At 46.9% G+C, this 72,089-nt stretch overlaps 2 long non-coding RNA genes across 2 annotated transcripts in view; both read right to left on the bottom strand.

Annotated features, from left to right (window-relative positions):
• Positions 1-25,779: 25,779 nt before the first annotated feature.
• On the bottom strand, positions 25,780-39,205 carry LOC120917362. Its single transcript, XR_005744190.1, has 3 exons — positions 39,009-39,205; positions 33,836-34,020; positions 25,780-25,917 (listed from the first exon to the last, which is right to left on the bottom strand). It is a non-coding gene; the product is annotated as an uncharacterized LOC120917362 (long non-coding RNA).
• Positions 39,206-65,160: 25,955 nt separating this feature from the next.
• Positions 65,161-72,089, bottom strand: part of LOC120917361 — a 13,750-nt gene continuing 6,821 nt past the window's right edge. The window contains exon 3 of the long non-coding RNA XR_005744189.1: positions 65,161-65,298. This is a non-coding gene — a long non-coding RNA (uncharacterized LOC120917361). The remainder of the gene's footprint in view (positions 65,299-72,089) is intronic.

Below are 72,089 nucleotides of genomic sequence, written 5' to 3'. Positions count from 1 at the left end.
TGACAGCGCCACAGTGAAGAACGGGGAAGGTGTGTTTACACACAGCTCTCCCCGTTCTTCAGCTCCGGGGACCGATTGCGGGACTCCAGCCGCGATCGGGTCCGCGGTCACGAGCTTCAGACCGGGTCGCGGACACGCGCCCGCGACCCACGGCTGGGCACTTAAAGAGGACGTACAGGTATGTGCTTGTGCCCAGCCGTGCCATTCTACCAACGTATATCTGCAGGAGGCGGTCCTTAAGTGGTTAAAATTTGATACCTAACGAAAAAAAACGATTGTTTGTAGGCACGTCCATCGGTTAAAAATCCACGCATGCTCAGAATCAAGTCGACGCATGCTCGGAAGCATTGAACTTGATTTTTTTCAGCACATCGTTGAGTTTTACGTCACCACATTTTTTGACCGATGGTGTGTAGGCAAGACCGACCACCAGTCAGCTTCATCGGGTAACTGATGGAAAAATCCATCAGACCGGTTTCATCGGATTGACCGATCGTGTGTACGCGGCATTAGGGCCAGTCCACACCAGACGCAGTTCCGTACAGTTTTGTGCGCATTTCTTCTGCACAAAATGCATGCGCAGTGTTTTATGTATTGCAATGGCTCTTGTTGGCTCTAGTTCTCACCATGCAATCAGATTCCGGTGCAGAAACTGACTCCATGGTGAGAACTAGAGCCAACCACAGCCATTGGAATACATGGAAAACACTGCGCATGCATTTTGTGCAGAAAAAAAACACACAGAAATGAACGGAACTGCGTCTGGTGTGAACTGACCCTTAACCGCTTGCCGTCCGCTGCACGCAGATATACGTCTGCAGCATGTCACGGACAGGCAAAAGGACGCACCTATACGGCCCCTTTAAGAAGCAGTTGTTGTGGGCGTGTGCGCGCGCCGCGATCTCCGTGAGTGCGCCCGTGGGCATACCCTCGATCGTCTCACGGAGACATAGAACGGGGAGATGCTAGTGTAAACACTTCGGGGCAGATTCACGTACCTCGGCGCATATTTGCGTCGGGCGTAGCGTATCTAAGATACACTACGCCACCGTAACTTATGTTTTTTTTTCCGAATCCTCAAAGAATTTGCGCCGTAAGTTACGGCGGCGTAGTGTATCTTTGGTGGCGTAAGGGCGCGCAATTCAATTCGATGTGATGGGGGCGTGTTTTATGTAAATACGTCGTGACCCGACGTAAACAACGTTTTTTTTGAACGGCGCATGCGCCGTCTGTGGGGGTATCCCAGTGCGCATGCTCGAAAATTAAACCGGAACAAGCCAATGCTTACGACGGTGACGTCATTCTACGCAAATCCCTATTCGCGAACGACTTACCCAAACTACTTAAAAAATTCAAAATGCGAGGCGGGAACGACGGTCATACTTAACATTGAGTACGCCACCATATAGCAGGGGTAACTATACGCCGGAAAAAGCCGAACGCAAACGACGTAAAAAAATGCGCCGGCCGGACGTACGTTTGTGGATCGCCGTAACTAGCTAATTTGCATACTCGACGCGGAAATCTACGGAAACGACACCTAGCGGCCGCCGAAAAAATGCAGCTAAGATCCGACGGCGTACTAAGACGTACGCCTGTCGGATCGATCCCAGATGCCGTCGTATCTTGTTTTGTGGATACAAAACAAAGATACGACGCGGGAACTTTAAAATTTCGCCGGCGTATCAATAAATACGACGGCGTAATTCGTTTGTGTATCTGCCCCAACATCTCCCCGTTCTGCCTAGCTGACACGGTCACTGATCGCGTTCCCTGTCATCGGGAACGCGATCAGTGACGTGTCACAGCAAGCCACGCCCCCTACAGTAAGAATCACGCCTTAGGGAACACTTAACCCCTACAGCGCCACCTAGTGGTTAACCCCTTCACTGCCAGTGGCATTTTCACAGTAACCCGTGCATTTTTATAGCACTGTTCGCTGTAAAAATAACAATTGTCCCAAAAATGTGTCAAAAGTGTCCGATGTGTCCGCCATAATGTCGCAGTCACGATAAAAATCGCAGCCATTACTAGTAAAAAATAAAAAAAAAATTATTAATAAAAAAAATGGAATAAAACTATCCCCTATTTTGTAGACGCTATAACTTTTGCGCAAACCGATCAATAAACGCTTATTGCGATTTTTTTTTTAACCAAAAATATGTAGAAGAAAACGTATCGGACTAAACTGAGGGAAAAATAAAGTTTTTATATATCTTTTTGGGGATATTTATTATAGCAAAAAGTAAAAACGATTGCATTTTTTTCAAAATTGTCGCTCTATTTTTGTTTATAGCGCAAAAAATAAAAACCGCAGAGGTGATCAAATACCACCAACAGAAAGCTCTATTTGTGGGGAAAAATGGACGTCAATTTTTTTTTTCAGAGTCCCCAGAGTTACCCCTTTAAATCTGAATCCCCAGAGTTACCATTTCACTGTAAGGGAGAACTCTGGGGACTCTGATGTAAGGGAGAACTCTGGGGACTCTGATGTAAGGGAGAACTCTGGGGACTCTGATGTAAGGAATGCTCTGGTGTACGGCAAGGACTCTGATGTAAGGGGGAGGACTGTGGCCTCTGGTGCAAATGGGGTGCTCTGATGTAACGAGTGCTCTAAGAACCCTGACTTACCTTGGCCTACTTACTTAGAGGCAGGAGAGAGAAGGGGGGAGGGGGAGACTTAGTCCGGTCTGAATAATGTGTCCGGGTCTCAGACAGTGTGAAACCCGGACGCATGATTCCAAACCCGAACTGTCCGGGTGAATCCTGAACAGGTGACAACCCTACCCCACGTGTCATGCAAATTCGCTCCCCACCTGCTAGGAGAGCAGCTAGACTCAGAATCAGATTACTACAGCAGATCAGGCAGCAATTGAGATTGGTTGCTAGAGGATACAGCACATCATTACCACTCAATAACTGGTTGCTAGATGTAACGGCACACATTACGGCTGCTTAGTTGCTAAAAGTCCCTGCACATTACCGGTCAGTGATTGGTTGCTATAGGTTACCACTCAATGGTTGCTCGAGATAACAGCACATCATTACAGCTCACTGCTCGGTTGCCTGTGGCATCTCCAGTAGGCACTGCAGCAAGGTCTATATCCTGGCAGTCCTCCCACTCTTCCAGTCTCCCCCACATAGTACTCGCTTGGTGGTTTTTCAGCAGCTCAGTCTCTCACGGGGGAGGGGGGGGGGTGTAACTCTTCCCATAACACTGCGCCGCCCTGGTGGATGTTGCTCCCTCCTCCGAGTCCAGGCCCCATGGACTTCTGTGAACAGGCCATTCCTTGAGACTACATGTCCCATTCATGCCCCTCAAGTCTCTTCTGATTGGCAGCTTGTTCTGCTTAGCTGGAGGCAGTGGTGTATTTAGGTTTCGTGCTGCCCTAGGCCTGACTAAACTCGTGCACCCCCTAATTTAAATATGACCCACCCCTTCCTGTCAAGGCCACACCCCTTTCTGTTTAAGAGTGGGGACACTAGTTCTTGGGCCTGGGGGTGGGGCATTGGATTCCCTTAATTTGCATAGATTTCCTATCACTTCCTGTTTGGCTATGGGGAAGGAAGTGAAGGGAAATCTCTGCAATGGGACAGGGATGGTAAACAATAAACAGACAGGGGCTCTAACCCTCCCGCCACTCTATCTAGAATGAAAAATAAAGTGTTGCCTATAGTTCCACATTCAGCACAAATTTCTGATCATTTTATGGAGAGGACTGAGAAGATATAACATGCCAATGGTGCAGCAGAAAACATAGGGCACAGTGAGGAAGCTTTGTGGTCCAGGATGAGAGGACAGTCAGAATTAGAAGCAGCTTGTGTTACACTAACAGTGTAGCGCAAGCCGGCGGGGACTCTTTCCGTGCTGCCCCCCTGCAAAGTGCTGCCCTAGGCCTGGGCCTTGTTGGCCTAGGCCAGGATACAGCATTGGCTGGAGGGAGGGGGAAGAGCGAGCGAGCAGCGATTAGACAGAGCTGGCTGCTGACAGGAAGGGGGGGGGGGCAGGTTGCGAGCGCACAGACAACCTGCAGCTGCGCCTTTTCCCTGTGATAGCACAGCAAACCCGAGACCTGTAGTGTTCTGTGCAGCAGTGTGAGGGGAGAGCGCTCAGCTACACTGATATGATAGGGAGGCAGCATGGGCCCCTGTAGCCATGAGCAACCCCTGGGCTCAAGGGGCAGCTGCTTTGCACCCCACAAAAATAGCTGGGCCCGGGGCAGCTTCCCCTTTTGCATTAATATGTGCCCTGCAGTAAACCCTTTTAACCACTTAAGACCCGGACCATTATGCAGGTAACCTGGCCCCTTTTTGCAATTCGGCACTGCGTCGCTTTAACTGACAATTGCGCGGTCGTGAGACGTGGTTCTCAAACAAAATTGGCGTCCTTTTTTCCCCCACAAATAGAGCTTTCTTTTGGTGGTATTTGATCACCTCTGCGGTTTTTATTTTTTGCGATATAAAAAAAAATAGAGCGACAATTTTGAAAAAAATTCAATATTTTTACTATAATAAATATCCCCAAAATATATATATAAACATTTTTTTCCCTCAGTTTAGGCCGATACGTATTTTACATATTTTTGGTAAAAAAAAAATCACAATAAGCGTTTATTGATTGGTTTGCGCAAAAGTTATAATGTTACAAAATAGGGGATAGTTTTATGGCATTTTTATTAATAATTTTTTTTACTATTATGGCGGCGATCAGCAATTTTTTTTTGTGACTGCGACATTATGGCGGACACATCGGACACTTTTGACACATTTTTGGGACCATTGTCATTTTCACAGCGAAAAGTGCTATACAAATGCACTGATTACTGTGAAAATGACAATGGCAGTGAAGGGGTTAGCCACTAGGGGGTGCTAAAGGGGTTAAGTGTGCCCTATTGTGTGTTTCTTACTGTAGGGGGGCGTGGCTGGATGTGTGACGTCACTGATCGTCTGTTCCCTATAACAGGGAACAGACGATCAGTGACAAGCCGCAGAGAAGAACGGGGAAGGTTTGTTTACGCTCACCTCTCCCCGTTCTTCAGCTCCTGTGACCCGATCGCGGGATACCGGCGGCGATCGGGTCCCGTGGTCACGGAGATTCAGACCCAGTCGCGCGCGAGCCACCGGCGGCGCGTGTGACCCACTGCTGGGCACTTAAAGGGCTGGGGGATGATTAGGGGTCTCCCCTGCTCCCTCCGACTCTCCTCCTCACCTTCACAGCTCTGCTCCCCCCAGCCGCCATTTCTGCCCCCCAGGACCGTTCCTCTCCCCCTCAGTAACAGTCTCTCCTCACCATTCATAGAGATATCCAGTAATAAATATGGCCGATGGCTGATGATGAAACCAAAGAAACACAGCATTCGGGATAGGAGACATCTATGGCGGGGATCGGTATTACAGCCAGAGGAGAAAAGATCGCCATCTTGTGGCCAAATTCAATAATAACCATTAAAATCACCCAAAAATGTTTAATTATAAGTAAAATCAATAAAATGATATAAAATTGATAAGGGTTTGTGTTATATGACTGTTGGTGTGAGGGGTTTACTTCAGTGTGAGGCGCTGTGATTGGTCACAGGTTGTTGATCACTTCAGTCTGAGGACCTCTCAGCTCACTTCTCCTTAGTAAGTTGCCGGAGTGACATTCAGAGAGCTATCTCCTGTATTTCACTGCGATTTTCAGCGACTTACGGCGAATAACCGCGACTTGTATCATTTTTATTGATATTTATCACTATTACTAACTCTTATTATAATATTCTTATTAAAATTTGTTTTTTTTTGCCTTTTCAGGTCTTCAGAATGCCTCGTCCATCACGTCGGGACGGCGACTCACCAACCGCCCACCGGAGGAGATCCCGACGTCGGCGGAGGCGAGAGGAGACCCCACCCAGGAGCCGTTCGCCCAGAAATCGCGTCAGGCCCATTGAACAAATCCCAGCACCGCCGCCGGCCATGGAGCCGCGTGGCGAGGAGCAGGTAACATGTGCTATATGTCTTGTAGAGAAGAACGGGGAAGGTTTGTTTACGCTCACCTCTCCCCGTTCTTCAGCTCCTGTGACCCGATCGCGGGACACCGGCTGCGATCGGGTCCCGTGGTCACGGAGATTCAGACCCAGTCGCGCGCAAGCCGCCGGCGGCGCGTGTGACCCACTGCTGGGCACTTAAAGGGCTGGGGGGATGATTAGGGGTCTCCCCTGCTCCCCCCGACTCTCCTCCTCACCTTCACAGCTCTGCTCCCCCCAGCCGCCATTTCTGCCCCCCAGGACCGTTCCTCTCCCCCTCAGTAACAGTCTCTCCTCACCATTCATAGAGATATCCAGTAATAAATATGGCCGATGGCTGATGATGAAACCATAGAAACACAGCATTCGGGATAGGAGACATCTATGGCGGGGATCGGTATTACAGCCAGAGGAGAAAAGATCGCCATCTTGTGGCCAAATTCAATAATAACCATTAAAATCACCCAAAATTTTTTAATTATAAGTAAAATCAATAAAATGATATAAAATTGATAAGGGTTTGTGTTATATGACTGTTGGTGTGAGGGGTTTACTTCAGTGTGAGGCCCTGTGATTGGTCACAGGTTGTTGATCACTTCAGTCTGAGGACCTCTCAGCTCACTTCTCCTTAGTAAGTTGCCGGAGTGACATTCAGAGAGCTATCTCCTGTATTTCACTGCGATTTTCAGCGACTTACGGCGAATAACCGCGACTTGTATAATTTTTATTGATATTTATCACTATTACTAACTCTTATTATAATATTCTTATTAAAATTAGATTTTTTTTGCCTTTTCAGGTCTTCAGAATGCCTCGTCCATCACGTCGGGACGGCGACTCACCAACCGCCCACCGGAGGAGATGCAGATCCCGACGTCGGCGGAGGCGAGAGGAGACCCCACCCAGGAGCCGTTCGCCCAGAGATCGCGTCAGGCCCATTGAACATGTCCCAGCACCGCCGCCGGCCATGGAGCCGCGTGGCGAGGAGCAGGTAACATGTGCTATATGTCTTGTAGGTTATCAGGTTGGAGAAGAAACAGCCATCCTCACCTGCGCTCATGAATACCACATGGCCTGCATTCAACGGTGGATGGAGGAGAGTGCAACCTGTCCAATGTGCCGAGCTCCCATCCCCCAACCGGACCGCAGAATCCAGTTCAACATCGCCAACTTGATTGACGAAAGGTTTGAAACTGAGGCTGATGAAAATGGTGATGTGTGGTACATTATTGGGAGGTTATTTTACAGGTTTGAGTTTTACAATGATGGAAATGGTATTATGTGGTTCATTGACTTTGAAGAGCTGACTGCGTACAGGTTTGATATTGAGGTTGATGAAAGTGGTAATACGTGGTTCACCAACATCGAGGGGAGGCTCAGGTACAGGTTCAACATTCAGGACGAACAAAATGATAATATGCCGGTCATTAACCTTGAAAGGTTTTAAAGACTTTCAGGGTAATTAAATTGTAATGATTCCTATAGTATACTTGTATAATTATAATAGTAGTTTTATAGTAGTTAAGAAAAAAAAAAGAAAAAAAAAAACCCCAAAAAAATATAGTATAAATATATGTATAAATGTATAGATAAGAGAGATTTTCTTTTAATACCGCGGATAAGTGAATTGGGAGGGGAGGGGGGTGATGGGGGACAGATGAGTGAATGGGGGGGCAGATGAGTGATGGGGGGGGACAGATGAGTGAAAGGGGGGTAGATGAGTGAATGGGGGGTGATTGGGAGGGACAGATGAGTGAATGGGGGGCAGATGAGTGAACGGGGGGGGGCAGATGAGTGAACGGGGGGAGGATGATGGGGGGTAGATGAGTGAGGGGGGGGACGGGACAGATGAGTGATTCACTCATCTCCCCCCCATCACCCCCCGTTCACTCAACTCCCCCCCATATTACCCCCCTTTCACTCATCTGCCCCCCTCATTCACTCATCTGCCCCCCCCCCCCCCCCGTTCACTCATCTGTCCCCGCTAGGGATGTCCCGATACCGATACTAGTATCGGTATCGGGACCGATACCGAGCATTTCCCCGAGTACTTGTACTCGGGGAAATGCTCCCGATGCTTCACCCGATACTTGGGCGGGCAGGCAGAGGAGTTGCAAATCTTCTCTCCCCCATGGTCAGTGTTGTCTTCCCCTGTCCGTGCCGTTCTCTCTCCTCTTCCCCCGTCTGTCCATCCATCCGTGCAGTTCTTCCCCCCCCCGTCCAGATCTCTCTCCTCGTCCATCCGTGCAGTTCTTCCCCCCCCCGTCCAGATCTCTCTCCTCGTCCATCCGTGCAGTTCTTTCTTCCCCCCCCCGTCCAGATCTCTCTCCTCGTCCATCCGTGCAGTTCTTTCCTCCCCCCCCCCCGTCCAGATCTCTCTCCTCGTCCATCCGTGCAGTTCTTTCCTCCCCCCCCGTCCAGATCTCTCTCCTCGTCCATCCGTGCAGTTCTTTCCTCCCCCCCCCCCCGTCCAGATCTCTCTCCTCGTCCATCCGTGCAGTTCTTTCCTCCCCCCCCCGTCCAGATCTCTCTCCTCGTCCATCCGTGCAGTTCTTTCCTCCCCCCCCCCCCGTCCAGATCTCTCTCCTCGTCCATCAGTGCAGTTCTTCCCCCCCCCCCCCCCCCCCCCGTCCAGATCTCTCTCCTCGTCCATCCGTGCAGTTCTTTCCTCCCCCCCCCCGTCCAGATCTCTCTCCGTCCATCCGTGCAGTTCTCTCTGCATTCCCCCCCCCCCCCGTCCGTGCCGCTCTCCCCCCTCAATCTGTCAGGGGGAGAGCGGAGGTAGGAGCCGCTAAGCCCGGCTCCTACTTTTTCCGAATGAACAGAGTCGGTGATCACCGACTCTGTCCATTCATATAACTGAGCATCGTAACCTCCTGTGTTTACGATGCTTCAGTTTATGAATGGAGGAGCTTCCCTCCATTCATTTCAGCTGAGGCTGCTGAGAAAGGGACTGGGGAATCTGTTTCCCTAGTCCTTTTCTCTGTCTTAAAGGGGAGATGCAAGAGGTCTGTTAAGACCCCTGATATCTCTCCAAAGACCCCCTACAGGGCTGATTAAAAATAAAATAAAAAATTGCAATAAATATTAAAAAATAAATAAAAATAAAATGTAAAAAAATAAATAAAAAAAAACACACTGACAATTCACCCCCCCCCCTAAAATAAATAAATAAATAAAAATCACTGTAAAAAAAAAAAAAAAGTGAAAAAAATAAATAAATACTGCCACTGTCACATGACATTAAAAAAAGTATCGGTATTCGGTATCGGCGAGTACTTGAAAAAAAGTATCGGTACTTGTACTCGGTCTCAAAAAAGTGGTGTCGGGAAAACCCTAGTCCCCGCCATCACTCATTTTCACCAACATGGAGGAGAGGCTCAGGTACAGGTTCGACATTCAGGTCGATCAAAATGGTAATGTATATATCATTGACCTTGAAAAGTTTTAAAGACTTTCAGGGTAATGAAATGGTAATGATTCCTATAGTATACTTGTATAATTATTATAGTAGTTTTATAGTAGTTAAAAAAAAAAAAAAAAAAAAAAAAAAAATATATAGTATAAATATATGTATAAATGTATGAATGTATAGGTATAAGAGAGATTTTCTTTTAATACCTCGGATTAAAGAACACCACTGAGAAGGGGACCAATGATCCTGATTGTAGCGTCTAGCTCTCAGGTGCGTTCCCCAGACACCACTGAGAAGGGGACCAATGATCCTGATTGTAGCGTCTAGCTCTCAGGTGCGTTCCCCAGACACCACTGAGAAGGGGACCAATGATCCTGATTGTAGCGTCTAGCTCTCAGGTGAGTTCCCCAGACACCACTGAGAAGGGGACCAATGATCCTGATTGTAGCGTCTAGCTCTCAGGTGCGTTCCCCAGACACCACTGAGAAGGGGACCAATGATCCTGATTGTAGCGTCTAGCTCTCAGGTGAGTTTCCCAGACACCACTGAGAAGGGGACCAATGATCCTGATTGTAGCGTCTAGCTCTCAGGTGAGTTTCCCAGACACCACTGAGAAGGGGACCAATGATCCTGATTGTAGCGTCTAGCTCTCAGGTGCGTTCCCCAGACACCACTGAGAAGGGGACCAATGATCCTGATTGTAGCGTCTAGCTCTCAGGTGAGTTTCCCAGACACCACTGAGAAGGGGACCAATGATCCTGATTGTAGCGTCTAGCTCTCAGGTGAGTTCCCCAGACACCACTGAGAAGGGGGACCAATGATCCTGATTGTAGCGTCTAGCTCTCAGGTGAGTTCCCCAGACACCACTGAGAAGGGGAACCAATGATCCTGATTGTAGCGTCTAGCCCCAGTGTAGCGCCAGTCTTATGAGGTAGACTGGGCCGCAAGACAAATCAGCCTGGCTCCCCCATATTTGGGCGCAAGTTCTGTATTCAGAATGAACTTGCGCCCGTAGTTACGGCGGCGTAACGTATGTGTTGCGGCGTAAGGCCGCGTAATTCAAATGGGGATGTAGGGGGCGTGTTTTACTTAAATATGTGTTGACCCCGCGTTTTTTACGTTTTATTTGAACGGCGCATGCGCGTTCGTAAAATATCCCAGTGTGCATTGCTCTAAATGACGTCGCAAGGACGTCATTGGTTTCGACGTGAACGTAAATTACGTCCAGCCGTATTCGCAAACGACTTACCCAAACGACGTAAAAATTTCAAAACTCGGCGCGGGAACGACGGCCATACTTAACATTAGCTACCCCTCATATAGCAGGGGTAACTATACGCCGAAAAAAGCCGAACGCAAACAACGTAAAAAAAAAGCGCCGGGCGGTCGTTCGTTTCTGAATCGGTGTAAATCCTCATTTGCATATTCCTTGCGTAAAAATACGGAAGCGACACCTAGCGGCCAGCCTGGAATTGCAGCCTAAGATCCGACGATGTAAGACACTTACACCTGTCGGATCTTAGGGATATCTATGCGTAACTGAATCAGTCGCAAAGATACGACCGGCGGAACTCAGAGATACCGTATCGTATCTCTTTCTGAATCTGGGCCAGGATGTCCAGATGTAAATAAACTGAGCGCTCCATGCTTTAGATAGATGTACACACACACACAACCAAATTAGGAGAGAGTAGATCGCACACACAGATTATAGGATGAGGCCGTACTACAAACCTACACCCAACATTAGAAAAAGGATGACTAGCATCCAGTAGGGTAGCTTAGTGTAGTCAGTGTAGATCCTGCCCTAGAAGAGTCTACCTTGCCGTGGTGGGCAGGCTTGTAATCTCTTGGTCAAAAGTGTGTCAGCGAATGGGTGAGACGATCACTAGATCTTCACTTCTGGCCAATTGATTTTACCAAAGGACTCTTGGTTTAATCCGAGTATATATATATATATATATATATATAGTTGGAAAAGGAAAAAATATGTATAGGTCCATAATTCTACTTTCATAAACACCCAATAAAAATTTGGTATATTTACATTTGAATTGCTTCCTCTTTTATTTAACCACTTGACAACTGGGCACTTAAACACCCTTAAAGCGGGGGTTCACCCTATCGACAGGAAAAAATTTTTTTTTTTTTCTTTTACCTTTAAATCAGGCACTGTAGCGCGAGCTACAGTATGCCTGTCCCGAATTTTTTCCCCCCATACTCACCTTGTAGTCGTCCATCGAAGATACCGGGGAATGGGCGTGCCTCTGGAGACGGAGGATGATTGACGGCCGGCTCTGGCGCGTCACGCTTCTCCGGAAATAGCCGAAATAGGCTTGGTCTTCACGACGCGTGCGCATAGCCTGTGCGCACGCGCCGTGAAGAGCCGAGACCTACTCCGGCTGTCTTCGGGGAGAGTGACGTGCCAGGGCCGGCCGTCAATCATCCTCCCTCTCCATAGGCACGCCCATTCCCCGCGGGAGCCGAAATCTACGATGGACGACTACGAGGTGAGTACGGGGTTAAAAAAATCGGGACAGGCATACTGTAGCTCGCGCTACAATGCCTGTCTCGATGGTAACATCATGTGGGTCAGGGTGAACTACCGCTTTAATAACCAGACCAATTTTCAGCTTTCGGTGCTCTCACATTTTGAATGACAATAACTCAGCCATACAACACTGTAACCAAATGAAATTGTTGTCCTTTTTTTCCCACAAATAGAGCTTTCTTTTGGTGGTATTTGATCACTTCTGCGGTTTTAATTTTTTTCGCTATAAATGAAAAAAGAACGAAAATTTTGTAAAAAAAAAGATTTTTTCTTAATTTCTTTTTTTTTTTTCATTCAAGTTTTAAGTTTATTTTCAATTTAAATAAGATACAATAAAAATAAAATAGCAGAATATACATCAATGATATCTATAAATATAATTAATAGAATACATTTCATACCAAATATTCCCTATCTACTATCCTCCCTCTACACCTAGCAAGCCTATAAGCTTAATATCACGTAAATAGGGATAAAGAATAAAATCATCCAAAGTAACAATACATATCTAATAAAAAAAAGAAAGAGAAGAAAAATTCCCATATGTCTAGGAATTCTCAAATCTCTTAATACCATTTAATATAATAAATAAAATGTCGCATATACCAGATTAAATCTGGAATCTACGAAAAGGATAGATGTAAAGAACATGTCTACCTCCCAAATGGGATCAATCTGTGTCGAAGAAGTATAGTAATTCCCACAATCCATCCTCTCTCCAAAAATCAAAACTGGATAAAACCGGTATTTGGAAGTATATTCCCAAAATTTTCAACCGACTCAAATTCCCAAGGGGAAAGAGGGAATACTACAAATATGCTTATATAAACATATCTTTCCAAAGTAGAACAGATTGAGGATGTAATAAACCAAGGAAATCATCCTCATACATATTATTATAAAAAATAAGAGAAGAAGCAAAAAACAAGAAGAGTAGAAGAGTGAAAAAAAAGAAAGGAGAGTGAAAGAAAGAATCAAGAAGAATAAGAGAAATATACAGCCTGCCTGCCAATATTTGATCTCTTTCCGAAGTCACAAATATAATTACTGTATTTGCTGGCGTATAAGACTACCTTTTACACTTAAAAAAACTGGCCAAAAAGCAGGGGTCGTCTTATACGCCAGGTCAGCTTTGGCTACATACAGTATATACCGCTTAGCCAATCTCAGTGAGCGATGTATTCAAATGAATATAGAGCTTGCTCAGATTGGAGTAACAACCTCGTCCAATCCGAGCAGGCTACATATAGTAGACTGCACGGATTGGCTTTGAGAGTCAATGAGGCGTGGGATGATGATGTTACAGCCTCTGCCAATCCAAGCAGGCTTTGTATTCATTAATAGAACACATCGCTCGCCATGATTGGCTCCAGCTCCAGCAAGAAGGAAGAAGAATATGGCTCCAGAAAGAAGGAATATAAAGCGTCGGAAGCATAGGAAGGGGGGGGGGGGTCGTCTTATACGGTGAGTACAGGCAAAAAATCTTTAAAAAAAATGTAAAATTAGGGGGTCGTCTTATACGCCCGGTCGCCTTATACACCGGCAAATACGGTATTATAATTACAGGGTATAAGAAATCCCCATGTAAGTCAACCAAGGTTCCCATATTTCACGGAAAAGGTTAGACTTATCCAACATGGAACATATCCTTTTTTCTTGTTCCATAATCCATGTAACTTTTCTCTTCATGTATAGGATGGAAACTGTTGGTTTCTTCCATGCTGCTGCGATAGTGATTCTGGCACCTGTCATAATGTTCTTAATTTCTATTATAAAATTTTGCAAAAAAAATATTTTTCTTCATAATTTTGGACTAAAATGTATACTGCTACATATCTTTGGTAACAACAAAAAAAAATTTGGATATTATTTAGTCTGGGTGAAAGTTATAGGGTCTACAAGCTATGGTGCCAATATCTGAAAATTGATCAATTTGATCACACCTGAAGTACTGACGGCCTATCTCATTTCTTGAGACCCTAACATGCCAGAAAAGTACAAATACCCCCTAAATGACCTTTTTTTGGAAAGAAGACATTCCAAGGTATTTAGAAAGAGGCATGGTGAGTTTTTTGAAGTTGTCATTTTTTCCCACAATTCTTTGCAAAAATCAAGATTTTTTTTATTTCTATTTTTTTTCACAAAATGTTTATATTAGCGGGTTATTTCTCACACACAGCATATGCATACCACAAATTACAATCCAAAACACATTCTGCTATTCCTCCCGAGTATGGCGATACCACATGTGTGCGACTTTTACACAGCGTGGCCACATACAGAGGCCCAACATGCAGGGAGCACCATCAGGCGTACTGGAACACCCAGACCAGTTCTGACATTCCTCTCCTACATGGAAAAATCATCATTTATTTGCTAGAAAATTACATAGAACCCCAAAACATTATATATGCTTTTTTAGCAAAGACCCTAGAGAATACAATGGCGGTCGTTGCAACTTTTTATCGCGCATGGTATTTGCACAGCATTTTTTCGAATGCGTTTTTTTGGGAAATAAAACAGTTTTGTGCTTTTAAAAAAAAAAAAACATTAAAGTTAGCCCAATGTTTTTGCATAATATGAAAGATAAAGTTACGCCGAGTCAAGAGATACCCAACATGTCACCCTTCAAAATTGTACACGCTTGTGGAATGGCGCCAAACTTCGCTACTTAAAAATCCCCATAGCTGACACTTTAAATATTTTTACTGGTTACATCTTTTTAGTTGGAGAAGAGGTCTAGGGCCAAAATTATTGCTCTCGCTCTAACGTTCGTAGCGATACCTCACATGTGTGGTTTGAACACCGTTTTCATATGTGGGCGGGACTTACGTGTGCGGTCGCTTCTGTATACGAGCACATGGGAACAGGGGCGCTTTAATTTTTTATTTATTTTTTTATTGTTCATTTTACTTTATTTATTTTAGTTTGACACATTTTTCCCCAAAAATAAATGTTTTGATCACTTTTATTCCTATTACAAGGAATGTAAACATCCCTTGTAATAGGAATATAGCATGACAGGTCCTCTTTACAGTGAGATATGGGGTCAATAAGATCCCACATCTCACCTCTAGGCTGGGAAGCCTAAAAAAAAAAAAAACAATCCTGGCTTCGATCGTAGCGGTGAGTCGAAAGCACTAGAGGGCGAAGGGAGGGGGGACGTCCCCTTTTGCCTCCTGTAAGAACGATCAAGAGGTGGAACAGCCGTCATGATCATTCTTATGGTGTAGGGAATCGCTGGCTGAAAAAGATGATATCTGAATGATGCCTGTAGCTGCACCCATCATTCAGATATCCCTGCACAAAGTCAAGGACGTTATATGACGTCCGGCGGGCGGGAAGTGGTTAAAACTAGGGTTGTCCCGATACCGATACTAGTATCGGTATCGGGACCGATGCCGAGCATTTGTGCGAGTACTTGTACTTGCACAAATGCTCCCGATGCCCAGAAGTCGGCGGACGGAGAGGGGGCGGAGCCAGTGGGGTAGCGTGGGAAGCGCCATTGCACCGGGTGCAACATTCAGGGGGACGCTAGTCAGTGTGTGTCACTGCCGGATCCGTCCCCCTGTTTACTTCCTGTGTCCCTGGCTGGTGCCCTGTGAATGGTCAGGTACGGCGGCGGGGCGGGCGGGGCTATTACAGCGTTGCTGGCAACAAGAGTGTGCAGCGCGAGTGCTGGAAATTGAAATGTTTTGCCGCTCACCGGGTTATCACAGCGTGAGACAAGCAATCAGCCGGCAGAGCCAGGTGTGCCCGATACAATGGACTGAGCCATTCACAGTCATCAGAGGAGAAATGGTGAGGATGGAGATGATAGTGCATACAGATATTGTGTTTTTTATTCAGATTGTTTCATGGTGAAAACATATTAATTATCAGAAATTAGTAAATGTGTTTTTACCCGAGGAGACAAGTGAAGAAATGCCATTCTCACTGCCTAACTAGTGTTTGTTTAACGGTACTGCTTTTTTTTATTAAAGTCAAATATGTTTCATAGGAAGCTATGAGAGCCTTTAGCAAGAAATATTAATTACATTTTTTCACCCCTACTCAACAAATTTTTTCATAGAAGGCAGCATTAGATTAATTCCCTTTTAAATGCACCCTTGCAAAATGAAGACATATGTTCACTGAGGACTGGACTGAGCCATTCACAGCCCCTGTCAGAAAATAGTCTGTCTGCTGTCACTTCGCTTAAGATCTTTCTGCTTCAAGAAGTGTCATTTTATGCCAGACCCCTGACAGCTCAGCACTACCTCCCCCCCCCCCCTCCTCCTCTGGACACCCTCTCTTCACCTCCTCCAGGCTGATAGAAGACATAAGCTACAGGTGAAACCAAGTCAGCCAGAGAGATTAGAGAGTTTAGACAAGTCAGTATTGGTCAGTATAGTCAGTACATAGTATAGTGTAGTGGACAGAGCAGTGGTCAGTTGTTCCATCCATCCGTCAGTGCCCCCTGTCAGTGCCATCCATCCGTCAGTGCCCCCTGTCAGTGCCATCCAGTCAGTGCCATCCATCCATCAGTGCCATCCATCCGTCAGTGCCCCCTGTCAGTGCCATCCATCCGTCAGTGCTCCCTGTCAGTGTCATCCATCCTTAGGTTCCCACTGTCAGTGCCATCCAGGGATGGACTGGCCATTGGGACTACAGGGAGTTTCCCGGTGGGCCGATGGCTCAGTGGGCCGGCTTCAGTGAAAGCGGACCGCCGCCCCCCCTCCGCTCCTCTGTCTCTCCCTTCCTGCAGCGCTCACCTCCTCTCCCTCCCTGCAGTGCTCACCTGGGGGGAACAAAGAAGCAGGGGGAGGACCAGAGGAGCAGGGATGACGACAGAGGAGTATGAGGAAGGGGACAGACAGCTGACTCAACAGCTATGGCCTGGTAGTTTCTCACTTCTGCCTAATCTTGTCCCATAAGGGGGGGCACCGAACTGATTATTTTCCCCGGGTGAAATAATGTCTAGCTTCCCCGCTGGTACTGCCTATAAGAGTACCAGTACCAGCTGTTCTACTCTAATAAAGTAAAACGACTAGTGAAGGGGGAGAGGAGGCTTGGGTGGCCGGGGGGGATGGGTGCGGGAGTTGTCCGGCCGCCATGGGAGAGACCTGTCAAAGTGGGCCAGTCTGGATGAAGTCCAGGGCCAAATTTCTGTCCCAGTCCATCCCTGGTGCCATCCATCCGTCAGTGCCCCCTGTCAGTGCCATCCGTCAGTGCCCCCTGTCAGTGCTCCCTGTCAGTGCCATCCATCCGTCAGTGTCCATTTTTCAAATTGTCACATGACATTAAAAAAAAGTATCGGTATTCGGTATCGGCGAGTACTTGAAAAAAAGTATCGGTACTTGTACTCGGTCTTAAAAAAGTGGTATCGGGACAACCCTAGTTAAAACGCATTTTTTTCCCCAGAGTATTTTCCGGGTATTGCAGAGCATTGGTGCGTGGGTATTGCAGAGTATTGGTGCGTGGGTATTGCAGAGTATTGGTGCGTGGGTATTGCAGAATATTGGTGCGTGGGTATTGCAGAGTATTGTGCGTGGGTATTGCAGAGTATTGGTGCATGGGTATTGCAGAGTATTGGTGCGGGGGTATTGCAGAGTATTGGTGCGTGGGTATTGCAGAGTATTGTGCGTGGGTATTGCAGAGTATTGGTGCATGGGTATTGCAGAGTATTGCGCGGGGGTATTGCAGAGTATTACCCCCGTAATTGGCCAATATTATGGCCAATTACTTGCACACAAGCCTTTAAAATTGGCAAAAAAAAAGTATTAAAAAGCATTTTTTTTTGTGATGGGGGGGGGGGGGGGGGTGTCCCCGAATGGCAGTTTGGAAATGTGGTCACCCTACAACAGGAAGTGCCTGAACAAGGACCGCCATGGCGGGATCACCTGGCATTATTATGAGTATGAAAGTTACATAGATAGTCAGGTTGAAGAAAGTCGTCTAGTTCACCGCTATGCGGAGCGATTCAGAGAAAATGACTGTGTGTGTATGGAGACATTGCATAACATGGAGGGGAGATTCCAGGCAGGAAATGAGAGCCGCTCCTTTGATCTGCAGTGTGCATGACGAGCCCTAACAGAAGTCAATGCGAGTGTTAACCACTTGAGACCCGCGCTATTGACAAAAGGCGTCAACAGCGCGGCTCTCAAGTGCCAAGTGGACCTCTTTAGACGTCCTTTTATGTGCATTACCCGCGCGCGCCTCTGGGGGGCGCGCAGCGGGTAAACACTGTCCCGGCGCATCGCTGAAGAGCCGATGCGTGTACCTGGCGGCCGCGATGTCCGCCGGGTACACGCGATCGTCGGGAACACAGCAGGTGACAGCAGGGACGTGGAGCTATGTGTGTAAACACAGAGCTCCACGTGCTGTCAGAGGAGAGGAGACCGATCTGTGTCCCTTTACATAGGGACACAGCATCGGTCACCTCCCCCAGTCACCCCCTTCCCCCCACACAGTTAGAACACACCCAGGTTACACAGATAACCCCTTCCTCACCCCCTAGTGTTAACCCCTTCCCTGCCAGTCACATTTATACAGTAATTAGTGCATTTTTATAGCACTGATCGCTGTATAAATGTGAATGGTCCCAAATTTGTGTCAAAAGTGTCCGATACGTCCGTCGCAATATCGCAGATCGCCGCCATTACTAGTAAAAAAAAAATAATAAAAAAAAATCATAATTCTGTTCCCCATTTTGTAGGCGCTATAACTTTTGCGCAAACCAGTCGCTTATTGCAATTTTTTTTTACAAAAATACGTTAAAAAATACGCATCGGCCTTAACTGAGAAAAAAAATAGTTTTTAAAAAAAAAAAAAAAATTGGGATATTTATTATAGCAACAAGTAAAAAATATATATATATATTTTTTAAATTGTCGCTCTTTTTTTGTTTATAATGCAAAAAATAAAAATCGCAGAGGTGATCAAATACCACCAAAATAAAGCTCTATTTGTGGGGGAAAAAAGGACGTCAATTTTGTTTGGGAGCCACGTCGCACGACCGCGCAAATGTCAGTTAAAGCGACGCAGTGCCGGAAGCCGAAATTTCGCCTGGGCACGAAGGGGATTTATGTGCCCAGTAAGCAAGTGGTTAAAGTCGCACCTCAGGCTTCTTTTCACACTACTGCAACTTATCCTGCAACGTGGGACTGCAAAGTCGCATGACAAGTCGTTCCCCCATGATTTCCAATGAGTACCATTCATATCTGTGCGACTTCAACGTAGTCCCTGTACTTCTTTGGTCTGACTTTGATGCGAGTTGAGGTCCAGCGACCTCATGTGTACACAGGCATTCCCTGAAATCATGGTAAAATCGCATCTAATCGCGGTAAAATCGTGCGGCATTGAAGTCGCAGCAGTGTAAGACTCTGTTTCCACTATTGCAACCCCAAGTCGCGCTATTTACATTGCGACTTTGCAATGCGATTTTTGATGCAATGTCATGTGACCGGTGAGAACAAGTCGGACTGAAGTCGGAACAAAGTAGTGCAAAAACCTTTTTTGGAGTTTGATGCAACTTGAGTCACACCAATTAGAATGGGGTCCATTAAAATACATGGGTTTTGACTTGTCATGCGACTTCACATGTGTCAAGTCGCACAACAACTCACGGTAGTGGAAAACAGAGCCTAAAAGGGGCCAAAGTAAGTACAGGAACCTTTTTCTAAGTCTAAGCGGCTTGAGTTGCACTGATTAGAACAGTTCCATTGCCGTTACTGAGGAGCGACTTGTCATGCGACTGTGAACTGTGTAACCAGAGCGGCGAAATCGCATTAAAATCGTGTGACTTTCAAGTTGGCAGTGTGAAAGGGGTCTTTAGGTGCCTTTCACACTACTATGACTTCAAAGTCGCGCAATTTTGCGGCCGCGATTTTGACGTGATTTCAGGGAGACTTGAGGTCTATGAACATGAAATCGCATCAAAGTCGGACCGAAGTAGTGCAGGGACTACTTTGAAGTCGGCACGACTTGAAGTCCTACTAATATGAATGGTAGTCATTGGAAATAATGGGGAACGACTTGTCATGCGACTTTGCAGTCCCAAGTTGCAGGAAAAGTCGCACAAGTGTGAAAGAAGCCTTAGGCTCTGTTTTCACTACTGCGAGATGTTGTGCAACTTGACACAAGTGAAGTCGCATGTTCTAACTGGTGCGACTCCAAAAAAGGTTTTTGCACTACTTTGTTCCGGCTTCGGTGCGACTTGTTCTCTCATGGTTCTCACCGGCTGCATGACAGCCCATCAAAAATCACATTTCAAAGTCGCACTGTAAATTGTGCAACTTTGGGGTCGCAATAGTGGAAACATAGCCTAAGAGCCGGTTCTTACAGGGCCGGCTTCAAAGTCGGAAGACTTCCTGTACTACTAGTAGTTCCTGTACTACTTTTGGGGCGACTTTAGGGCGGCTTGCATTGACTTCTATACGGAAGTCATTTTTCGAGCCGCGCTGAAGTCGTGCTGTACGGGGCGGCTTTAAAGTCGGAAGACTTCAGCGTGGCTTGAAAAACGACTTTTGTATAGAAGTCAATGCAAGCCGCCCTGAAGCCGCCCCAAAAGTAGCACAGGAACCTTTTTCTAAGTCGGAGCGACTTGAGTTCTGTGCGTTTTCTGGTCTGTTTCAGGTCCCAATTCAGACAAAAATGTGGGATGAAATTCAACCTGAAAACGGTGAATGGAGATGCTCCCCCCCCCCCCCCCCCCGGATGGGAGCCGCTCCGTTCCTCAGTGTGAACCCAGCCTCACACAGCTCTGATTCATAGCAGTGCTACTTCATAAGCCGCAGAGCAGTGCGATTTGCCCTTCATTGCAGCTTGTGACTTCAATTAACAGAAGTCGCCCCCCCCCCCCCCCCCTCCTGTAGTCAAAAAAAAAAAAAAAAAAAAACGGGCCCTTTAAGGCTTTTAAAATGTCATTCTGCAGCGCCGGGCAAATAACATACATTTATGGATTGCATTGTATGAATGTATGTTATTGTGGCCAGCTGCCGCTGGTCTATTCAGATGGCCGGACATAGGGCGCCGGCTAACTGAATAACGGCAGCTGGTTGGCTGTGCGGAAGTGCCTATCAGAGCCAGCGGCTTTCCGAGTACAGCCCTTCGGCTCCCGGATGTCTTATCCTCGGAACGTACGGGGACTGCGTCCCTTGGATAAGACTGACAGCCGTCTCAGCCAATCAGGTTCACCGATTCTGGTTATCGGTAACCTGATTGGCTGAAGCGTCATCGAGGGCGGCAACAGACATCGAGGGACCGTGGAAGGAGGATGGCTAACCCCAGAAAGGTAAGTGCCGGGCGGGGGGGCAATCTGACTGGCAGCATTTTACAGGGCACAGTGGCGACAATTGATGTGGGAACAATTGATGTGGGCACAGTGGGGACAATTGATGTGGGCACAGTGGGGACAATTGATGTGGGCACAGTGGGGACAATTGATGTGGGCACAGTGGGGACAATTGATGTGGGTACAGTGGCTACAATTGATGTGGGCACAGTAACAATTGATGGCATGGCACAGTGGCTGCATTTGATGGCACAGTGGCGACAATTGATGGCACAGTGGCGACAATTGATGGCACAGTGGCTGCGTTTGATGGCATGGCACAGTGGCTGCGTTTGATTGGCACAGTGGCGACAATTGATGGCACAGTGGCGACAATTGATGGCACAGTGGCTGCGTTTGATGGGCACAGTGGCTGCATTTGATGGGCACAGTGGCTGCTTTTGATGGGCACAGTGGCTGCCTTTGATAGGCACAGTGAGGCTGCAATTGTCTTTTTTTTATATTGTTTGCCCCCCCCCCCCCAAAAAAAAAAAAAAATTGAGCACCAGCCACCACTGCAGGAGCTTCTGAAGGAAAAGAAGTGGAATATTCTGCAATGCCCGAGTCAATCACCTGATCTTAACCCAATTGAGTATTTTTCTTGCTGAAGACAAAACTAAAGGCAGAAAGACCCACAAAGAACAACTGAAGAGAGCTGCACTTAGATCCTGGCAAAGCATCAGAAAGGAGGAAAGCCAGTCTCTGGTAATGTCCATGGGTTCCAGACTTCAGGCACTCATTGCCAGTAAGACCCCTTTTCACACTGAGGTCATTTTGCAGGCGCTATTGCGCTAAAAATAGCGCCTACAAACCGACCCTAAACAGCTGCTGCCGTGTCTTCATTGTGAAACCCCCGAGAGCTTTCAACCTGGAGCGGTGCGCTAGCAGGACGGGAAAAAATGTCCTGCTAGCTGCATCTTTGGAGCGGCGTGTATACCGCTCCTCCACCACTCCCGCCCATTGAAATCAATGGGACACTGCGGCTATACCACCAGCAATGCGCCTCTGCAGAGGCGCATTGCGGGTGGTTTTAACCCTTTCTTGGCCACTAGCGAAGGGGTAAAACCGCCCCACTAGTAGCCGAATAGTGCTGCGAAATTAGCGGTAAACAGCTGCTAAAAATAGCGTCGCTTTGACGCCACCGCACCTTCCGCCCCAGTGTGAAAGGGGCCTTAAAGGGGTTGTAAAGGTAAAAAAAAAATCCCTAAATAGCTTCCTTTACCTTAGTGCAGTCCTCCTTCACTTACCTCATCCTTCCATTTTGCTTTTAAATTTCCTTATTTCTTCTGAGAAATCCTCACTTCCTGTTCTTCTGTCTGTAACTCCACACAGTAATGCAAGGCTTTCTCCCTGGTGTGGAGTGTTGTGCTCACCCCCTCCCTTGGACTACGAGAGAGTCAGGACGCTCTTTTGATTGCAGATAAAGGAGCTGTGTGTTAGTGGGCGTCCTGACTCTCCTGTAGTCCAAGGGAGGGGGCGAGCATGACACTCCACACCAGGGAGAAAGCCTTGCATTACTGTGTGTAGTTACAGACAGAAGAACAGGAAGTGAGGATTTCCCAGAAGAAATAAGGACATTTAAAAGCAAAATGGAAGGATGAGGTAAGTGAAGGAGGACTGCACTAAGGTAAAGGAAGATATTTAGGGGGGGAAATTTTACCTTTACAACCCCTTTAAGGACTCCCAACAAAATATTAAAAATTAACATTTTATTTATGATTATATTCATTTGTCCAATTACATCTGAGACCCTGAAAATGGGGGGACTGTGTATAAAAGTGGTTGAAGTTGCTAAAATTTGTACTTGATATTCATGTTCAACCCCTTGAATTAAAGCTGAAAGTCTGCATTTGGATTGGTTGGTTTTTATTTTATTCTGGTGACACACAGAGCCAAAAGTATGAAAACTGTGCCTGTGTACAAATACATACAGTTTTGGTCTCATCACTCCAAATGACTTCAAAGTATATATAAAATAATATGCAAAGTGTTTGGAGGGAAGCTTCAGAATGGCAAAGATGTTTTTATTACAAATGATGTGAGCAGACGACTGTTCAAGTGGCATTGGCTTGTAATACATGTAATTGGCCACAAGATGGCTCTCAGTGACAGCATCACATGCTTGTTTTATATACAGTAATAACCTTGGATTGAGAGTAACTTGGTTTGAGAGCGCTTTGCAAGACAAGCAAAACATTTTGACTTGATATACAAGCGATGTCTTGATATAAGAGTAGTGTCATGTCACCACTGAGTATAAACGAGAAGACAGGCGCCTCTAAGTGTAGCAATATGGTTACATGTAATGAAGGTACAACATTTAGAAACATATTGCTACACTTAGAGGCGCCTCTCTTCTCTTTTATACTCTGGAGCTCCTGCTGGATTCCATCTGTGGATGGACATTTAATGGTTACACAACTTATTACATTACCAGGCCTGCCATCGGGGGGGGGGGGGGGGTACAGGCAGTACACCTGTAAGGGGCCCGGATTGCAACTCCCTTCCTTTTTTTTTTTATAACATTTTTTTAATTTTATATATATATATTTTTTTTTTTACTAAAGGGCCCAGAGGTTCCCGGCAGCCCCCTGCTTCTGAACTTGAGGCGGCAGCACCCCTCCCCTGGTTCTCTGCTCCAGGGGGCCCATGCCTGAAGCTGTGTAAGGGGTCCCATAATTCCTGATGGCGGCCCTGCACATTACTATAATATTTTTATATGGACTGTAAACTGAAGGACTTAAGAATAAATGGCTGTGGAGCGAATTATTTGAGTTTCCATTATTTCTTATGGGGAAATTCGCTTTGATATACAAGTGTTTTGGATTACAAGCATGTTTCTGGAACACATTATACTCGTAATCCAAGGTTTTACTGTAATCCAACGTTAGAATGACTTCAAATAAATAAATGTCACAGCCTTCTGAAAGTAAAGACTTCATTTACTATAAGCCTTATTTGAAAATGCTAGTTTCCTGGCTGTCTCTGGTTTTATTACTTTCCAAGTCACAACCCTGGAGCAAACGTGCAGCAAGCAAAGTCAGCATAAGGTAAGCATTGAAGCCATTGGATCGGAGAGACAGTCAGGATTTTTGGAATGAAGCCCTCCTCTGTGTCCTTCTCATGACAGGTGCACTTTATTGCAGAGGTCTCCTGGTCGCTGTGGAGTGACACACAGCAGACGCTCTTTGGGATCAGACAATGTAAAATGCACAATATCCTGGACCAGGCAATCTGGCGGGAGAGAGCCGAGTCCGTATTCTGCAGCGAGACGACAATTCTCATCAATTAGCTCTCTGAGTGCCGAGCTCCAGGAAATATTGCGGTTTATTCCATTCTCTTCTCCCCCCCCCCCCCCCCCAAAGACAATTACCATGAGGCTGGAGGACACATGGGCCCAGATTCTCAAAGGCGTTACGACGGCGCAACACCATTTGCACCGTCGTAAGTCCTAATCTGGCCCCGGGTATCTATGCGACTGATTCTTAGAATCAGTTACGCATAGATATCCATTAGATCTGACAGGCGTAAGGCTCTTACGCTGTCAGATCTTAAATGCAATTTTTTTTCCCGCCGCTAGGTGTCGCCGACGTCGTTTTCCCCGTCGCTTATGTAAATTAGCTAATTACGACGATTCCCGAACGTACGCGCGCTCGATGCAGAGAATTTATGACGTTTCCGTAGCCTTTGCGATGCGTAAAGTTTCCCCTGGGTCTATGAGGCGCAGCCAATGTTAAGTATGGCCGTCGTTCCCGCGTCGAAATTTAAAAAATCTACGTCGTTTGCGTAAGACGTCCGTGAATGGCGCTGGACGCCATTTACGTTAACGTCTAAGCAAATGACGTCAGTGCGACGTCATTTAGCGCAATGCACGTTGGGTAATTTACCCGACGGAGCATGCGCAGTACGCTCGGTGTGGGAACGCGCCTAATTTAAATGGTGCCCGCCCCATTTGAATTAGGCGGGCTTGCGCCGAGCACTTTTACGCTACACCGCCGCAAGTTTACAGGTAAGTGTTCTGAGAATCAGGCACTAACGCTGTAAACCTGCGGCGGTGTAACGTAAATCACATACGTTACGCTGCCCAGGAGCAACGTAATTATATGTGAATCTGGGCCATGGAGCATTTAAAGGGGAACTCATTTTATGTTCAGTAATTTTGATGAATGTGTTTCATATACAGATTTATAGATTCTCCTTCCATCGGGCAGTACAGTCAGCACTACTGCTAAATTCCTCTGGGATCAGCCAGGCAAAGGGCCCGCCCTGCAGAAGGAGGCAACCTCAGAATTGCTGTCCCTATAGGCAACCCATGGGAAGCTTTATATTTAAATTAAAGCTAAATATTGCGATTAGCAAATATTGTCTAAATCCATTCATCATGTGTATTCTTCCTGAATCTTGGTGCTCTTCTGTATTTCTTCCAAATCTGTGCAGTAATCCAGAGACTTCCTGCGATAAAGACCGCTCTTTGCTGCTCTCCCTTCTTGTGCAGGGGGACCATCACATTATGGGCAGCTTTAGTGAGATTGGTGGCAGATTTGTACCTCTCCAGTGAACTGACCTTCCATGGCTCTCCGGGCACACCAGAGGAGATGGCAGGCGCTGTGGCAGATTTACTAATCTATAGAAACACCTAGAAAGAAAGATATAATATCATTTCATTATCAATATGTAACGGATTGAATCCACAAACTGAATAAAGGGGGAGCAGATAAGCTAGTGACTTTATTTTACACAGTGTGCACCATGTCCTGGAGTACCGACATCTTGCTGCAATCCCGCAGTCTGGACTTTGTTATCGGTACAGTTTGTACTGAGGGAGAGGTGACTGAAGGTACATATAATCTGTGTATTGCATCAGATGGTACGTGCCATATAGATCAGCACTCCTCGTTCCTCATCTGAAGCCCCTTATCCAACAGATCTCATCCAATGCTCCTCATCTGAAGCCCCTCATCCAACTCTCCTCATCCAATGCTCCTCATCTGAAGCCCCTCAACCAACTCTCCTCATCCAACGCTCCCCATCTGAAGCCCCTCATCCAACACTCTCATCTGAAGCCCCTCATCCAACACTCTCATCTGAAGCCCCTCATCCAACACTCTCATCTGAAGCCCCTCATCCAACACTCTCATCTGAAGCCCCTCATCCAACACTCTCATCTGAAGCCCCTCATCCAAAACTCTCATCTGAAGCCCCTCATCCAAAACTCTCATCTGAAGCCCCTCATCCAACTCTCCTCATCCAATGCTCCCCATCTGAAGCCCCTCATCCAACACTCTCATCTGAAGCCCCTCGTCCAACACTCTCATCTGAAGCCCCTCGTCCAACACTCTCATCTGAAGCCCCTCGTCCAACACTCTCATCTGAAGCCCCTCGTCCAACACTCTCATCTGAAGCCCCTCGTCCAACACTCTCATCTGAAGCCCCTCCTCCAACACTCTCATCTGAAGCCCCTCCTCCAACACTCTCATCTGAAGCCCCTCCTCCAACACTCTCATCTGAAGCCCCTCCTCCAACACTCTCATCTGAAGCCCCTCCTCCAACACTCTCATCTGAAGCCCCTCCTCCAACACTCTCATCTGAAGCCCCTCCTCCAACACTCTCATCTGAAGCCCCTCCTCCAACACTCTCATCTGAAGCCCCTCGTCCAACACTCTCATCTGAAGCCCCTCATCCAACGCTCTCATCTGAAGCCCCTCCTCCAACACTCTCATCTGAAGCCCCTCATCCAACACTCTCATCTGAAGCCCCTCATCCAACACTCTCATCTGAAGCCCCTCATCCAACACTCTTCATCCAATGTTCTTCATGTGAAGCCCCTCATTTAACACTCTTCATCCAAAGCTCCTCATCTGATGCCTCTCATTCAGTGCTTCTCATCCAACGCTCCTCATCTCAAGCCCCTCATTCAATGCTTCTCATCCAGTGCACCCCATCTGAAGCCCGTCATCCAACACTACTCCACTGAAGCCCCTCATCCAAGACTTCTCATCTAATGCTCCCCATTTTAAGCTTCTCATCCAACACTCCTCATCTAATGTTCCTCATCTAAAACCCCTCATCCAACACTTCTCATCCAAATTCCCTCATCCAACGCTTCTCATCCAAAGTCCCTCATCCAACGCTTCTCATCCAGTCCTCCCCACCTGAAGCCCTTCATCCAGCACTTCTCATCCAAAGTCCCTCATCCAACGCTTCTCATCCAGTCCTCCCCACCTGAAGCCCTTCATCCAACACTTCTCATCTAAAGCCCAAAACTGCTCATCCTACCCTCCTCATCTGAAGCCCCCCATCCAACACTCCTCATCTGAAGCCCCTCATCCAACACTCCTCATCTGAAGCCCCCCATCCAGTGCTCCTTATCTGAAGCCCCTCATCAAATGCTTCTCATCTAATGCTCCTGATCTGAAGCCCCTCGCCCATCACATTTCATCTGAAGCCCTTCATCCAACACTTCTCATCTATCCAATACTTCCCATACAACATTGCTCATTCAACTCTCCTTATCCAACACTTTTATCATCTCAATTCCTTCATCCAACGCTCCTTATGCAACACTCCTCTTTCAATATGAGAGGGGGGGGCTGGGGAAGGGTACGTTGGGACTTTAAATGAGGTAATGGGTCAATTACCTCCATCGCTGGTTTTGTATAGAAAAAGGAAGCAAAAGCGGGACTTTAAATGAAGCATGTGCGGGAAACAGATTGTAATAAATGGGGGAGAAAAAATAAACCAAAGATAATAAATCTGAAATGCGTTTAAATATTTTATTGCTTTCACATAGTGCACCGTCCTTGACTATATTGCACTATTGAAGAAATAGATAGACATATGTATTTTACAGATTAGTTGGGGGGAAAGGTATGCGGGGAATGACCCAAGTATATAAATACAGCAAGTACATCAATCTGTACTGTATCCATTAAGACATAAAATAGGTATCACATGCTGAACAAAGATTACATCACGTCATACTGCAGTGATTATACATTGATGCATGGAGTATGTAGCTCTACGCGTTTCGCGACTGTTGGTCGCTCATCAGGAGCAGGCAGAAGAACGGGGAGAGGTGAGTGTAAACAAACCTTCCCCGTTCTTCATTGTGGCAGTGTCAGTGATCATCTGTTCCCTGATATAGGGAAAGACGATCACTGACGTCACACGTCCAGCCCAGTCCCCCCTACAGTTAGAAACACAAATGAGGTCACACTTAACCCCTTCAGCGCCCCCTAGTGGTTAACTCCTAAACTGCAATTGTAATTTTCACAGTAAACAATGCATTTTTATAGCACTTTTCGCAGTGAAAATGACAATGGTCCCAAAAATGTGTCAAAAGTGTCTGATGTGTCCGCCATAATGTCGCAGTCACAAAAAAAATTGCAGATAGCCGCCATTAGTAGTAAAAAAAAAAATATTAATAAAAATGCAATAAAACTATCCCCTATTTTGAAAACGTTATGCATTTTGTGCAAACCAATCGATAAATGCTTATTGGGATTTTTTTTTACCAAAAATATGTAGAAGAATACGTATCGGCCTAAACTGAGGAAAAAAAATGTTTTTTTTTTTAAATCTTTTTTGGGTATATTTATATTAGCAAAAAGTAAAAAATACAATTTTTTTTTAAAAAATTTTCGCTCTATTTTTGCTAATAGCTCAAAAAAATAAAAACCCAGAGGTGATCAAATACCACCAAAAGAAAGCTCTATTTGTGGGAAAAAAAGGACGCCAATTTTGTTTGGGAGCCACGTCGCACGACCGTGCAATTGTCAGTTAAAGCGACGCAGTGCCGAATCGCAAAAAGGGGCAAGGTCCTTAAAGCGGAGGTTCACCCCAAAAAAATGTTTTTAACATTACATTCAGCCGAGTTGTCATAATGACAATCGTCTGTTTTTTTTTCATTTTATCCCGTACATACCGTATTTTCACCGCCGCTTCCGGGTATGTCTTCTGCGGGACTGGGCGTTCCTAATTGATTGACAGGCTTCCGACCGTCGCATACTGCGCGTCACACGTTGCCGAAAGAAGCCGAACGTCGGTGCGCAGGCGCCGTATAGAGCCGCACCGATGTTCGGCTTCTTTCGGCAACTCGTGACGCGCTGTATGCGACGGTCGGAAGCTTTTCAATCAATTAGGAACGCCCAGTCCCGCAGAAGACATACCCGGAAGCGGCGGTGAAAATACGGTATGTACGGGATAAAATACAAAAAAAACAGCCGATTGTCATTATGACAACTTGGCTGAATGTAATGTTAAATTTTTTTTTTGGGGTGAACCTCCGCTTTAAGGACCTTGCCCCTTTTTGCGATTCGCCACTGCATCGCTTTAACTGACAATTGCGCGGTCGTGCGACGTGGCTCCCAAACAAAATTGGCGTCCTTTTTTCCCCACAAATAAAGCTTTCTTTTGGTGGCATTTGATCATTTTATTTTTTTGAGCTGAACCCCCGCTTTAACCTGCATAATGTTCCGGGTCTTAAGTGGTTAAAAACCATACAACAAAAGATGCAATCAACAGCTGACGTGTTTCAAACCGTAACTACTGGTGCGAAACACGTCAGCTGTTGATTGCATCTTTTGCTGTATGGTTTTTAACCAATAAAGAAATTGTTGTTGGAGTGCGGCCATCCAGATTACATTTTTTTCTATATCATACAATTCCCGCCGGAAAATCCGATCGTGTGTACGGGGCTTAAAATGGTTGTAAACCCTCTGATACTACTTGCACCTGCAGGTAAGCCTACATTAAAGTGGATGTAAACCCCTCTCATCAATTGTAAACTACTGCCATAGTGCTGATCTATAAGGCGATACATGCCTCCTGCATCTATCCTTACCAGTCAAATGTGTCCCGTTTATTAGTTAGAAGCCCCCAAAAACAGCAGATTCAGTGGGTGGGTCTGTCATCGGCGCTTGGTGGGCAGGGTCATGATGTCAGCAGATGCCCTTCCCACCTCTACACTCCCCTTGGCCAGAGATGCAAAGCGCATTCATGGTAAAAACAGAGCGCGCTCACGGCCCCCTGTCATTTCTGTACACAGTCACATCCATCTCCAGTGACAGTCTGGGATGATCGGTGCGGGGGGGAGGGTAAGCTGTGAGCACCGATCCTCCCTGAATGGCTTTTCATCTGCTTCTCTCCCTCCCGCGGCTTTCACCTGAAAAGCCATGCAGGGGGGGGATCGGTGTTCACAGCTTACCCCCCCCCCCCCTCTCACACCGATCATCCCTGACTGTCCTCAGTGTCCTTCTTCAGCGCCCCCCCTCGTCCCTCTTCGTGTGTACACACAAACCCCCCCCCCCCCCCCTGTGTCTTCCTCCTCCGCCCCCGGCTCGTCCTGATCTGTGTTCACATTCCCCCGTGTCTTCCTCCTCCTCATCTGCGGTCTTCCCTCCCCTCTCTCTCCTCTCCCGAGGGCTGCGAGGGGGGAGGGGGGCGGGGGGCGAGCAGGTAGATCTGTGTGGAGTGAGGAGCTGGTATGTCAGTTACCAGCCCCTTTCTTTTCTGGACGGGACACAGAGCGTCCGTTACCGATCGCTGTGCGTCCTGTGATAACTGAGCAGAGTAACCTGTGTGTTACTATGCTCAGTGTATGAATGGAGGGGAGACGCTGTCTTCCCTCCATTCATCTTCTGTGCAGAGAAAAGGACTGGGGAATGAATGTCCTCTGTCCCTTTCTCTGTCTCAAATGGGAGATGTCAGGGGTCTCTGTTTAGACCCCTGACATGTCACCAACGCCCCCCGCAGGACTGATAAAATAAAAAAAATTGTAAAAAAAAAAAATGACACAACAACCGCCCCCCCCCATACTGACACGATCCAGAGCCCCAAGACCACTGACACCGACCACTGACATCGACCACTACCCCACTGACCACTGCCCCACTGACACCGACCACTACTACACTGACATCATCCACTGACACCGACCACTACCCCACTGACATCATCCACTGACACCGACCACTACCTCACTGACATCGTCCACTGACACCGACCACTACCCCACTGACATCGTCCACTGACACCGACCACTACCCCACTGACATCGTCCACTGACACCGACCACTACCCCACTGACATCGTCCACTGACACCGACCACTACCCCACTGACACTGACCACTACCCCACTGACACCGACCACTACCCCACTGACATCGTCCACTGACACCGACCACTACCCCACTGACACTGACCACTACCCCACTGACACCGACCACTACCCCACTGACATCGTCCACTGACACCGACCACTACCCCACTGACATCGTCCACTGACACCGACCACTACCCCACTGACCACTGCCCCACTGACACCGACCACTACCCCACTGACATCGTCCACTGACACCGACCACTACCCCACTGACATCGTCCACTGACACCGACCACTACCCCACTGACCACTGCCCCACTGACACCAACCACAACCCCACCCCCTTTCCCAAAGCACTGTAAATAAATATATTTAAAAAATAAAACCCCACCCTCTCATCAATAATACAAAAATACATTGTAAAAAAAAAAAAATGTAATTGTAAAAATTAATAAAAATAAAAAAAATCCACTGGTCCCAAAAAACCTTTTGGAAAAAAAAATATTAAATTGTAAAACAAAAAAATTATCTGACACTATCCACTATCCTGACACTCCACATTTCTGTGATTCGCACCGCATTGCTGTTCAGATCACATGCGATGTCTGTGTGATGCGATTTCAGCCATACAAACTGTATGGCTGAAATCGCATCACATTCGGACCAAACACGCACAGGACCCTTTTTTTGGTCTGCACCAGAATCGCATGGGTGTTCACACATATGCGATCTGATTCTTGTCCAAACTGTCAGTTCGCAGTGCTATATGCGAGCTGAAATGGGGGTGACATTACTATTGTATGACACTCCCCAGCAGTTTGCATATGGCTGTGTGAACTGCCGTGCGAGTCGGTGCGATGTGGGAACCCGCAGTGGATTCGCAGAGTTCCCGAATCGCACCAGTGTGAAAAAATGTTGGGTTTACATCCACTTTAAGGCTTACCTGTAGGTGCTTGCAATATCTCCTTAACCTACACGATAAAGGAGATATTTGCAGAAAATCGGGCACCGATGTCTGCGGCTCATGCGCGCCATAGACAACAGCGCAGGTGCACTGAGCGTACCGGGACTTGAATGGGATAGTTCCAGAGAAGCGTGCACGCGCGAGGATCGTGCCGGTTCCGCGCGCATGTGCAGTAGTAACGCCACAGTCACAGCGCCGGAGTGCCGGTGGAGGAGAGGAACGATGGTCGCTGTGGGGGCTTCGATCTCAAGTAAGTAATTCATAATGAGCTAGTATGCTAGTCATACTAGCTCATTATGCCTTTGTCTTGCATGTTTGTATTTCTTTTTTTAATGTTTTTTTGGGTTTACAACCACTTTAAAGCGGGGGTTCACCCAAAAAAAAAAATGTAACATTAGATTCAGGCGAGCTGTTAGAAGCACAATCGGGTTTTTTTTTTTAAATCGTTGCCGTACATACCGTTTTATAGATATATGTTCTCCGCGGCTTCCGGGTATAATCTGCGGGACTGGGCGTTCCTAATTGATTGACAGGCTTCCGACCGTCGCATACAGCACATCACGAGTTGCCGAAAGAAGCCGGACTGCGAGTCGGCTCTATAAGGCGCCTGCGCACCGACGTTCGGCTTCTTTCGGCAACTAGTGACGCGCTGTATGCGACGGTCGGAAGCCTGTCAATCAATTAGGAACGCCCAGTCCCACAGATTATACCCGGAAGCGGCGGAGAACATATATCTATAAAACGGTATTTACGGCAACGATTTAAAAAAAAAAACACCCGATTGTGCTTCTAACAACTCGCCTGAATCTAATGTTAAATTTTTTTTTTTTGGGTGAACCCCCGCTTTAAGAACAAAACCTCTGATTTTACACCTTTTAACACAACCAGTCTTAAAGGGGTTGTAAACTCTTGTTTTTTTTAGTAACAAACATGTCATACTTACCTCCACTGTGTAGTTCGTTTTGCACAGAGTGGCCCCCGATCCTTGGCTTCTGAGGCCCCTCTGCGGCGCTCGCTCCTGATAAACACCCTATGAGAAGCGCTCTCGGGGTAGGGGGAGGGGGGAAGTTAACCTTGCGGATGCGCCCCCGAGCATCCGCGTCATTGGATTTGATTAACAGCAGCGGGAGCCAATGGCTGCGCTGCTATCAATCTATCCAATCAAGAGCAAAGAACCCCCAGGCAGAGAGGTAGAGGGGGGAACGAATGGGCTCATGTGGAAATACACCCCAATAATCCCTATGTAGAAATATACCCCAATGATACCCTATATGTACAGGCTCCATGTATGGCCTGTGACCATCAAACCCATGAACCCCATACTCCATGCTGTGTGCTCAGGGTCTAAAATATGGACGGAAACATTTAGATTGGTTACTCATTGTTCCCTTTGTGCTTCCTATAAATGCTGGGGGGGGGGGTATTTGAGAGGAATATTGGAAATGTCCCATCCTGAGTTAGGGCAGCCTGGCACAAAAGCCACTTACCTTCCTCCACAGAACTCCTATGACGTGACTGACCCAGCCGGACTTGAGGGGTCGGTCAGAAGGTCCTCCACAGGAATTCCCACAGACACCACACGGACAGGATCAGGATAGGTCTCATCACACACGCCACGCAGACCTTCAATGGCTTTAGCAGCTGCCAGTGGGCAATCCAATGCATAGACCGTCTGCAGGAAATAATGTACCAGTTATTGATCAGTGATGGGAGGGATAGGAAGACAAGGTGGCTCAGGAACCCCAAAGACCCTTATTGATCAGAGATGGGAGGGATAGGGAGACAAGGTGGCTCAGGGACCCCAAAGACCCTTATTGATCAGTTACTCCAGGAACTCCGTTTTGCCTGCCTAGGTCATGGCCTGTGGGTTTTTAATTTTTAACCACTTAAGGACCTCCTAACACTGATATACGTCGGCAGAATGACACGGCTGGGCACAAGCACCTACCTGTACGTCCCCTTTAAGTGCCCGGCTGTGGGTGCGCGCCCGCCACCCCCGTCCGAAGCTCCGTGACCCGCGGACCCGATCGCCGCCGGTGTCCCGCGATCGGTCACAGGAGCTGAAGAACGGGGAGAGGTGAGTGTAAACAAACCTTCCCCGTTCTTCATTGTGGCACTGTCAGTGATCGTCTGTTCCCTGATATAGGGAAAGACGATCACTGACGTCACACATCCAGCCCCGCCCCCTACAGTTAGAAACACATATGAGGTCACACTTAACCCCTTCAGCGCCCCCTAGTGGTTAACCCCTAATTTTCACAGTAATCAATGCATTTTTTTGCTGTGAAAATAACAATGGTCCCAAAAATGTGTCAAAATTGTCCGCCATAATGTCGCAGTCACAAAAAAAAAAAAAAAACGCTGATCACCGCGATTAGTATAAAAAAAACATTATGAATAAAAATGCCATAAAACTATTCCCTATTTTGTAAACACTATAAATTTTGCGCAAACCAATCGTTAAACACTTATTGCATTTTTTTTACCAAAAATATGTAAAAGAATACGTATCGGCCTAAACTGAGGGAAAAAAAAGTGTTTTTATATATTTGTTGGGGATATTTATTATATCACAAAGTAAAAAATATTGATTTTTTTTTTCAAAATGTCGCTCTATTTTTGTTTATAGCGCCAAAAAAAAAAAAAAACGCAGAGGTGATCAAATACCACCAAAAGAAAGCTATATTTGTGGGAAAAAAGGGACGCCAATTTTGTTTGGGAGCCACGTCGCACGATCGTGCAATTGTCAGTTAAAGCAACGAAGTGCCGAATCGCAAAAAGGGGCAAGGTCCTTTAGCTGCATAATGGTCCGGGTCTTAAGTAGTTAAAGTTATTCAAATGTTTCCATACATACAAGAGATACAATAAAGTGAAGATAAGATAAACCAAGTCCTGACAAGGTAAGTATTATCAGTAAAGCCCTGCAGAGGTCTCTTTTACATGGGCAGCTAGGGGCATCTAAAGAGACAGTAGTTGTCTTTTCACCATCACCCAAACCTCTCACCTATAGAAGGGTTGGCACACATGCCACAGATGCAAAGCTGCAACAAATTTACCTTGGCTTATAGAATTTGAGAGGCAGCGCCATCTGTCAAACTTCCCTTTTGGAATTAATGAGAGTGAGCTGCAACCCCAAGCCAACCTACCCCCCCATATTGTAAGAAACACTTGGGGAAAAAGGATGAGCGCAATCAGAAGGTCCTCGGCTGAGGTGGTAATGTAACCCAGACTGTCGGGGGAGCAGAAATATCTCCCTGTGTGGGTGACAGGCAGAGACACCAGGATGGATGGATCACTTTAACTGACAATTGCGCGGTCGTGCGACGTGCCTCCCAAACAAAATTTGTGTCCTTTTTTCCCCACAAATAGAGATTTCTTTTGGTGGTATTTGATCACCTCTGCGGTTTTTATTTTTTGCGCTATAAACAAAAATTTTTAAAAAAAATGCAATATTTTTTGCTATAATAAATATCCCCCAAAAAATCTATAAAAAATAAATAAAAAATGTTTCCACAGTTTAGGCCGATACGTATTATTCTACATATTTTTGTTAAAAAAAAAAATCGCAATAGGCATATATTAATTGGTTTGCCCAAAGGGTATAGCGTCTACAAAATAGGAGATAGATTTATTGCATTTTTTTTTACGGCGGCGATCTGGGATTTTTATTGTGACCGTGACATTGCGGCGGACATATTGGACACTTTTGACACATTTTTGGGACCATTCACATTTATACAGCGCTTAGTGATATAAAACTGCACTGATTACTGTGTAAATGTGACTGGCAGGGAAGGGGTTAACACTAGGGGGCGCTGAAGGGGTTAAATGTTCCCTAGTGAGTGATTCTAACTGTAGGGGGAGGGGGACTCACAAGGGGAGGAGACCGATCTGTGTTCCTCTGTACTGGGAACACAACATCGGTCTCCTCACCTCTGACTGGATATGGATCTGTGTGTTTACACAGACACAGATCCACGGTCCTGCCGTGATTGCGGGCAATTGCCGGGCACCGAGCGATGCCACGGGCGCGTGCACCCCCTAGCTGGCCGGGAAGCCCAGGATGTCATATGACGTCCACCCACTATGGGAGATCCCATCTGTTGATGTCATATGACTATGGGCGGCATGTGAAGAGGTTAACCGCTTGCCGACCGCCAAAACTGCGGCAGGTTGGCTCGGCTGCGCAAGATCACGTAATATAACGCAATGTTGCTCTGCGGCCACTAGGGGCGAGCGCACGCCCCTGGTGCTGATGCGAGGGCATGGCGGACGCGATCACCGCCGGGCACCCGCGATCGCTCGTGACAGAGCGTGAACTGGGAGCCGCGTGTGTAAACACACAGCGCCCGATTCTATCAGGGGAGAAATGACTGACCGTCTGTTATACAATGTATGAACAGCGATCAGTCATTTCCCCTAGTCAGTCCCATCCCCCCTTCAGTTAGAACACACCTAGGGAACATAATTAACCCCTCGATCGCCCCCTAGTGTTAACCCCTTCACTGCCGGTGACATTTTTACAGTAATCAATGCATTTTTATAGCTCTGATCGCTATAAAAATGCCAATGGTCCCAAAAATGTGTCAAAAGCGTCCGATGTGTCCGCCATAAGGTCGCAGTACCGATAAAAATTGCAGATCGCCGCCATTACTAGTAAAAAAAAAAAATATTAATAAAAATGCCATAAAACGACCCCCCATTTTGTAGACGCTAGAACTTTTGCGCAAACCAATCAATAAACGCTTATTGCGATTTTTTTTTAATGAAAAATATGTAGAAGAATACGTTTTGGCCTAAACTGAGGAAAAAAATTGCTTTTTTATATATTTTTGGGGGATATTTATGATAGCAAAAAGTAAAAAAAAAATAAACATTTTTTTCAAAATTGTCGCTCTATTTTTGTTTATAGCGCAAAAAATAAAAACCGCAGAGGTGATCAAATACCACCAAGAGAAAGTTCTATTTGTGGGGAAAAAAAAGGACGTCAATTTTGTTTGGGAGCCACGTCGCACGACCGCGAAATTGTCAGTTAAAGCGACGCAATGCCGAATCGCAAAAAGTGGCCCGGTCATTGACCAGCAAAATGGTCCGGGGCTGAAGTGGTTAACAAGAGAAAAGTTTAATGTGGCAGTTAAAGGCATTGTGCAAAAATGTACAAATCTCCCCGACCTGGAAAAATCGCAGGTGTTTAACCCCTCCCCCAGGATGACGCTCATCACGAGGAGCCCACAGACCACTGAAAGTGATCCCCATAGAAGTGCTGCAGGAGGAAAGCGATGAGCCGTCACTAATCACTATGCAGAGGCTGTACAGCAGAGCATCTACTAGAGACGGGCCTCTCTCACACGGGACTGATCCGTGATGATTCGCCCCGTGAACCTCCGCTGATCCCCGCTGAGCCGGCGGATGACAGGGCGATCCCCGCACACTGTTCAGGGACCGCCCTGTCAGATCTCCGCTCTCCCCTATGGGGGGGGATGGGATGAACACTGACCGTCAGTCCGTGCTCACCCGATCCCGATCCGCAGACGGAAGGAGGAATAGGATTTTCCTCTGTCTGCAGAATCTGAGGGTTGCGGACCCGGGTGAGATCGGGTGTCAGCGCCCGCAATCTCATAGGGACCAATGTATGTCCCTTTTTCATCCGGAAACGGATGGGTGAGAAAGCGGACATACGGTCCGCCCGCGTGACAGAGCCCTTCGTTGTGACACTAACTTTGCCCCAAGGAGTTGTGCTGTGACATGATCCACCAAGCATGTTGTATGATACATGAATATTGTGCTTACAGAATGCCAAGGTGACCACACATGTCCTGTGCCATGCCATCAAACGCAGCCACTGTGCCATCAATTGTCGCCACTGTGCCATGCCATCAAACGCAATCACTGTGCCATCATTTATCGCCACTGTGCCCAGCAATTGTCACCACTGTGCCATGCCATTAAACGCAGCCATTGTGCCATCAATTGTCACCACTGTGCCCATCAATTGTCGCCACTGTGCCATCAATTGTCGCCACTGTGCCATCAATTGTCGCCACTGTGCCATCAATTGTCGCCACTGTGCCCATCAATTGTCGCCACTGTGCCATGCCATCAAACGCAGCCACTGTGCCATGCCATCAAACGCAGCCACTGTGCCATGCCATCAAACGCAGCCACTGTGCCATGCCATCAAACGCAGCCACTGTGCCATGCCATCAAACGCAGCCACTGTGCCATGCCATCAAACTCAGCCACTGTGCCATGCCAAATGCAATCACTGTTCCATGCCAAATGCAATCACTGTGCCATGCCATCAAATGCAGCAACTGTGCGAACATTTATCGCCACTGTGCCATCAATTGTCCCCACTGTGCCCATCAATTGTTGCCACTGTGCCATCAAACGCAGCCACTGTGCCATGCTATCAAACGCAGCCACTGTGCCATCAAACGCAGCCACTGTGCCATCAATTGTCACCACTGTGGAGAGGGGGGTGTCTGGGGGGTCAAAAGAAGAGAGGGAGGGGGTGAGGAAGAGACGAGGGTGTCTTCTGGGGGGTGTAAGTAAGAGAGGAGGGTGTCTTCTGGGGGGTATAAGTAAGAGAGGGGGTTGTGTGAGGAGTAGAGAGGGAAGGTGTGAGGTAAGTAGTCTCCCCCCCCCCCTTGTACTTACAGACACACTGTGTATGAAACATTTTCTTCCTCCCTCCGGTCATGTGAGAGAGACTGAGGCAGAACGGCTGACTTAATTCACTGCACAGCGGTGCTCTCTATTGCCACCTTCAGGCTGGAGGGAGGAGGGAGCTGAATCCTCTCTCCAGGTATCTGTCACCTCTGTACTGTGCATTGGAGCCTCGCGTCCACTGCACGGACGCGCGGGGGAAAGGACTCGCGGAAGGGGCGGGGCTTGGATGACTCTTGGATACCTGTACGCGGCGGCGGAGCGGCGCCATTTTGTTCCATAGACTCCTATGGACTGAAGTGAAATCGCGGAGGCTCTGCTCGCAGGACCGGTACAGCGCCCCACAGAGGACTAATCGGAGACTACTTCGACAGATTTTTCATCCTACATCCATCGGTGACACAGTAAGTCTCATTAGCGGTGATGTCAGTGTGTGTGTGAGGGGGGGAGATAGAGAGCTGGGCCGGCTTGTTGTGTAATGTGACCTGTCAGTGTTTTCTCTCCTCTTTCTGGTCTGAGGGAAGAGAAATCACTTTTCACAATATATATTGTTTTATATATATAGATTTTTCTTTTTATTTAAGGGCCCAGAGGTCCCCAGGGCCCCAGATGGTAACCATTTTTTTTAAATATATATATATATACACCCCCCTGCTTCTCAAATCATGGCAGCCCCCCCCCCCCCGCTTCTTAATTTGAGGCAGCAGCACCTCCCCCCCCCCCCCCGGTTCTCTGCTTGCTCCAGGGGGCCCCATGCCTAAAGCTGTGTAAGGGGCCCCATAATTCCTGATGGCGGCCCTGTCTGACAGGGGCCCCAAACACCTGACCTGACATGGGCCCCCAACAACCTACTTCACAGGGGCCACCCTACATGACAGGGCCCCCCCTCCTCCTCCCAGTTCGAATATTTGCCCCCCCCCCCCAATCCCTATAGAAAAGGGACGGCAGGAAGGAGAATCTGAGAATCTGACATAATAACAAGGCCCCACAATATATGACAAAGTATAACCTAAAAATACAAAATGTACTTTATTATACATGACTGAATGGAATGTAACCAGGGGCGGACTGACCATACCTGAGGGCCCCGGGACCAGTAGGGGCCCCATGAGTGTCTCCTGGGCTGGTATCTATATTGGGTCTCCCATCCTGTGTTTGTATCCGGATTGGACCGGACGGCGTCCTTATGTCACAGATTTCCTGGCCGGCCAGTGTTTATCGTTGCTAGGATACAGGGGGCCGCATAGAGCATGTGCAGTCACTGTGATCCTTTCTGGTTGGACCAAAAGCAGCTTTCCTGCTGACATAGACCCCGCCCCCTGCCGCCTCCCACTCACCGCCCATTGCTTTGATGTGATATCTACAATATGTGTTTACCCCACAGTGATCACACACACTACCCAATGGGGGCACAGGGATCCCTGCCAGGGGACACACACTACCCAATGAGGGCACAGGGATCCCTGCTAGGGGGCACACACTACCCAATGGGGGCACAGGGATCCCTGCTAGGGGGCACATACTACCCAATGGGGGCACAGGGATCCCTGCTAGGGGGCACACACTACCCAATGGGGGCACAGGGATCCCTGCCAGGGGGACACACTACCCAATGGGGGCACAGAGATCCCTGCTAGGGGGCACACACTACCCAATGGGGGCACAGGGATCCCTGCTATGGGGAACACACTACCCAATGGGGGCACAGAGATCCCTGCTAGGGGGCACACACTACCCAATGGGGGCACAGGGATCCCTGCCAGGGGGCACACACTACCCAATGGGTGCACAGGGATCCCTGCTAGGGGGCACACACTACCCAATGGGTGCACAGGGATCCCTGCTAGGGGGCACACACTACCCAATGGGGGCACACACTACCCAATGGGGGCACAGGGATCCCTGCTAGGGGGGACACACTACCCAATGGGGGCATAGGGATCCCTGCCAGGGGACACACACTACCCAATGGGGGCACAGGGATCCCTGCTAGGGGGGACACACTACCCAATGGGGGCACAGGGATCCCTGCTAGGGGGGACACACTACCCAATGGGGGCATAGGGATCCCTGCCAGGGGACACACACTACCCAATGGGGGCACAGGGATCCCTGCCAGGGGGCACACACTACCCAATGGGGGCACAGGGATCCCGATTTGGAACAATGTCCCTCTTTCCTCCTCATTCAAAATTGGCGTCCTTTTTTCCCCCACAAATACGGATTTCTTTTGGTGGTATTTGATCACCTCTGCGGTTTTTATTTTTTGCGCAATAAACAAAAATAGAGCGACAATTTTGAAAAAAATGCAATAGTTTTTACTTTTTGCTATAATAAATATCCCCCAAAAATATATAAAAAACATTTTTTTTCCTCAGTTTAGGCCGATACGTATTCTACTTATTTTTGGTAAAAAAATTGCAATAAGCGTTTATCGATTGGTTTTCCACAAAATTTATAGCGTTTACAAAATAGGGGATAGTTTTATTGCATTTTTATTAATTATTATTTTTTTACTACTAATGGCGGCGATCAGCGATTTTTTTCATGACTGCGACATTATGGCGGACACTTCGGACAATTTTGACAAATTTTTGGGACCATTGTCATTTTCACAGCAAAAAATGCATTAAAAATGCACTGATTACTGTGAAAATGACTATTGCAGTTTGGCAGTTAACCACTAGGGGGCGCTGAAGGGGTTAAGTGTGACCTCATCTGTGTTTCTAACTGTAGGGGGGCGGGGCTGGACGTGTGACATCATTGATCGCGTTTCCTTATATTAGAGATCACACGATCAATGACAGCGCCACAGTGAAGAACGGGGAAGGTGTGTTTACACACAGCTCTCCCCGTTCTTCAGCTCCGGGGACCGATTGCGGGACTCCAGCCGCGATCGGGTCCGCGGTCACGAGCTTCAGACCGGGTCGCGGACACGCGCCCGCGACCCACGGCTGGGCACTTAAAGAGGACGTACAGGTATGTGCTTGTGCCCAGCCGTGCCATTCTACCAACGTATATCTGCAGGAGGCGGTCCTTAAGTGGTTAAAATTAGATACCTAACGAAAAAAAACGATTGTTTGTAGGCACGTCCATCGGTTAAAAATCCACGCATGCTCAGAATCAAGTCGACGCATGCTCGGAAGCATTGAACTTGATTTTTTTCAGCACGTCGTTGAGTTTTACGTCACCACATTTTTTGACCGATGGTGTGTAGGCAAGACCGACCACCAGTCAGCTTCATCGGGTAACTGATGGAAAAATCCATCAGACCGGTTTCATCGGATTGACCGATCGTGTGTACGCGGCATTAGGGCCAGTCCACACCAGACGCAGTTCCGTACAGTTTTGTGCGCATTTCTTCTGCACAAAATGCATGCGCAGTGTTTTATGTATTGCAATGGCTCTTGTTGGCTCTAGTTCTCACCATGCAATCAGATTCCGGTGCAGAAACTGACTCCATGGTGAGAACTAGAGCCAACCACAGCCATTGGAATACATGGAAAACACTGCGCATGCATTTTGTGCAGAAAAAAAACACACGGAAATGAACGGAACTGCGTCTGGTGTGAACTGACCCTTAACCGCTTGCCGTCCGCTGCACGCAGATATACGTCTGCAGCATGTCACGGACAGGCAAAAGGACGCACCTATACGGCCCCTTTAAGAAGCAGTTGTTGTGGGCGTGCGCGCGCCGCGATCTCCGTGAGTGCGCCCGTGGGCATACCCTCGATCGTCTCACGGAGACATAGAACGGGGAGATGCTAGTGTAAACACTTCGGGGCAGATTCACGTACCTCGGCGCATATTTGCGTCGGGCGTAGCGTATCTAAGATACACTACGCCACCGTAACTTATGTTTTTTTTTCCGAATCCTCAAAGAATTTGCGCCGTAAGTTACGGCGGCGTAGTGTATCTTTGGTGGCGTAAGGGCGCGCAATTCAATTCGATGTGATGGGGGCGTGTTTTATGTAAATACGTCGTGACCCGACGTAAACAACGTTTTTTTTGAACGGCGCATGCGCCGTCTGTGGGGGTATCCCAGTGCGCATGCTCGAAAATTAAACCGGAACAAGCCAATGCTTACGACGGTGACGTCATTCTACGCAAATCCCTATTCTCGAACGACTTACCCAAACTACTTAAAAAATTCAAAATGCGAGGCGGGAACGACGGTCATACTTAACATTGAGTACGCCACCATATAGCAGGGGTAACTATACGCCGGAAAAAGCCGAACGCAAACGACGTAAAAAAATGCGCCGGCCGGACGTACGTTTGTGGATCGCCGTAACTAGCTAATTTGCATACTCGACGCGGAAATCTACGGAAACGACACCTAGCGGCCGCCGAAAAAATGCAGCTAAGATCCGACGGCGTACTAAGACGTACGCCTGTCGGATCGATCCCAGATGCCGTCGTATCTTGTTTTGTGGATACAAAACAAAGATACGACGCGGGAACTTTAAAATTTCGCCGGCGTATCAATAAATACGACGGCGTAATTCGTTTGTGTATCTGCCCCAACATCTCCCCGTTCTGCCTAGCTGACACGGTCACTGATCGCGTTCCCTGTCATCGGGAACGCGATCAGTGACGTGTCACAGCAAGCCACGCCCCCTACAGTAAGAATCACGCCTTAGGGAACACTTAACCCCTACAGCGCCACCTAGTGGTTAACCCCTTCACTGCCAGTGGCATTTTCACAGTAACCCGTGCATTTTTATAGCACTGTTCGCTGTAAAAATAACAATTGTCCCAAAAATGTGTCAAAAGTGTCCGATGTGTCCGCCATAATGTCGCAGTCACGATAAAAATCGCAGCCATTACTAGTAAAAAATAAAAAAAAATTATTAATAAAAAAAATGGAATAAAACTATCCCCTATTTTGTAGACGCTATAACTTTTGCGCAAACCGATCAATAAACGCTTATTGCGATTTTTTTTTTAACCAAAAATATGTAGAAGAAAACGTATCGGACTAAACTGAGGGAAAAATAAAGTTTTTATATATCTTTTTGGGGATATTTATTATAGCAAAAAGTAAAAACGATTGCATTTTTTTCAAAATTGTCGCTCTATTTTTGTTTATAGCGCAAAAAATAAAAACCGCAGAGGTGATCAAATACCACCAACAGAAAGCTCTATTTGTGGGGAAAAATGGACGTCAATTTTTTTTTTCAGAGTCCCCAGAGTTACCCCTTTAAATCTGAATCCCCAGAGTTACCATTTCACTGTAAGGGAGAACTCTGGGGACTCTGATGTAAGGGAGAACTCTGGGGACTCTGATGTAAGGGAGAACTCTGGGGACTCTGATGTAAGGAATGCTCTGGTGTACGGCAAGGACTCTGATGTAAGGGGGAGGACTGTGGCCTCTGGTGCAAATGGGGTGCTCTGATGTAACGAGTGCTCTAAGAACCCTGACTTACCTTGGCCTACTTACTTAGAGGCAGGAGAGAGAAGGGGGGAGGGGGAGACTTAGTCCGGTCTGAATAATGTGTCCGGGTCTCAGACAGTGTGAAACCCGGACGCATGATTCCAAACCCGATCTGTCCGGGTGAATCCTGAACAGGTGACAACCCTACCCCACGTGTCATGCAAATTCGCTCCCCACCTGCTAGGAGAGCAGCTAGACTCAGAATCAGATTACTACAGCAGATCAGGCAGCAATTGAGATTGGTTGCTAGAGGATACAGCACATCATTACCACTCAATAACTGGTTGCTAGATGTAACGGCACACATTACGGCTGCTTAGTTGCTAAAAGTCCCTGCACATTACCGGTCAGTGATTGGTTGCTATAGGTTACCACTCAATGGTTGCTCGAGATAACAGCACATCATTACAGCTCACTGCTCGGTTGCCTGTGGCATCTCCAGTAGGCACTGCAGCAAGGTCTATATCCTGGCAGTCCTCCCACTCTTCCAGTCTCCCCCACATAGTACTCGCTTGGTGGTTTTTCAGCAGCTCAGTCTCTCACGTGGGGGGGAGGGGGGGTTGTAACTGTACCACTCACCAACTCTTCCCATAACACTGCGCCGCCCTGGTGGATGTTGCTCCCTCCTCCGAGTCCAGGCCCCATGGACTTCTGTGAACAGGCCATTCCTTGAGACTACATGTCCCATTCATGCCCCTCAAGTCTCTTCTGATTGGCAGCTTGTTCTGCTTAGCTGGAGGCAGTGGTGTATTTAGGTTTCGTGCTGCCCTAGGCCTGACTAAACTCGTGCACCCCCTAATTTAAATATGACCCACCCCTTCCTGTCAAGGCCACACCCCTTTCTGTTTAAGAGTGGGGACACTAGTTCTTGGGCCTGGGGGTGGGGCATTGGATTCCCTTAATTTGCATAGATTTCCTATCACTTCCTGTTTGGCTATGGGGAAGGAAGTGAAGGGAAATCTCTGCAATGGGACAGGGATGGTAAACAATAAACAGACAGGGGCTCTAACCCTCCCGCCACTCTATCTAGAATGAAAAAAAAAGTGTTGCCTATAGTTCCACATTCAGCACAAATTTCTGATGATTTTATGGAGAGGACTGAGAAGATATAACATGCCAATGGTGCAGCAGAAAACATAGGGCACAGTGAGGAAGCTTTGTGGTCCAGGATGAGAGGACAGTCAGAATTAGAAGCAGCTTGTGTTACACTAACAGTGTAGCAGAAGCCGGCGGGGACTCTTTCCGTGCTGCCCCCCTGCAAAGTGCTGCCCTAGGCCTGGGCCTTGTTGGCCTAGGCCAGGATACAGCATTGGCTGGAGGGAGGGGGAAGAGCGAGCGAGCAGCGATTAGACAGAGCTGGCTGCTGACAGGAAGGGGGGGGGGGCAGGTTGCGAGCGCACAGACAACCTGCAGCTGCGCCTTTTCCCTGTGATAGCACAGCAAACCCGAGACCTGTAGTGTTCTGTGCAGCAGTGTGAGGGGAGAGCGCTCAGCTACACTGATATGATAGGGAGGCAGCATGGGCCCCTGTAGCCATGAGCAACCCCTGGGCTCAAGGGGCAGCTGCTTTGCACCCCACAAAAATAGCTGGGCCCGGGTCAGCTTCCCCTTTTGCATTAATATGTGCCCTGCAGTAAACCCTTTTAACCACTTAAGACCCGGACCATTATGCAGGTAACCTGGCCCCTTTTTGCAATTCGGCACTGCGTCGCTTTAACTGACAATTGCGCGGTCGTGAGACGTGGTTCTCAAACAAAATTGGCGTCCTTTTTTCCCCCACAAATAGAGCTTTCTTTTGGTGGTATTTGATCACCTCTGCGGTTTTTATTTTTTGCGATATAAAAAAAAATAGAGCGACAATTTTGAAAAAAATTCAATATTTTTACTATAATAAATATCCCCAAAATATATATATAAACATTTTTTTCCCTCAGTTTAGGCCGATACGTATTTTACATATTTTTGGTAAAAAAAAAATCACAATAAGCGTTTATTGATTGGTTTGCGCAAAAGTTATAATGTTACAAAATAGGGGATAGTTTTATGGCATTTTTATTAATAATTTTTTTTACTATTAATGGCGGCGATCAGCAATTTTTTTTTGTGACTGCGACATTATGGCGGACACATCGGACACTTTTGACACATTTTTGGGACCATTGTCATTTTCACAGCGAAAAGTGCTATACAAATGCACTGATTACTGTGAAAATGACAATGGCAGTGAAGGGGTTAGCCACTAGGGGGTGCTAAAGGGGTTAAGTGTGCCCTATTGTGTGTTTCTTACTGTAGGGGGGCGTGGCTGGATGTGTGACGTCACTGATCGTCTGTTCCCTATAACAGGGAACAGACGATCAGTGACAAGCCGCAGAGAAGAACGGGGAAGGTTTGTTTACGCTCACCTCTCCCCGTTCTTCAGCTCCTGTGACCCGATCGCGGGATACCGGCGGCGATCGGGTCCCGTGGTCACGGAGATTCAGACCCAGTCGCGCGCGAGCCACCGGCGGCGCGTGTGACCCACTGCTGGGCACTTAAAGGGCTGGGGGATGATTAGGGGTCTCCCCTGCTCCCTCCGACTCTCCTCCTCACCTTCACAGCTCTGCTCCCCCCAGCCGCCATTTCTGCCCCCCAGGACCGTTCCTCTCCCCCTCAGTAACAGTCTCTCCTCACCATTCATAGAGATATCCAGTAATAAATATGGCCGATGGCTGATGATGAAACCATAGAAACACAGCATTCGGGATAGGAGACATCTATGGCGGGGATCGGTATTACAGCCAGAGGAGAAAAGATCGCCATCTTGTGGCCAAATTCAATAATAACCATTAAAATCACCCAAAAATGTTTAATTATAAGTAAAATCAATAAAATGATATAAAATTGCTAAGGGTTTGTGTTATATGACTGTTGGTGTGAGGGGTTTACTTCAGTGTGAGGCCCTGTGATTGGTCACAGGTTGTTGATCACTTCAGTCTGAGGACCTCTCAGCTCACTTCTCCTTAGTAAGTTGCCGGAGTGACATTCAGAGAGCTATCTCCTGTATTTCACTGCGATTTTCAGCGACTTACGGCGAATAACCGCGACTTGTATCATTTTTATTGATATTTATCACTATTACTAACTCTTATTATAATATTCTTATTAAAATTTGTTTTTTTTTGCCTTTTCAGGTCTTCAGAATGCCTCGTCCATCACGTCGGGACGGCGACTCACCAACCGCCCACCGGAGGAGATCCCGACGTCGGCGGAGGCGAGAGGAGACCCCACCCAGGAGCCGTTCGCCCAGAAATCGCGTCAGGCCCATTGAACAAATCCCAGCACCGCCGCCGGCCATGGAGCCGCGTGGCGAGGAGCAGGTAACATGTGCTATATGTCTTGTAGAGAAGAACGGGGAAGGTTTGTTTACGCTCACCTCTCCCCGTTCTTCAGCTCCTGTGACCCGATCGCGGGACACCGGCTGCGATCGGGTCCCGTGGTCACGGAGATTCAGACCCAGTCGCGCGCAAGCCGCCGGCGGCGCGTGTGACCCACTGCTGGGCACTTAAAGGGCTGGGGGGATGATTAGGGGTCTCCCCTGCTCCCCCCGACTCTCCTCCTCACCTTCACAGCTCTGCTCCCCCCAGCCGCCATTTCTGCCCCCCAGGACCGTTCCTCTCCCCCTCAGTAACAGTCTCTCCTCACCATTCATAGAGATATCCAGTAATAAATATGGCCGATGGCTGATGATGAAACCATAGAAACACAGCATTCGGGATAGGAGACATCTATGGCGGGGATCGGTATTACAGCCAGAGGAGAAAAGATCGCCATCTTGTGGCCAAATTCAATAATAACCATTAAAATCACCCAAAATTTTTTAATTATAAGTAAAATCAATAAAATGATATAAAATTGATAAGGGTTTGTGTTATATGACTGTTGGTGTGAGGGGTTTACTTCAGTGTGAGGCCCTGTGATTGGTCACAGGTTGTTGATCACTTCAGTCTGAGGACCTCTCAGCTCACTTCTCCTTAGTAAGTTGCCGGAGTGACATTCAGAGAGCTATCTCCTGTATTTCACTGCGATTTTCAGCGACTTACGGCGAATAACCGCGACTTGTATAATTTTTATTGATATTTATCACTATTACTAACTCTTATTATAATATTCTTATTAAAATTAGATTTTTTTTGCCTTTTCAGGTCTTCAGAATGCCTCGTCCATCACGTCGGGACGGCGACTCACCAACCGCCCACCGGAGGAGATGCAGATCCCGACGTCGGCGGAGGCGAGAGGAGACCCCACCCAGGAGCCGTTCGCCCAGAGATCGCGTCAGGCCCATTGAACATGTCCCAGCACCGCCGCCGGCCATGGAGCCGCGTGGCGAGGAGCAGGTAACATGTGCTATATGTCTTGTAGGTTATCAGGTTGGAGAAGAAACAGCCATCCTCACCTGTGCTCATGAATACCACATGGCCTGCATTCAACGGTGGATGGAGGAGAGTGCAACCTGTCCAATGTGCCGAGCTCCCATCCCCCAACCGGACCGCAGAATCCAGTTCAACATCGCCAACTTGATTGACGAAAGGTTTGAAACTGAGGCTGATGAAAATGGTGATGTGTGGTACATTATTGGGAGGTTATTTTACAGGTTTGAATTTTACAATGATGGAAATGGTATTATGTGGTTCATTGACTTTGAAGAGCTGACTGCGTACAGGTTTGATATTGAGGTTGATGAAAGTGGTAATACGTGGTTCACCAACATCGAGGGGAGGCTCAGGTACAGGTTCAACATTCAGGACGAACAAAATGATAATATGCCAGTCATTAACCTTGAAAGGTTTTAAAGACTTTCAGGGTAATTAAATTGTAATGATTCCTATAGTATACTTGTATAATTATAATAGTAGTTTTATAGTAGTTAAGAAAAAAAAAAGAAAAAAAAAAACCCCAAAAAAATATAGTATAAATATATGTATAAATGTATAGATAAGAGAGATTTTCTTTTAATACCGCGGATAAGTGAATTGGGGGGGGGGGGGGGTGATGGGGGGCAGATGAGTGAATGGGGGGGCAGATGAGTGATGGGGGGGGACAGATGAGTGAAAGGGGGGTAGATGAGTGAATGGGGGGTGATTGGGAGGGACAGATGAGTGAATGGGGGGCAGATGAGTGAACGGGGGGGGGCAGATGAGTGAACGGGGGGAGGATGATGGGGGGTAGATGAGTGAGGGGGGGGGACGGGACAGATGAGTGATTCACTCATCTCCCCCCCATCACCCCCCGTTCACTCAACTCCCCCCCATATTACCCCCCTTTCACTCATCTGCCCCCCTCATTCACTCATCTGCCCCCCCCCCCCCCCGTTCACTCATCTGTCCCCGCCATCACTCATTTTCACCAACATGGAGGAGAGGCTCAGGTACAGGTTCGACATTCAGGTCGATCAAAATGGTAATGTATATATCATTGACCTTGAAGAGTTTTAAAGACTTTCAGGGTAATGAAATGGTAATGATTCCTATAGTATACTTGTATAATTATTATAGTAGTTTTATAGTAGTTAAGAAAAAAAAAAAAAAAAAAATATATAGTATAAATATATGTATAAATGTATGAATGTATAGGTATAAGAGAGATTTTCTTTTAATACCTCGGATTAAAGAACACCACTGAGAAGGGGACCAATGATCCTGATTGTAGCGTCTAGCTCTCAGGTGCGTTCCCCAGACACCACTGAGAAGGGGACCAATGATCCTGATTGTAGCGTCTAGCTCTCAGGTGCGTTCCCCAGACACCACTGAGAAGGGGACCAATGATCCTGATTGTAGCGTCTAGCTCTCAGGTGAGTTTCCCAGACACCACTGAGAAGGGGACCAATGATCCTGATTGTAGCGTCTAGCTCTCAGGTGAGTTTCCCAGACACCACTGAGAAGGGGACCAATGATCCTGATTGTAGCGTCTAGCTCTCAGGTGAGTTCCCCAGACACCACTGAGAAGGGGACCAATGATCCTGATTGTAGCGTCTAGCTCTCAGGTGCGTTCCCCAGACACCACTGAGAAGGGGACCAATGATCCTGATTGTAGCGTCTAGCTCTCAGGTGAGTTTCCCAGACACCACTGAGAAGGGGACCAATGATCCTGATTGTAGCGTCTAGCTCTCAGGTGAGTTCCCCAGACACCACTGAGAAGGGGGACCAATGATCCTGATTGTAGCGTCTAGCTCTCAGGTGAGTTCCCCAGACACCACTGAGAAGGGGAACCAATGATCCTGATTGTAGCGTCTAGCCCCAGTGTAGCGCCAGTCTTATGAGGTAGACTGGGCCGCAAGACAAATCAGCCTGGCTCCCCCATATTTGGGCGCAAGTTCTGTATTCAGAATGAACTTGCGCCCGTAGTTACGGCGGCGTAACGTATGTGTTGCGGCGTAAGGCCGCGTAATTCAAATGGGGATGTAGGGGGCGTGTTTTACTTAAATATGTGTTGACCCCGCGTTTTTTACGTTTTATTTGAACGGCGCATGCGCGTTCGTAAAATATCCCAGTGTGCATTGCTCTAAATGACGTCGCAAGGACGTCATTGGTTTCGACGTGAACGTAAATTACGTCCAGCCGTATTCGCAAACGACTTACCCAAACGACGTAAAAATTTCAAAACTCGGCGCGGGAACGACGGCCATACTTAACATTAGCTACCCCTCATATAGCAGGGGTAACTATACGCCGAAAAAAGCCGAACGCAAACAACGTAAAAAAAAAGCGCCGGGCGGTCGTTCGTTTCTGAATCGGTGTAAATCCTCATTTGCATATTCCTTGCGTAAAAATACGGAAGCGACACCTAGCGGCCAGCCTGGAATTGCAGCCTAAGATCCGACGATGTAAGACACTTACACCTGTCGGATCTTAGGGATATCTATGCGTAACTGAATCAGTCGCAAAGATACGACCGGCGGAACTCAGAGATACCGTATCGTATCTCTTTCTGAATCTGGGCCAGGATGTCCAGATGTAAATAAACTGAGCGCTCCATGCTTTAGATAGATGTACACACACACACAACCAAATTAGGAGAGAGTAGATCGCACACACAGATTATAGGATGAGGCCGTACTACAAACCTACACCCAACATTAGAAAAAGGATGACTAGCATCCAGTAGGGTAGCTTAGTGTAGTCAGTGTAGATCCTGCCCTAGAAGAGTCTACCTTGCCGTGGTGGGCAGGCTTGTAATCTCTTGGTAAAAAGTGCTAAAGCGAATGGGCGAGACGATCACTAGATCTTCACTTCTGGCCAATTGATTTTACCAAAGGACTCTTGGTTTAATCCGAGTATATATATATATATATATATATAGTTGGAAAAGGAAAAAATATGTATAGGTCCATAATTCTACTTTCATAAACACCCAATAAAAATTTGGTATATTTACATTTGAATTGCTTCCTCTTTTATTTAACCACTTGACAACTGGGCACTTAAACACCCTTAATAACCAGACTAATTTTCAGCTTTCGGTGCTCTCACATTTTGAATGACAATAACTCAGCCATACAACACTGTAACCAAATGAAATTGTTGTCCTTTTTTTCCCACAAATAGAGCTTTCTTTTGGTGGTATTTGATCACCTCTGCGGTTTTAATTTTTTTCGCTATAAATGAAAAAAGAACGAAAATTTTGTAAAAAAAAAGATTTTTTCTTAATTTCTTTTTTTTTTTTCATTCAAGTTTTAAGTTTATTTTCAATTTAAATAAGATACAATAAAAATAAAATAGCAGAATATACATCAATGATATCTATAAATATAATTAATAGAATACATTTCATACCAAATATTCCCTATCTACTATCCTCCCTCTACACCTAGCAAGCCTATAAGCTTAATATCACGTAAATAGGGATAAAGAATAAAATCATCCAAAGTAACAATACATATCTAATAAAAAAAAGAAAGAGAAGAAAAATTCCCATATGTCTAGGAATTCTCAAATCTCTTAATACCATTTAATATAATAAATAAAATGTCGCATATACCAGATTAAATCTGGAATCTACGAAAAGGATAGATGTAAAGAACATGTCTACCTCCCAAATGGGATCAATCTGTGTCGAAGAAGTATAGTAATTCCCACAATCCATCCTCTCTCCAAAAATCAAAACTGGATAAAACCGGTATTTGGAAGTATATTCCCAAAATTTTCAACCGACTCAAATTCCCAAGGGGAAAGAGGGAATACTACAAATATGCTTATATAAACATATCTTTCCAAAGTAGAACAGATTGAGGATGTAATAAACCAAGGAAATCATCCTCATACATATTATTATAAAAAATAAGAGAAGAAGCAAAAAACAAGAAGAGTAGAAGAGTGAAAAAAAAGAAAGGAGAGTGAAAGAAAGAATCAAGAAGAATAAGAGAAATATACAGCCTGCCTGCCAATATTTGATCTCTTTCCGAAGTCACAAATATAATTACGGTATTATAATTACAGGGTATAAGAAATCCCCATGTAAGTCAACCAAGGTTCCCATATTTCACGGAAAAGGTTAGACTTATCCAACATGGAACATATCCTTTTTTCTTGTTCCATAATCCATGTAACTTTTCTCTTCATGTATAGGATGGAAACTGTTGGTTTCTTCCATGCTGCTGCGATAGTGATTCTGGCACCTGTCATAATGTTCTTAATTTCTATTATAAAATTTTGCAAAAAAAATATTTTTCTTCATAATTTTGGACTAAAATGTATACTGCTACATATCTTTGGTAACAACAAAAAAAAATTTGGATATTATTTAGTCTGGGTGAAAGTTATAGGGTCTACAAGCTATGGTGCCAATATCTGAAAATTGATCAATTTGATCACACCCGATGTACTGACAGCTTCTCTCATTTCTTGAGACCCTAACATGCCAGAAAAGTACAAATACCCCCCAAATGACCTTTTTTTGGAAAGAAGACATTCCAAGGTATTTAGAAAGAGGCATGGTGAGTTTTTTGAAGTTGTCATTTTTTCCCACAATTCTTTGCAAAAATCAAGATTTTTTTTATTTCTATTTTTTTTCACAAAATGTTTATATTAGCGGGTTATTTCTCACACACAGCATATGCATACCACAAAGTACAATCCAAAACACATTCTGCTATTCCTCCCGAGTATGGCAATACCACATGTGTGCGACTTTTACACAGCGTGGCCACATACAGAGGCCCAACATGCAGGGAGCACCATCAGGCGTACTGGAACACCCAGACCAGTTCTGACATTCCTCTCCTACATGGAAAAATCATCATTTATTTGCTAGAAAATTACATAGAACCCCAAAACATTATATATGCTTTTTTAGCAAAGACCCTAGAGAATACAATGGCGGTCGTTGCAACTTTTTATCGCGCATGGTATTTGCACAGCATTTTTTCGAATGCGTTTTTTTGGGAAATAAAACAGTTTTGTGCTTTTAAAAAAAAAAAACATTAAAGTTAGCCCAATGTTTTTGCATAATATGAAAGATAAAGTTACGCCGAGTCAAGAGATACCCAACATGTCACCCTTCAAAATTGTACACGCTTGTGGAATGGCGCCAAACTTCGCTACTTAAAAATCCCCATAGCTGACACTTTAAATATTTTTACTGGTTACATCTTTTTAGTTGGAGAAGAGGTCTAGGGCCAAAATTATTGCTCTCGCTCTAACGTTCGTAGCGATACCTCACATGTGTGGTTTGAACACCGTTTTCATATGTGGGCGGGACTTACGTGTGCGGTCGCTTCTGTATACGAGCACATGGGAACAGGGGCACTTTAATTTTTTATTTATTTTTTTATTGTTCATTTTACTTTATTTATTTTAGTTTGACACATTTTTCCCCAAAAATAAATGTTTTGATCACTTTTATTCCTATTACAAGGAATGTAAACATCCCTTGTAATAGGAATATAGCATGACAGGTCCTCTTTACAGTGAGATATGGGGTCAATAAGATCCCACATCTCACCTCTAGGCTGGGAAGCCTAAAAAAAAAAAAAACAATCCTGGCTTCGATCGTAGCGGTGAGTCGAAAGCACTAGAGGGCGAAGGGAGGGGGGACGTCCCCTTTTGCCTCCTGTAAGAACGATCAAGAGGTGGAACAGCCGTCATGATCATTCTTATGGTGTAGGGAATCGCTGGCTGAAAAAGATGATATCTGAATGATGCCTGTAGCTGCACCCATCATTCAGATATCCCTGCACAAAGTCAAGGACGTTATATGACGTCCGGCGGGCGGGAAGTGGTTAAAACTAGGGTTGTCCCGATACCGATACTAGTATCGGTATCGGGACCGATGCCGAGCATTTGTGCGAGTACTTGTACTTGCACAAATGCTCCCGATGCCCAGAAGTCGGCGGACGGAGAGGGGGCGGAGCCAGTGGGGTAGCGTGGGAAGCGCCATTGCACCGGGTGCAACATTCAGGGGGACGCCAGTCAGTGTGTGTCACTGCCGGATCCGTCCCCCTGTTTACTTCCTGTGTCCCTGGCTGGTGCCCTGTGAATGGTCAGGTACGGCGGCGGGGCGGGGCTATTACAGCGTTGCTGGCAACAAGAGTGTGCAGCGCGAGTGCTGGAAATTGAAATGTTTTGCCGCTCACCGGGTTATCACAGCGTGAGACAAGCAATCAGCCGGCAGAGCCAGGTGTGCCCGATACAATGGACTGAGCCATTCACAGTCATCAGAGGAGAAATGGTGAGGATGGAGATGATAGTGCATACAGATATTGTGTTTTTTATTCAGATTGTTTCATGGTGAAAACATATTAATTATCAGAAATTAGTAAATGTGTTTTTACCCGAGGAGACAAGTGAAGAAATGCCATTCTCACTGCCTAACTAGTGTTTGTTTAACGGTACTGCTTTTTTTTATTAAAGTCAAATATGTTTCATAGGAAGCTATGAGAGCCTTTAGCAAGAAATATTAATTACATTTTTTCACCCCTACTCAACAAATTTTTTCATAGAAGGCAGCATTAGATTAATTCCCTTTTAAATGCACCCTTGCAAAATGAAGACATATGTTCACTGAGGACTGGACTGAGCCATTCACAGCCCCTGTCAGAAAATAGTCTGTCTGCTGTCACTTCGCTTAAGATCTTTCTGCTTCAAGAAGTGTCATTTTATGCCAGACCCCTGACAGCTCAGCACTACCCCCCCCCCCCCCCCTCCTCCTCTGGACACCCTCTCTTCACCTCCTCCAGGCTGATAGAAGACATAAGCTACAGGTGAAACCAAGTCAGCCAGAGAGATTAGAGAGTTTAGACAAGTCAGTATTGGTCAGTATAGTCAGTACATAGTATAGTGTAGTGGACAGAGCAGTGGTCAGTTGTTCCATCCATCCGTCAGTGCCCCCTGTCAGTGCCATCCATCCGTCAGTGCCCCCTGTCAGTGCCATCCAGTCAGTGCCATCCATCCATCAGTGCCATCCATCCGTCAGTGCCCCCTGTCAGTGCCATCCATCCGTCAGTGCTCCCTGTCAGTGTCATCCATCCTTAGGTTCCCACTGTCAGTGCCATCCAGGGATGGACTGGCCATTGGGACTACAGGGAGTTTCCCGGTGGGCCGATGGCTCAGTGGGCCGGCTTCAGTGAAAGCGGACCGCCGCCCCCCTCCGCTCCTCTGTCTCTCCCTTCCTGCAGCGCTCACCTCCTCTCCCTCCCTGCAGTGCTCACCTGGGGGGAACAAAGAAGCAGGGGGAGGACCAGAGGAGCAGGGATGACGACAGAGGAGTATGAGGAAGGGGACAGACAGCTGACTCAACAGCTATGGCCTGGTAGTTTCTCACTTCTGCCTAATCTTGTCCCATAAGGGGGGGCACCGAACTGATTATTTTCCCCGGGTGAAATAATGTCTAGCTTCCCCGCTGGTACTGCCTATAAGAGTACCAGTACCAGCTGTTCTACTCTAATAAAGTAAAACGACTAGTGAAGGGGGAGAGGAGGCTTGGGTGGCCGGGGGGGATGGGTGCGGGAGTTGTCCGGCCGCCATGGGAGAGACCTGTCAAAGTGGGCCAGTCTGGATGAAGTCCAGGGCCAAATTTCTGTCCCAGTCCATCCCTGGTGCCATCCATCCGTCAGTGCCCCCTGTCAGTGCCATCCGTCAGTGCCCCCTGTCAGTGCTCCCTGTCAGTGCCATCCATCCGTCAGTGTCCATTTTTCAAATTGTCACATGACATTAAAAAAAAGTATCGGTATTCGGTATCGGCGAGTACTTGAAAAAAAGTATCGGTACTTGTACTCGGTCTTAAAAAAGTGGTATCGGGACAACCCTAGTTAAAACGCATTTTTTTCCCCAGAGTATTTTCCGGGTATTGCAGAGCATTGGTGCGTGGGTATTGCAGAGTATTGGTGCGTGGGTATTGCAGAGTATTGGTGCGTGGGTATTGCAGAATATTGGTGCGTGGGTATTGCAGAGTATTGTGCGTGGGTATTGCAGAGTATTGGTGCATGGGTATTGCAGAGTATTGGTGCGGGGGTATTGCAGAGTATTGGTGCGTGGGTATTGCAGAGTATTGTGCGTGGGTATTGCAGAGTATTGGTGCATGGGTATTGCAGAGTATTGCGCGGGGGTATTGCAGAGTATTACCCCCGTAATTGGCCAATATTATGGCCAATTACTTGCACACAAGCCTTTAAAATTGGCAAAAAAAAAGTATTAAAAAGCATTTTTTTTTGTGATGGGGGGGGGGGGGGTTGTCCCTGAATGGCAGTTTGGAAATGTGGTCACCCTACAACAGGAAGTGCCTGAACAAGGACCGCCATGGCGGGATCACCTGGCATTATTATGAGTATGAAAGTTACATAGATAGTCAGGTTGAAGAAAGTCGTCTAGTTCACCGCTATGCGGAGCGATTCAGAGAAAATGACTGTGTGTGTATGGAGACATTGCATAACATGGAGGGGAGATTCCAGGCAGGAAATGAGAGCCGCTCCTTTGATCTGCAGTGTGCATGACGAGCCCTAACAGAAGTCAATGCGAGTGTTAACCACTTGAGACCCGCGCTATTGACAAAAGGCGTCAACAGCGCGGCTCTCAAGTGCCAAGTGGACCTCTTTAGACGTCCTTTTATGTGCATTACCCGCGCGCGCCTCTGGGGGGCGCGCAGCGGGTAAACACTGTCCCGGCGCATCGCTGAAGAGCCGATGCGTGTACCTGGCGGCCGCGATGTCCGCCGGGTACACGCGATCGTCGGGAACACAGCAGGTGACAGCAGGGACGTGGAGCTATGTGTGTAAACACAGAGCTCCACGTGCTGTCAGAGGAGAGGAGACCGATCTGTGTCCCTTTACATAGGGACACAGCATCGGTCACCTCCCCCAGTCACCCCCTTCCCCCCACACAGTTAGAACACACCCAGGTTACACAGATAACCCCTTCCTCACCCCCTAGTGTTAACCCCTTCCCTGCCAGTCACATTTATACAGTAATTAGTGCATTTTTATAGCACTGATCGCTGTATAAATGTGAATGGTCCCAAATTTGTGTCAAAAGTGTCCGATACGTCCGTCGCAATATCGCAGATCGCCGCCATTACTAGTAAAAAAAAAATAATAAAAAAAAATCATAATTCTGTTCCCCATTTTGTAGGCGCTATAACTTTTGCGCAAACCAGTCGCTTATTGCAATTTTTTTTTACAAAAATACGTTAAAAAATACGCATCGGCCTTAACTGAGAAAAAAAATAGTTTTTAAAAAAAAATAAAAAATTGGGATATTTATTATAGCAACAAGTAAAAAATATATATATATATTTTTTAAATTGTCGCTCTTTTTTTGTTTATAATGCAAAAAATAAAAATCGCAGAGGTGATCAAATACCACCAAAATAAAGCTCTATTTGTGGGGGAAAAAAGGACGTCAATTTTGTTTGGGAGCCACGTCGCACGACCGCGCAAATGTCAGTTAAAGCGACGCAGTGCCGGAAGCCGAAATTTCGCCTGGGCACGAAGGGGATTTATGTGCCCAGTAAGCAAGTGGTTAAAGTCGCACCTCAGGCTTCTTTTCACACTACTGCAACTTATCCTGCAACGTGGGACTGCAAAGTCGCATGACAAGTCGTTCCCCCATGATTTCCAATGAGTACCATTCATATCTGTGCGACTTCAACGTAGTCCCTGTACTTCTTTGGTCTGACTTTGATGCGAGTTGAGGTCCAGCGACCTCATGTGTACACAGGCATTCCCTGAAATCATGGTAAAATCGCATCTAATCGCGGTAAAATCGTGCGGCATTGAAGTCGCAGCAGTGTAAGACTCTGTTTCCACTATTGCAACCCCAAGTCGCGCTATTTACATTGCGACTTTGCAATGCGATTTTTGATGCAATGTCATGTGACCGGTGAGAACAAGTCGGACTGAAGTCGGAACAAAGTAGTGCAAAAACCTTTTTTGGAGTTTGATGCAACTTGAGTCACACCAATTAGAACGGGGACCATTGAAATACATGGGTTTTGACTTGTCATGCGACTTCACATGTGTCAAGTCGCACAACAACTCACGGTAGTGGAAAACAGAGCCTAAAAGGGGCCAAAGTAAGTACAGGAACCTTTTTCTAAGTCTAAGCGGCTTGAGTTGCACTGATTAGAACAGTTCCATTGCCGTTACTGAGGAGCGACTTGTCATGCGACTGTGAACTGTGTAACCAGAGCGGCGAAATCGCATTAAAATCGTGTGACTTTCAAGTTGGCAGTGTGAAAGGGGTCTTTAGGTGCCTTTCACACTACTATGACTTCAAAGTCGCGCAATTTTGCGGCCGCGATTTTGACGTGATTTCAGGGAGACTTGAGGTCTATGAACATGAAATCGCATCAAAGTCGGACCGAAGTAGTGCAGGGACTACTTTGAAGTCGGCACGACTTGAAGTCCTACTAATATGAATGGTAGTCATTGGAAATAATGGGGAACGACTTGTCATGCGACTTTGCAGTCCCAAGTTGCAGGAAAAGTCGCACAAGTGTGAAAGAAGCCTTAGGCTCTGTTTTCACTACTGCGAGATGTTGTGCAACTTGACACAAGTGAAGTCGCATGTTCTAACTGGTGCGACTCCAAAAAAGGTTTTTGCACTACTTTGTTCCGGCTTCGGTGCGACTTGTTCTCTCATGGTTCTCACCGGCTGCATGACAGCCCATCAAAAATCACATTTCAAAGTCGCACTGTAAATTGTGCAACTTTGGGGTCGCAATAGTGGAAACATAGCCTAAGAGCCGGTTCTTACAGGGCCGGCTTCAAAGTCGGAAGACTTCCTGTACTACTAGTAGTTCCTGTACTACTTTTGGGGCGACTTTAGGGCGGCTTGCATTGACTTCTATACGGAAGTCATTTTTCGAGCCGCGCTGAAGTCGTGCTGTACGGGGCGGCTTTAAAGTCGGAAGACTTCAGCGTGGCTTGAAAAACGACTTTTGTATAGAAGTCAATGCAAGCCGCCCTGAAGCCGCCCCAAAAGTAGCACAGGAACCTTTTTCTAAGTCGGAGCGACTTGAGTTCTGTGCGTTTTCTGGTCTGTTTCAGGTCCCAATTCAGACAAAAATGTGGGATGAAATTCAACCTGAAAACGGTGAATGGAGATGCTCCCCCCCCCCCCCCCCCCCGGATGGGAGCCGCTCCGTTCCTCAGTGTGAACCCAGCCTCACACAGCTCTGATTCATAGCAGTGCTACTTCATAAGCCGCAGAGCAGTGCGATTTGCCCTTCATTGCAGCTTGTGACTTCAATTAACAGAAGTCGCCCCCCCCCCCCCCTCCTGTAGTCATAAAAAAAAAAAAAAAAAACGGGCCCTTTAAGGCTTTTAAAATGTCATTCTGCAGCGCCGGGCAAATAACATACATTTATGGATTGCATTGTATGAATGTATGTTATTGTGGCCAGCTGCCGCTGGTCTATTCAGATGGCCGGACATAGGGCGCCGGCTAACTGAATAACGGCAGCTGGTTGGCTGTGCGGAAGTGCCTATCAGAGCCAGCGGCTTTCCGAGTACAGCCCTTCGGCTCCCGGATGTCTTATCCTCGGAACGTACGGGGACTGCGTCCCTTGGATAAGACTGACAGCCGTCTCAGCCAATCAGGTTCACCGATTCTGGTTATCGGTAACCTGATTGGCTGAAGCGTCATCGAGGGCGGCAACAGACATCGAGGGACCGTGGAAGGAGGATGGCTAACCCCAGAAAGGTAAGTGCCGGGCGGGGGGGCAATCTGACTGGCAGCATTTTACAGGGCACAGTGGCGACAATTGATGTGGGAACAATTGATGTGGGCACAGTGGGGACAATTGATGTGGGCACAGTGGGGACAATTGATGTGGGCACAGTGGGGACAATTGATGTGGGCACAGTGGGGACAATTGATGTGGGTACAGTGGCTACAATTGATGTGGGCACAGTAACAATTGATGGCATGGCACAGTGGCTGCATTTGATGGCACAGTGGCGACAATTGATGGCACAGTGGCGACAATTGATGGCACAGTGGCTGCGTTTGATGGCATGGCACAGTGGCTGCGTTTGATTGGCACAGTGGCGACAATTGATGGCACAGTGGCGACAATTGATGGCACAGTGGCTGCGTTTGATGGGCACAGTGGCTGCATTTGATGGGCACAGTGGCTGCTTTTGATGGGCACAGTGGCTGCTTTTGATGGGCACAGTGAGGCTGCAATTGTCTTTTTTTTATATTGTTTGCGCCCCCCCCCAAAAAAAAAAAAAAATTGAGCACCAGCCACCACTGCAGGAGCTTCTGAAGGAAAAGAAGTGGAATATTCTGCAATGCCCGAGTCAATCACCTGATCTCAACCCAATTGAGTATTTTTCTTGCTGAAGACAAAACTAAAGGCAGAAAGACCCACAAAGAACAACTGAAGAGAGCTGCACTTAGATCCTGGCAAAGCATCAGAAAGGAGGAAAGCCAGTCTCTGGTAATGTCCATGGGTTCCAGACTTCAGGCACTCATTGCCAGTAAGACCCCTTTTCACACTGAGGTCATTTTGCAGGCGCTATTGCGCTAAAAATAGCGCCTACAAACCGACCCTAAACAGCTGCTGCCGTGTCTTCATTGTGAAACCCCCGAGAGCTTTCAACCTGGAGCGGTGCGCTAGCAGGACGGGAAAAAATGTCCTGCTAGCTGCATCTTTGGAGCGGCGTGTATACCGCTCCTCCACCACTCCCGCCCATTGAAATCAATGGGACACTGCGGCTATACCACCAGCAATGCGCCTCTGCAGAGGCGCATTGCGGGTGGTTTTAACCCTTTCTTGGCCACTAGCGAAGGGGTAAAACCGCCCCACTAGTAGCCGAATAGTGCTGCGAAATTAGCGGTAAACAGCTGCTAAAAATAGCGTCGCTTTGACGCCACCGCACCTTCCGCCCCAGTGTGAAAGGGGCCTTAAAGGGGTTGTAAAGGTAAAAAAAAAATCCCTAAATAGCTTCCTTTACCTTAGTGCAGTCCTCCTTCACTTACCTCATCCTTCCATTTTGCTTTTAAATTTCCTTATTTCTTCTGAGAAATCCTCACTTCCTGTTCTTCTGTCTGTAACTCCACACAGTAATGCAAGGCTTTCTCCCTGGTGTGGAGTGTTGTGCTCACCCCCTCCCTTGGACTACGAGAGAGTCAGGACGCTCTTTTGATTGCAGATAAAGGAGCTGTGTGTTAGTGGGCGTCCTGACTCTCCTGTAGTCCAAGGGAGGGGGCGAGCATGACACTCCACACCAGGGAGAAAGCCTTGCATTACTGTGTGTAGTTACAGACAGAAGAACAGGAAGTGAGGATTTCTCAGAAGAAATAAGGACATTTAAAAGCAAAATGGAAGGATGAGGTAAGTGAAGGAGGACTGCACCAAGGTAAAGGAAGATATTTAGGGGGGGAAATTTTACCTTTACAACCCCTTTAAGGACTCCCAACAAAATATTAAAAATGAACATTTTATTTATGATTATATTCATTTGTCCAATTACATCTGAGACCCTGAAAATGGGGGGACTGTGTATAAAAGTGGTTGAAGTTGCTAAAATTTGTACTTGATATTCATGTTCAACCCCTTGAATTAAAGCTGAAAGTCTGCATTTGGATTGGTTGGTTTTTATTTTATTCTGGTGACACACAGAGCCAAAAGTATGAAAACTGTGCCTGTGTACAAATACATACAGTTTTGGTCTCATCACTCCAAATGACTTCAAAGTATATATAAAATAATATGCAAAGTGTTTGGAGGGAAGCTTCAGAATGGCAAAGATGTTTTTATTACAAATGATGTGAGCAGACGACTGTTCAAGTGGCATTGGCTTGTAATACATGTAATTGGCCACAAGATGGCTCTCAGTGACAGCATCACATGCTTGTTTTATATACAGTAATAACCTTGGATTGAGAGTAACTTGGTTTGAGAGCGCTTTGCAAGACAAGCAAAACATTTTGACTTGATATACAAGCGATGTCTTGATATAAGAGTAGTGTCATGTCACCACTGAGTATAAACGAGAAGACAGGCGCCTCTAAGTGTAGCAATATGGTTACATGTAATGAAGGTACAACATTTAGAAACATATTGCTACACTTAGAGGCGCCTCTCTTCTCTTTTATACTCTGGAGCTCCTGCTGGATTCCATCTGTGGATGGACATTTAATGGTTACACAACTTATTACATTACCAGGCCTGCCATCGGGGGGGGGGGGGGGGGGGTACAGGCAGTACACCTGTAAGGGGCCCGGATTGCAACTCCCTTCCTTTTTTTTTTTATAACATTTTTTTAATTTTATATATATATATTTTTTTTTTTACTAAAGGGCCCAGAGGTTCCCGGCAGCCCCCTGCTTCTGAACTTGAGGCGGCAGCACCCCTCCCCCGGTTCTCTGCTCCAGGGGGCCCATGCCTGAAGCTGTGTAAGGGGTCCCATAATTCCTGATGGCGGCCCTGCACATTACTATAATATTTTTATATGGACTGTAAACTGAAGGACTTATGAATAAATGGCTGTGGAGCGAATTATTTGAGTTTCCATTATTTCTTATGGGGAAATTCGCTTTGATATACAAGTGTTTTGGATTACAAGCATGTTTCTGGAACACATTATACTCGTAATCCAAGGTTTTACTGTAATCCAACGTTAGAATGACTTCAAATAAATAAATGTCACAGCCTTCTGAAAGTAAAGACTTCATTTACTATAAGCCTTATTTGAAAATGCTAGTTTCCTGGCTGTCTCTGGTTTTATTACTTTCCAAGTCACAACCCTGGAGCAAACGTGCAGCAAGCAAAGTCAGCATAAGGTAAGCATTGAAGCCATTGGATCGGAGAGACAGTCAGGATTTTTGGAATGAAGCCCTCCTCTGTGTCCTTCTCATGACAGGTGCACTTTATTGCAGAGGTCTCCTGGTCGCTGTGGAGTGACACACAGCAGACGCTCTTTGGGATCAGACAATGTAAAATGCACAATATCCTGGACCAGGCAATCTGGCGGGAGAGAGCCGAGTCCGTATTCTGCAGCGAGACGACAATTCTCATCAATTAGCTCTCTGAGTGCCGAGCTCCAGGAAATATTGCGGTTTATTCCATTCTCTTCTCCCCCCCCCCCCCCCCAAAGACAATTACCATGAGGCTGGAGGACACATGGGCCCAGATTCTCAAAGGCGTTACGACGGCGCAACACCATTTGCACCGTCGTAAGTCCTAATCTGGCCCCGGGTATCTATGCGACTGATTCTTAGAATCAGTTACGCATAGATATCCATTAGATCTGACAGGCGTAAGGCTCTTACGCTGTCAGATCTTAAATGCAATTTTTTTTCCCGCCGCTAGGTGTCGCCGACGTCGTTTTCCCCGTCGCTTATGTAAATTAGCTAATTACGACGATTCCCGAACGTACGCGCGCTCGATGCAGAGAATTTATGACGTTTCCGTAGCCTTTGCGATGCGTAAAGTTTCCCCTGGGTCTATGAGGCGCAGCCAATGTTAAGTATGGCCGTCGTTCCCGCGTCGAAATTTAAAAAATCTACGTCGTTTGCGTAAGACGTCCGTGAATGGCGCTGGACGCCATTTACGTTAACGTCTAAGCAAATGACGTCAGTGCGACGTCATTTAGCGCAATGCACGTTGGGTAATTTACCCGACGGAGCATGCGCAGTACGCTCGGTGTGGGAACGCGCCTAATTTAAATGGTGCCCGCCCCATTTGAATTAGGCGGGCTTGCGCCGAGCACTTTTACGCTACACCGCCGCAAGTTTACAGGTAAGTGTTCTGAGAATCAGGCACTAACGCTGTAAACCTGCGGCGGTGTAACGTAAATCACATACGTTACGCTGCCCAGGAGCAACGTAATTATATGTGAATCTGGGCCATGGAGCATTTAAAGGGGAACTCATTTTATGTTCAGTAATTTTGATGAATGTGTTTCATATACAGATTTATAGATTCTCCTTCCATCGGGCAGTACAGTCAGCACTACTGCTAAATTCCTCTGGGATCAGCCAGGCAAAGGGCCCGCCCTGCAGAAGGAGGCAACCTCAGAATTGCTGTCCCTATAGGCAACCCATGGGAAGCTTTATATTTAAATTAAAGCTAAATATTGCGATTAGCAAATATTGTCTAAATCCATTCATCATGTGTATTCTTCCTGAATCTTGGTGCTCTTCTGTATTTCTTCCAAATCTGTGCAGTAATCCAGAGACTTCCTGCGATAAAGACCGCTCTTTGCTGCTCTCCCTTCTTGTGCAGGGGGACCATCACATTATGGGCAGCTTTAGTGAGATTGGTGGCAGATTTGTACCTCTCCAGTGAACTGACCTTCCATGGCTCTCCGGGCACACCAGAGGAGATGGCAGGCGCTGTGGCAGATTTACTAATCTATAGAAACACCTAGAAAGAAAGATATAATATCATTTCATTATCAATATGTAACGGATTGAATCCACAAACTGAATAAAGGGGGAGCAGATAAGCTAGTGACTTTATTTTACACAGTGTGCACCATGTCCTGGAGTACCGACATCTTGCTGCAATCCCGCAGTCTGGACTTTGTTATCGGTACAGTTTGTACTGAGGGAGAGGTGACTGAAGGTACATATAATCTGTGTATTGCATCAGATGGTACGTGCCATATAGATCAGCACTCCTCGTTCCTCATCTGAAGCCCCTTATCCAACAGATCTCATCCAATGCTCCTCATCTGAAGCCCCTCATCCAACTCTCCTCATCCAATGCTCCTCATCTGAAGCCCCTCAACCAACTCTCCTCATCCAACGCTCCCCATCTGAAGCCCCTCATCCAACACTCTCATCTGAAGCCCCTCATCCAACACTCTCATCTGAAGCCCCTCATCCAACACTCTCATCTGAAGCCCCTCATCCAACACTCTCATCTGAAGCCCCTCATCCAACACTCTCATCTGAAGCCCCTCATCCAACACTCTCATCTGAAGCCCCTCATCCAAAACTCTCATCTGAAGCCCCTCATCCAAAACTCTCATCTGAAGCCCCTCATCCAACTCTCCTCATCCAATGCTCCCCATCTGAAGCCCCTCATCCAACACTCTCATCTGAAGCCCCTCGTCCAACACTCTCATCTGAAGCCCCTCGTCCAACACTCTCATCTGAAGCCCCTCGTCCAACACTCTCATCTGAAGCCCCTCCTCCAACACTCTCATCTGAAGCCCCTCCTCCAACACTCTCATCTGAAGCCCCTCCTCCAACACTCTCATCTGAAGCCCCTCCTCCAACACTCTCATCTGAAGCCCCTCCTCCAACACTCTCATCTGAAGCCCCTCGTCCAACACTCTCATCTGAAGCCCCTCATCCAACGCTCTCATCTGAAGCCCCTCCTCCAACACTCTCATCTGAAGCCCCTCATCCAACACTCTCATCTGAAGCCCCTCATCCAACACTCTCATCTGAAGCCCCTCATCCAACACTCTTCATCCAATGTTCTTCATGTGAAGCCCCTCATTTAACACTCTTCATCCAAAGCTCCTCATCTGATGCCTCTCATTCAGTGCTTCTCATCCAACGCTCCTCATCTCAAGCCCCTCATTCAATGCTTCTCATCCAGTGCACCCCATCTGAAGCCCGTCATCCAACACTACTCCACTGAAGCCCCTCATCCAAGACTTCTCATCTAATGCTCCCCATTTTAAGCTTCTCATCCAACACTCCTCATCTAATGTTCCTCATCTAAAACCCCTCATCCAACACTTCTCATCCAAATTCCCTCATCCAACGCTTCTCATCCAGTCCTCCCCACCTGAAGCCCTTCATCCAGCACTTCTCATCCAAAGTCCCTCATCCAACGCTTCTCATCCAGTCCTCCCCACCTGAAGCCCTTCATCCAACACTTCTCATCTAAAGCCCAAAACTGCTCATCCTACCCTCCTCATCTGAAGCCCCCCATCCAACACTCCTCATCTGAAGCCCCTCATCCAACACTCCTCATCTGAAGCCCCCCATCCAGTGCTCCTTATCTGAAGCCCCTCATCAAATGCTTCTCATCTAATGCTCCTGATCTGAAGCCCCTCGCCCATCACATTTCATCTGAAGCCCTTCATCCAACACTTCTCATCTATCCAATACTTCCCATACAACATTGCTCATTCAACTCTCCTTATCCAACACTTTTATCATCTCAATTCCTTCATCCAACGCTCCTTATGCAACACTCCTCTTTCAATATGAGAGGGGGGGGGCTGGGGAAGGGTACGTTGGGACTTTAAATGAGGTAATGGGTCAATTACCTCCATCGCTGGTTTTGTATAGAAAAAGGAAGCAAAAGCGGGACTTTAAATGAAGCATGTGCGGGAAACAGATTGTAATAAATGGGGGAGAAAAAATAAACCAAAGATAATAAATCTGAAATGCGTTTAAATATTTTATTGCTTTCACATAGTGCACCGTCCTTGACTATATTGCACTATTGAAGAAATAGATAGACATATGTATTTTACAGATTAGTTGGGGGGAAAGGTATGCGGGGAATGACCCAAGTATATAAATACAGCAAGTACATCAATCTGTACTGTATCCATTAAGACATAAAATAGGTATCACATGCTGAACAAAGATTACATCACGTCATACTGCAGTGATTATACATTGATGCATGGAGTATGTAGCTCTACGCGTTTCGCGACTGTTGGTCGCTCATCAGGAGCAGGCAGAAGAACGGGGAGAGGTGAGTGTAAACAAACCTTCCCCGTTCTTCATTGTGGCAGTGTCAGTGATCATCTGTTCCCTGATATAGGGAAAGACGATCACTGACGTCACACGTCCAGCCCAGTCCCCCCTACAGTTAGAAACACAAATGAGGTCACACTTAACCCCTTCAGCGCCCCCTAGTGGTTAACTCCTAAACTGCAATTGTAATTTTCACAGTAAACAATGCATTTTTATAGCACTTTTCGCAGTGAAAATGACAATGGTCCCAAAAATGTGTCAAAAGTGTCTGATGTGTCCGCCATAATGTCGCAGTCACAAAAAAAATTGCAGATAGCCGCCATTAGTAGTAAAAAAAAAAATATTAATAAAAATGCAATAAAACTATCCCCTATTTTGAAAACGTTATGCATTTTGTGCAAACCAATCGATAAATGCTTATTGGGATTTTTTTTTACCAAAAATATGTAGAAGAATACGTATCGGCCTAAACTGAGGAAAAAAAATGTTTTTTTTTTTTAAATCTTTTTTGGGTATATTTATATTAGCAAAAAGTAAAAAATACAATTTTTTTTTAAAAAATTTTCGCTCTATTTTTGCTAATAGCTCAAAAAAATAAAAACCCAGAGGTGATCAAATACCACCAAAAGAAAGCTCTATTTGTGGGAAAAAAAGGACGCCAATTTTGTTTGGGAGCCACGTCGCACGACCGTGCAATTGTCAGTTAAAGCGACGCAGTGCCGAATCGCAAAAAGGGGCAAGGTCCTTAAAGCGGAGGTTCACCCCAAAAAAATGTTTTTAACATTACATTCAGCCGAGTTGTCATAATGACAATCGTCTGTTTTTTTTTCATTTTATCCCGTACATACCATATTTTCACCGCCGCTTCCGGGTATGTCTTCTGCGGGACTGGGCGTTCCTAATTGATTGACAGGCTTCCGACCGTCGCATACTGCGCGTCACACGTTGCCGAAAGAAGCCGAACGTCGGTGCGCAGGCGCCGTATAGAGCCGCACCGATGTTCGGCTTCTTTCGGCAACTCGTGACGCGCTGTATGCGACGGTCGGAAGCTTTTCAATCAATTAGGAACGCCCAGTCCCGCAGAAGACATACCCGGAAGCGGCGGTGAAAATACGGTATGTACGGGATAAAATACAAAAAAAACAGCCGATTGTCATTATGACAACTTGGCTGAATGTAATGTTAAATTTTTTTTTTGGGGTGAACCTCCGCTTTAAGGACCTTGCCCCTTTTTGCGATTCGCCACTGCATCGCTTTAACTGACAATTGCGCGGTCGTGCGACGTGGCTCCCAAACAAAATTGGCGTCCTTTTTTCCCCACAAATAAAGCTTTCTTTTGGTGGCATTTGATCATTTTATTTTTTTGAGCTGAACCCCCGCTTTAACCTGCATAATGTTCCGGGTCTTAAGTGGTTAAAAACCATACAACAAAAGATGCAATCAACAGCTGACGTGTTTCAAACCGTAACTACTGGTGCGAAACACGTCAGCTGTTGATTGCATCTTTTGCTGTATGGTTTTTAACCAATAAAGAAATTGTTGTTGGAGTGCGGCCATCCAGATTACATTTTTTTCTATATCATACAATTCCCGCCGGAAAATCCGATCGTGTGTACGGGGGCTTAAAATGGTTGTAAACCCTCTGATACTACTTGCACCTGCAGGTAAGCCTACATTAAAGTGGATGTAAACCCCTCTCATCAATTGTAAACTACTGCCATAGTGCTGATCTATAAGGCGATACATGCCTCCTGCATCTATCCTTACCAGTCAAATGTGTCCCGTTTATTAGTTAGAAGCCCCCAAAAACAGCAGATTCAGTGGGTGGGTCTGTCATCGGCGCTTGGTGGGCAGGGTCATGATGTCAGCAGATGCCCTTCCCACCTCTACACTCCCCTTGGCCAGAGATGCAAAGCGCATTCATGGTAAAAACAGAGCGCGCTCACGGCCCCCTGTCATTTCTGTACACAGTCACATCCATCTCCAGTGACAGTCTGGGATGATCGGTGCGGGGGGGAGGGTAAGCTGTGAGCACCGATCCTCCCTGAATGGCTTTTCATCTGCTTCTCTCCCTCCCGCGGCTTTCACCTGAAAAGCCATGCAGGGGGGGGATCGGTGTTCACAGCTTACCCCCCCCCCCCTCTCACACCGATCATCCCTGACTGTCCTCAGTGTCCTTCTTCAGCGCCCCCCCTCGTCCCTCTTCGTGTGTACACACAAACCCCCCCCCCCCCCCTGTGTCTTCCTCCTCCGCCCCCGGCTCGTCCTGATCTGTGTTCACATTCCCCCGTGTCTTCCTCCTCCTCATCTGCGGTCTTCCCTCCCCTCTCTCTCCTCTCCCGAGGGCTGCGAGGGGGGAGGGGGGCGGGGGGCGAGCAGGTAGATCTGTGTGGAGTGAGGAGCTGGTATGTCAGTTACCAGCCCCTTTCTTTTCTGGACGGGACACAGAGCGTCCGTTACCGATCGCTGTGCGTCCTGTGATAACTGAGCAGAGTAACCTGTGTGTTACTATGCTCAGTGTATGAATGGAGGGGAGACGCTGTCTTCCCTCCATTCATCTTCTGTGCAGAGAAAAGGACTGGGGAATGAATGTCCTCTGTCCCTTTCTCTGTCTCAAATGGGAGATGTCAGGGGTCTCTGTTTAGACCCCTGACATGTCACCAACGCCCCCCGCAGGACTGATAAAATAAAAAAAATTGTAAAAAAAAAAAATGAAATTGAAAAAAAAAAAAAAAAAAAAAAAACAACTGACACAACAACCGCCCCCCCCATACTGACACGATCCAGAGCCCCAAGACCACTGACACCGACCACTGACATCGACCACTACCCCACTGACCACTGCCCCACTGACACCGACCACTACTACACTGACATCATCCACTGACACCGACCACTACCCCACTGACATCGTCCACTGACATCGACCACTACCCCACTGACATCATCCACTGACACCGACCACTACCTCACTGACATCGTCCACTGACACCGACCACTACCCCACTGACATCGTCCACTGACACCGACCACTACCCCACTGACATCATCCACTGACACCGACCACTACCTCACTGACATCGTCCACTGACATCGACCACTACCCCACTGACATCGTCCACTGACACCGACCACTACCCCACTGACATCGTCCACTGACACCGACCACTACCCCACTGACATCGTCCACTGACACCGACCACTACCCCACTGACACTGACCACTACCCCACTGACACCGACCACTACCCCACTGACATCGTCCACTGACACCGACCACTACCCCACTGACACTGACCACTACCCCACTGACACCGACCACTACCCCACTGACATCGTCCACTGACACCGACCACTACCCCACTGACATCGTCCACTGACACCGACCACTACCCCACTGACCACTGCCCCACTGACACCAACCACAACCCCACCCCCTTTCCCAAAGCACTGTAAATAAATATATTTAAAAAATAAAACCCCACCCTCTCATCAATAATACAAAAATACATTGTAAAAAAAAAAAAATGTAATTGTAAAAATTAATAAAAATAAAAAAAATCCACTGGTCCCAAAAAACCTTTTGGAAAAAAAAATATTAAATTGTAAAACAAAAAAATTATCTGACACTATCCACTATCCTGACACTCCACATTTCTGTGATTCGCACCGCATTGCTGTTCAGATCACATGCGATGTCTGTGTGATGCGATTTCAGCCATACAAACTGTATGGCTGAAATCGCATCACATTCGGACCAAACACGCACAGGACCCTTTTTTTGGTCTGCACCAGAATCGCATGGGTGTTCACACATATGCGATCTGATTCTTGTCCAAACTGTCAGTTCGCAGTGCTATATGCGAGCTGAAATGGGGGTGACATTACTATTGTATGACACTCCCCAGCAGTTTGCATATGGCTGTGTGAACTGCCGTGCGAGTCGGTGCGATGTGGGAACCCGCAGTGGATTCGCAGAGTTCCCGAATCGCACCAGTGTGAAAAAATGTTGGGTTTACATCCACTTTAAGGCTTACCTGTAGGTGCTTGCAATATCTCCTTAACCTACACGATAAAGGAGATATTTGCAGAAAATCGGGCACCGATGTCTGCGGCTCATGCGCGCCATAGACAACAGCGCAGGTGCACTGAGCGTACCGGGACTTGAATGGGATAGTTCCAGAGAAGCGTGCACGCGCGAGGATCGTGCCGGTTCCGCGCGCATGTGCAGTAGTAACGCCACAGTCACAGCGCCGGAGTGCCGGTGGAGGAGAGGAACGATGGTCGCTGTGGGGGCTTCGATCTCAAGTAAGTAATTCATAATGAGCTAGTATGCTAGTCATACTAGCTCATTATGCCTTTGTCTTGCATGTTTGTATTTCTTTTTTTAATGTTTTTTTGGGTTTACAACCACTTTAAAGCGGGGGTTCACCCAAAAAAAAAAATGTAACATTAGATTCAGGCGAGCTGTTAGAAGCACAATCGG

The sequence above is a fragment of the Rana temporaria genome, chromosome 11 (assembly GCF_905171775.1).
Source record: "Rana temporaria chromosome 11, aRanTem1.1, whole genome shotgun sequence".
NCBI lineage: Eukaryota > Metazoa > Chordata > Amphibia > Anura > Ranidae > Rana > Rana temporaria.
This window is presented reverse-complemented; position numbering and strand designations above follow the sequence as displayed.